Here is a 65,547-nt window from a genome sequence, read left to right as displayed (position 1 = left end):
CGTTTCGACTCCAATGGGAGACCTAAGAAAAAAAAAAAACAAGAATAATGTGAAGGAGATTCAAACCAAGTAAGATGCTCCGTGTGACATTTTACCCACAACAAACAATATCCCTTTGATTGAGAGTATCCATGGAAGATTTTGTTTATATCGATATATAAATATTCAATCAGGAAGATTTTGTTTATATCGAATAGATAAAAATTTAATCAGGCTTGAATGGAAAGATATTATCAAAAAAAGGAAGGAAGAAAAAAAAATCAACATGAGAAAGTTAAATGAATTTACCTTCACCTATTTTAGGCAACTCTTTTAGATGTAAATAAGGTACAAGTTCCAAAATGGGGCCCTTTTTGTTTTAGCGACGGGTCCAGATCCCCTCCACAGAGCCCATGGATCATAGAGTGATCCCACAGCTGGGAGGAATTGGGCACACGTCTCGAGGTCACCCCAGCTGTCAGATCACTCTATGGTCCCTGGGCTCTATGGAGAGAAATCCTATCCGGCACCCTAGCAAGTAGCATACATTGCATCCAGACTAATGAATCAGATACCCAGATGCACTTAACACCCCTATTCAATAATCTTCTATGTTTAGACAGTATTTACCTTATAAGGAATTACTACCTTAAAAGGAGCTTGGTACCATATATATATGTATCCTCTGTTCTACTTAGTACATACTCAGTTCAAGACTCACAACACCACCTGCTATTGCAAGCTTGCATTCTTTTCTCCTCTTAAAAAGCTACTGTTGGGTTATCTTTGGCTTTATAATGGCTTCATCCAAACCCAATCTTGCATTATTTTCTCTTATTGTCCTACTTCTCTGCACCATTCTCATGGGTATGTATCTCTTTCTTGTTCTTAGATTGGGTTTTTTACTTATGTCATTCTTTTTACTAAGGTCATCCATGGCTTCTTCTGTGATTTGGTTCTTCTTCTTCTTATATATAAAATCTGATTTGATTTTCTTTTGTTGCATTGTGTGGTTGTGTAATATAGGCATTCAAGGTGAAAATGATTCATGTGTGGGAGACTGTAAGAGCCTTCATGAGTGTGTGAAGAAATGTGATGCATGGGGTTATGATCCTAGTCTTGCTGAATGCTTTCCTAGGTGGGAAGCACCCATTGGTGACTGCTGCTGTAGAAAGACCTATTTTTGAATTTTGTTTGTAACAAATCCCCTGGAGAGGGAAACTTTTAAGATTGAAAACTGTTATCTTATGTGATAAAAAAAAGAATTTATTAAAAAATAATAATATTTTTTTTTCTTTCTTTCTTTTTAATGAAAAATTAGGAGTTTCTCTATGATTGGCTACCATTTTCTGTCTATTGGGTTTAAAACCCTGGAACTATAGGACTAAGATGTAGAAGGAAAATAGATTACTCTTGTATCTCATACTGTATTTTAAAAGTTCATTTCCAACAAGAGAAATTTTGTAGGGATTGATAAAGTGTTTATGATCCAGAAGTAACTAATGCTTAGTTTACTCGGAAATTTATTTTTGGGGAATTTATCTGAAAATTCATCACAAATTTATCTTAGTTTGAAGTAATCTATTACAAAGGTAATGTAAGAAGGAATCTACACTTTGCACCAATAATGGGTTGGAAAATGATATCATTCGTAAGGGCTCATATGGTCATAATAGGAGAAAGAAAATGTCAGTATAGGCCTCCACTGTTTATTACGTAATAAGGTTATGAAGGAATTTGTACAAGGGCAGCATACCAATCTAGCTTTTTCTCATAAGTAATTTTTGTATTCATCAAACACAAAGTATTTTCAATTAAATATCATAGCCTTTTGCCAGTCTAAACGATCTAGAAACACATCTAACAATCTGAGACCTCTTCTACATCAGTTTGGGTTTACAAGACTACCTAAACAATGTTCTCTTTTTTTCATTTTTCTGTTTTTTTCGGTTCACCCCCTACACCACCCTGACCATTGTTGCACAAATGTGTCACCTGAAAGGTTGTGGTGGAGAGACTGAGAGACGCCAACTTCATTGGAGAAGTCAGAGTCAGGTTCATCATAAATGATAAGAGATTTTCTATTTAAGGGTAATGTACGCATTATGACAAGGTCTCATGAAACTATAAATTTTCTTCCCGAGGCTTTGAGGTGAATGGAACAGGTTCATTCTTGTATGCCCCTGGTCCAAGGATTTAGAATCTATTAAATGAAGAAAGAGAAAATTGATTCTAAATCCACGAATCAAAAACATTCTCGCACATGAACCTGAACCGCACTCGGCTTTGAGCTGCCAAAAGAGGCTTTTGTTCAGCCACAAGTAAAAGAGTAACAACTACAAATTTTATTCTAAAGTCCAATTAGTGATTCTCTCTAAGGGATTGTTGCTGGAAGGAGGTTTTTCAATGAAAGTAGCTGCCATGTCTTGCACCATCCTATCAGCTAAAAATAAAGTTTCATTTGGGTTAGTTGAAGCATCTTTAAGAGCTTATTATTTATTGTATGCCATATGTCCCAAGAGTGAATAGCATTAAATTGGGCTAGCTTTCTGCAATCTCTCTTACTGAAATCAAGAATCTCAAACCACGATTTAAACCACTCTGTAAAGGTATGGTAGGACACAGAAGATTGAATACAGAAAGGAGATCCAAACCAGGCTAACTTAGCATGATTGCATGATAAAAGGGCATGGATCATGGTTTGTAGTTTGAGACTTTTAGATAACCATATGAATCGAGTCCAGAACCAGTGGCATTGTCTTTCTCGCATTGACTTCATCCAATCTACCCAGAATTTTCAGATATATGGAAAGGATTTAAAAAAAAAAAATCAAATACTCATATGAACCAAAATTTTTAGAAAATTATGAGGAATTCAAGCCTAAAGTATTGGATATTGTTGCTGAAAATCGATTTGAGCTTCATGAAAACTTGAAGACTAGGGAAAGAAAAGATTGGGGCTTGGGGCGTGGGGGTGGGGGTGGGGGTGGGGGGAAGAAATTGATATTGGAAGGTCTGCAAGCTCGCTGCTTCTTTGTGATGTCACAACCTCCCATTTTCAATTTTTTCATTTATTCAATTGTTGGCAGAGGGAAGGGAGGGTTGTGATGTTGTAGAGGGAGGTTCGCTGGCAGGGGTGGTTGTGGGTTACATGGGGAGAGTTTGAGCGATGGTGGAGTTGAGACAATGAGAGAGTTGAGGGTGCAACAGGGCGGGGATAGGGCCTTGGGTTTGGTGCTTGGAGAGGTGGGTTCCTCCCGGGGCAAGGATTGTGACAATGGACTTGGATCGTCTCCAGTGCGCTAGCCCTTTTAGCACACATTAAATGGCTGGCAATATCGAGATATGCACCCTAAGAGCCTCCGAACCGTCTAATGTGCACTAGAGGGGCTGACACACTTTAAAGGATCTCGTTCCTATACCAACCACTTGGGGACTTAATTGCATAATTTTGGGGGAATTGCAGTGGCAAATGAGTGATCCGTCGTGATTTTGTGAGGACCCTTGAACCAAGTGAGTAGTAAGAGGAAGGAGGACGAAGTAAGGGCAATGGGTGGGAAAGCAAGGGTTCAAGTCTCGTGATCTTTCTCTGGTTAGGGATGGGGTGATGGGTGAGGGTGAGGGTGAGGGTGAGGGTGAGGGTGAGGGGTGAGGGCAAATAGAGGTGGGGGTGAAGGACTGCAAGGGGTGGGCCAGCGAGAGGACTGCAAGGTATGGGCTAGTTGGAGAAAGAAAGGTCAAGGGTAAAATTGTCAATAAGGTTACATGGTTGAGGGAGGAACACTATATTGGATAATTTTGTAAGCCCCTGGTTGGGTAATCTTATTAACTAAAACAATAACTAGGTAATTTGGTAAACAAAACCCTTAATAGTGTGCAATCTTGTAACTTCTCCAAAATTTTAAGATGAAAATCATGACTGCAAAAGGAAATCTGCAAAATAATGTATAAGTGTGTAAGTGTGTAGCCTAGCGCATGGGCTGCTTTCACATGAGTATGAGTTTGTATTTACTATGGTTGCGTTTGGTAATGTTTATGTTCCAGAAACGACGTTTTCGTGTCAAAAATGAAAATTTTAGTTTATGTGTCAAAATGGCATGAATTTGGAACGACGTAACTACCTTTTGTCGTTTAGTCAATTCTCAAATTTTTTTTTTCAGTTTAAAAAAAAAAAAAGAACCCGAAACACACCATAAAATGTACCAAACACTTTATTCTATTTCTCCATAAACGCATTTTTAGAACGCTACCAAACGTAGCCTATGTTCCTCCCCTCCCTGTCCCTATCATCCCCCCCTTCCCCTTTAGCGTGTGATGATACAATAAGTGAAAGATTCAAATCCTCTCCAGTAACCTAGCGCATCCATTGGATGACTGGCAGTAAGGATGTGAATTTGAAACCAAAACCGTTTACTAAAATCGAACCGAGCCATTTACACCGAAATTGTAAAACCATTTGATAAATGGTTCGATTTTGGTTTCAAGTTTAAGACCGATTAGTTAAATGGGTCAGGTCAGTTTTAATCGTTTAACCTGTTGGCTTCAAACAAAATTGACACTGTGAAAACCAAACTGTCAAAACCGGTCTGACTAACCCATATAACGAATAAATATTTGGTTGTTTTAACAAAACATAATGGTTTAATATAAGGAAGAATTAAGGATCATAGAGGTTGTCCAAGAGTTTATTCAATAATTTACTCATATTATGTAGTTAAGTAGTTAAATCCTTATTTGTTAAATGCTTTATTTAATTTGATACAAGATTGAAGCGTTTATCAACAAAAACAAATTTTAGTAAGAATATGAATAAACTAGCATACAAATTACTAACCGTTTGGAAATCGCATAAAATAAACCGCGATCAAAATCATTTAAAACCATAAAACTGACACCGTTCAAAAACTATGGAACTGAAACCATTTACTAAACGGTTGCGATTTTCAAAAAGGCAACTGTTTAGTAAATGGTGCAGTTTTGATTTCAACCAAATAAATGTGGACCGAATCAAATTTTGCCATATACATCGAAATCGAATCGATTAACACCTTTAGCTTAGCAGTGGTGCAGCACCTTGGCTGTTCCCTACTTTCTCGGCATCCGAGATCCGACCCGTCGGGTGCCAAAAGGGGAAGTCCTAGAATCCGGTCTATAAATCCAGAGCATACTTCTTTCCCAAGTCTCCAGCCAGTACGCTTCCAATAAACTCTCGGACCATTTCCAGCAGCGCAGAACCGACGGGGTAAAGCTACAAAGTTGATATTTGATAACCAGTAAGACATCTCTCTACTGCTTCCATATTTACCTTACCTCGCCTTCGATCCTTTGTAAGTTCTCTGCATCTTCGATCCTTTGTAAGTTCTCTGCGTCTTCGATCCTCTATAAGTTTTGTTTTAAATCTTTATGGAGTATGAAGAAAATTATCTTAGCAATTAAGTTCAGGTACCGGATTGAATCCATAAAGCTTGGAACTAGGTTTTATCACCATCAAGCTATAGGTCACTGATTGAAGATTTTGACTCACCATTTCTTTACAAATTTGGAATTCTTGTTGTGCTATTATATTACTGCGTCATATTTTCCTGGTGAACTATCTGATGTTGTCGCTTCCCCGGCGATGTCTCTGTGATTTGAAATTAGCTTTTGTTCAACTCGCTGTAGATTTTTTGTTTGTTTTCATGCTATTGAAACGAAGCTAGGTTTATTTCGTGCTCATTATTTATTTTTGTATCTTATTGTTTCTATAATGAGTTTTCCTTTGACTATTTCCGGGTACATGTCCTGATTCCTCTTTATGTTTTACTGCAAACCTGAGGACTACAATGTTTAAACAAGTAGATGTTTGTAATTAAACGTTTTATGCCCTTATATTTGTAGGTTCAATTGAATTTCAAAATGTCGAAGGTAGATATAGATGTTCCTCCGAAGGGTGGTTTTAGTTTCGATCTCTGCAGAAGAAATGAAATGCTACTGCAAAAGGGTATCAATGTTCCTTGTTCCTTCCGGAAGACAGGAACGACCATTGTTGGTCTAATTTTCCAGGTATGGAACAAGCATAAACGCCTGTCTAAGTAGTTGTATTTATTACTATTGAATTTCCTTGTCATTCAGATGATTTTTCTACATATGGCCTACAAGAACTTGAATTTACCCTCAATGATATTTTTTTACTTAGTTTACTGTTAGAGCAAAGCAACTTGTTAGCCTGGTTGATTATTTCCGAGTGGACTGAAAGAATGATTCAGAGATTAACATAGACTTTTTTTGTCATTGAACATGTGTACACTCTACCAAGTGAGAGTACCCATTGCATCAATAGATTTAGTTGTAGATATTATGGACACTTGTGTTGGAGCTAAGTGGTCTTTCGCTGATACATGGGTTGGGTTCAGCATTTGGTTAATTCATACGTGGACAGTTTTCGCAATGAACAACTTTATGTATCATATGTGAGTGATTTTATTTTGACCAGTTCAGATGTTAATTACTCTTCTTTGCCTTTGAAGATTCCTCACAAGGCAATCTTTTTAGAGCTGTGGTTGGTTCTACGATGTCATGGGGAAAACTGAAATGAATGCTGAAAGTGAGCTAATACCATCTTTTGAGATTGTCTGACCATTCACTAATGCATTGTTGTCTTGCTTATTTTTTTCTATCAATGCTTTTGCTAATAAAGTGTGATGAACTCCTTGTTAGCTGGGTTTGTGATGCAGATAAATCAGAAAAAAAATGTGCTTATTCTAGTAGAAATAAGCATTGGGTTGGGTTGTAAATATGTTGGGCTTTTGGTCCAATGGCTTTTCTTTGTAATGGGCCACTTCTTAATAGGTCTAAAAATATAAATAGGATGTAGGAATACAGGATTTATTTTATTAGTTGGTCTAGTTATAGTCTATTTCCTTATCTTTAATTGTTATTGAAGTGTTTTAGTTAAGACAAAAGTTTTAAATAGGTCTCTCTGGGTCCAGCATTGTTGTAAGCTACTTTCCTTTATTTTATGCAGTGTTTTATTGAGTTAAGAACCTCCATAACAAGCTATTGGCTGGAAGAGTTTTAAGCTTAGTTTGAGCCTGCTTTTGAGTCTTCTATATAAAGTGTAAGGGGCTTTAGCCCTGTGCACGAATTTGATGAATGGAAATTGGCTTTCACCTTTTGTTTCTGTGAGATACATTGCTCTTTCTGCTGTGGTGATTCAATAGAAACCTAGTGGTGAGTTTCTGGTTTTGAGTTCTTATTTCCCATCGAATTGAAGAGTCCTAGTTCTTGTCTACTTCCCTATTTTCTGAGTTTCTGATTTGGTATTTTGGAATATTATTTCTGATAATTGGTTGTGGTGCAAATTCCTGTTTATTTAATACAGATCTGTTCTGGTTGCTTAAGTTTCTGATCTCAGTTTACTATTCGGAGATTCTGTTTCTTGAATCATTTCCCCTGTAGGATTGTCCCATAACTTCCAATTTGGCCGTCAAATTCAAGTCAAACTTTGAAGGACTATTGTTTTCTTAAAATCTGACCTGGACCAGACTAATAGCTTATCTGATCTGTTTTGTTTGATTAATGATTTTTCTCCGGAATGCTGGTTGGGTCCTATTGCAACCCTAATAGGGTTTCCCAACCTCAATGTCGCCACCAATTTGGGGATTACATCTACTTTTTAACCATGGTAGATTCTCTAGCAATTCAACTCCTATAAAGGTGAATCCAATGAATACCCTCACTACTGCTGTCGTTCTATTCCGTTCAAACAATGATGAAATCTATGCAAAGCTTATATTAACTGACTGGTGGCTTGAAATAAAGGAAAGAGTCTCATGCAATCTAGGGGTTATTCCAACTCCATCCCATAGGACCCGTCTCATGGTACCCCATCACAACCACCACATCATATACCTCCACTGCCATCGCCACCACCACTACAAACATATGGAGTTAATCGATATGATGATTGTAGAGTTGAAAGAGGAACAAAACTGGATGTCCTCAATTTCTGTGGGAACAACCCAGAGTAGTACCTTGACTGAGCTCATAGGTTGTTGATCTTTTTCAGATGTTACAAGTTGACTGAGACCAGAAAGATCTTATTTGCAGAATTTAAGTTGAAAGGCATGGCTGGAGTCTGGTGGATCAAACACCAGCAATAGAATCAGAATCAGAATCAGAATCAGAATCAAGACATTGGGTTACTTGCTATTTGGGCTATGAGATGAATGAAGCCATGGATCAGATATTTTTACCTACCGACTACAAACAATGTATACACCTTTGGTTTGCATAGTTGATATAGGAAAGCATGACAATTGAGGAGTACGTCGCCAGGTTTTATTGTTTAGTCACTCGATATGATTTTGAGTGGGATGAAGAGGTATCAGTGACACAGTTCCACAGTGCACCCTCAGATCAATGCTGCACTAGCATTCAGTCGACTGCCTATAATGGATGTTGTATAGGCAGGGCATATCAGTTAGAAGAAAACTTGAAGTGACCATACACTCGAAGGACCTTTACAAACACTTTTCCTAGGGATAATAGTTCCAATCAACAATAGTATTTCCCCAAGAAAGTCATTCAACAGACCACATGCTAGTGATTCATTTATAGCATCTTCACAACCTAACTAGCCATATCCTCCACCTCGGTGTGGTTCCACAGGCCTCCTGTGATGCCAAAAGATGCCATTCAATGTTTTACGTGCAAAGGAGACAAACATATTAGTGCTCAATGCACCAACTGTTTGGTGGCTTATATTGATAAGGATTCTTTTATACCTTATGTTCCAGAAAAACACCTTGGTTTTGAGACAATTGATTTAGAGGCAAAGCGTGAGCCGGGTGAAGTGAACGGCAATGACAATATCTTCCAAACCTGCATGAATGAAGTGCAATGACCAATTATGTAGCGTGGTCATCGATGGAGGTAGTTGAACTAATATTGTTTTTGAAGACGTTCATAAGCTAGAAGTGCAGACAGAGTCACATCCAAATACCTACAAAGCTTACATGGGTGAACAATGCTAACTTCAAGATTATTGATAAGTGTTTACTCATCTACTCTATTGGTGGATCCATGATATAGTATAATGTGATGTACTTCCTCTAAAGGTGTGTCGTATTCTTCTTAGTTGACAATGGTTTTTTGATAAGAAAGTGCAACATTGTGGGTATGCGAATACTTATCTTTCAAGCACGACAATAAAACTATGAAGTTTCTTCCCGCTAAAGATCTCTTCGACATTAAGCTCAAGAAAGTAGCGGGACCGTTCCTCTTCTAGCGTGTTGACTCAAATGGCCTCCTTGGTCCTTCTCCAAGCTCAACAAAGTAGAGTTTTTTTTAGAGTAGGAGAATTGATGCAATAGAACTTGACTAGTTGGACCAGCATGATCGACCTTGGAAACCTAAACTCATATGGAACGGGTCCAACCTAGGATTTTGGTCTGACAAGGGTTGGAAGTAATTTAGTTACTTTTTGTATCTTTTATTTGTTTTGGGTAGGATACGTAAGAATAGGCTAGTTTTGTTTAGAGTTGGATTAGGAGATAGTTTTACATTCCCACAAGGATTTTTTTTTTTTGGGCATATTTATACATTGTAGCCCAACATTGGAACACAGTGATTTGAATAGATAAGTATTGGGTTTTGCTATTCATGAGTGTGATTGCATGATTTCTTCCCCTCCCCTACAATTCTGAGATTCCATCTCAGATTGTATCTCTTCTCTAGCCGGCCCTCTACCACTTACCAATATCACCCTCCCCCAATAAATGAGTTTTACTTGTTTTATGGTGTAATAAAATTCATGGGTAGTTTTTTTTTTTGGATTCATTTATTTAAATTTTTATATTCAGGATGGTGTCATTCTTGGAGCAGACACTAGAGCCACTGAAGGGCCCATAGTTGCTGATAAGAACTGTGAGAAAATTCATTATATGGCCCCCAACATATACTGCTGTGGAGCGGGTACTGCTGCTGATACAGAGGCTGTGACAGGTGCTATTCAACATTTTCCCCCTTTATTTTTTTCTTTCTAGTGTAAAAGATTGGTTTATGATTGAAATTTTATGTCATTTTAGTTGTATGGCATGCTGCATCAATTTTCCAACTTGTGCTACCTTCTATGTCAGTTATCGGGATGCAAAACACTAATGTGTTTACCCTTGTTTCTGAAATGCTGTCATATTTCTCTTTTCTTAGACATGGTGAGCTCCCAGTTGCATCTACACCGCTATCACACAGGTCGGGAGTCGAGGGTCGTTACAGCTCTTAGCCTTCTAAAGACTCACCTTTTCAAGTAAACTTATTATATATTTTTTTTTAATAAATTCCACATGCTGTCTTGGCAATATTAGAACTTCCTATAATAAAGCCTTATGATGGTTTGGATTTGCCTGACTTCTTGTTCTCCTTGCTCAGTTACCAAGGGCATGTGAGTGCTGCTTTGGTACTTGGTGGAGTTGATGTCACAGGGCCACATTTGCACACAGTGAGTTTTGAATTTTTTATTAGGGTTCTGACAAGGACAGTCATTTTGGTTTGTGTGATTTGAAGTTTGTGAATTGAATGTTGTATTCTGCAGATCTATCCACATGGATCAACTGACACTCTGGCATTTGCAACAATGGGTTCTGGATCCTTGGCAGCCATGGCTGTCTTCGAATCGAAGTACAAGGAAGGCCTGACTGTAAGTTGGCTGGCTATAGTTAAACCCTTGATACATTTGTCTCTTGAATAATAGTCCTTGCACATTGTAACTCACAATTATTGGTTTAAAATCATTATTACATTCACGCCACTTGGTTGGTGGTGCTATGTCTGTCATGAAAGTCACATATTCAGAAATAGAGTACATGGCTTGTGTTTTCTTCTGTAACTGTAGAATGCACACTAGGTAATTTTATGGAATTTGAAGTCTTGAATATGTGATTGCAGAGGGATGAAGGAATACAGCTTGTGTCTGAGGCTGTATGTTCTGGAATTTTCAATGATTTGGGAAGTGGGAGCAATGTTGATGTTTGTGTGATAACTAAGGTTTGTTGATCACAACTTTTCTTTTGGGACTCGGGAGCTGGTGTACAATATAATATTTTATATATATATATATATATATATTCTCTGGTTGATCCTTTTTTTTTTTGGTGGCAATGCTGTTGGTATAGGGACACACGGAGTATCTGAGAAACCACCAGAAGCCAAATCCTCGGACATATATCAGTTCAAAAGGCTTTTCTTTTCTCAAGGGTCAGACTGGTTAGTAATTTCTTCCAGTACTCAGTTTATTTTGGCTGTGCTTCTTGTCGAACCCAACCCGGCATCTTTGTAGTTCAAAGACTTGATGCCTATATTTAGTTCCATCACTTTTTGTTCGTGGGTCCTTATCCTGTATAAGTGCATTTTTGCATGTCAAACATAAAATATTATCTGGCTTGCCTCGAGTTAATTTAGCTAAAATTGCTAGTTTACCTCTTTTAGTTCATTGTCTTAGGATTAGGTCCAAGAGAGACATGCACCATTTAGAAAGAGGATTCTTGGCTTGTAATTTGCCATCTAGTACATGATTCCAACCTCTAGTTGGCTAACCTTTAGAGCCATAATAACTGGGTCACCTTGACCATCTAATTACATGATCTTGGTAATACTCTAAAATCATCAACAGTGCTTCACAGAAAGTTAATTAATGGACAGGACTATCTGCTTTGTATAATGGAGCTCCTCTGGTTTAAGTGCTTACCTCTAATGAAATCTAGATCATAAGATGCTGGAACAATTTTTTCTGAAATTTAACACTATTCCAAATTCACGTACTAGACAGATTTGAATGGTGAAAAAAAAAAAAAATTTATAAGAATGAAAACTGAATTTTAGGAAAGCCATTAATTTAGCATCTCATTTAGTTTTAGTAAACAATATCGGTAACAGTTGAGACCATACTGAGTGTCTTGAATTTTCTTTTTAATTTGATTTTATAAAAATTATGCAGAAGTGTGACTGAACAACCATTGTGATAGGCTATCACAATGGGCACCTCATTTTGGGCCATGTGCTAAGGGGGTGCATATGGTTGATATGAACCATTAGTTAGATAGATCACATTGTTGATTTGTAATATAGTCAATTTGGGTGGTTCAACTCTACCATTTGGCTGACCTTGTGTTGGATTTCTCCATGAGTATTGTCAAGTGTTTTAGGCATTCCCTGAGTTTTTAACCAATGTTGAGCATCTTTTTAGCCATGTGTAAGAATCGACTTGGGCTGAAAACGCTTACAGTTATTCAAGGATTGTGGGGCCACCTCTACCCAAAATTTGTCCACCAAATGGGTTGCCATGTGGCAACTACAAGCTGCCCTTTTTGAATGGCCTGGTGCATTGCGCATTGTGCTACACCCCCCCCCCCCTCCCAACTCTAAAAATTAAGCTTAAATATCTTATCAGATCTGTTTTTCTCTTCTTTTTGGATATTCTGACATTTTAATTGGTTCTTCTAAGAAGTCCCTTTCCGAATAATAATTTGCAGTTACATCTTATAAGTAACTGGTATGCACTTTAGACCTATCCTTATGGTAATATTTCATTGTTAAATATAGTATTTTGGGTCCTCAGTCTGTAAAACCATTTATAATAAACATATTCGAAGTTTCCACAAAATGTCCCATTTTGGAAGGTTGTAGTTTCTCTAAAATAAAAATGCCAACCTGTGTTTACCTTCGTATATGGATTCTAAAACCAATTCATTTAATTCACCCCTTGATTCTCCATCTTCACCCATATGTCCTGTACTAGCTCTGGGATGAATAATCTCCGATGTGTCATTTTTGGGTTATCAGGACCTATGGCTGAACAGGTCCCTCTTTAAGATGGAGACCCGAAAATGAATGTGATGATTTGAACCTCGCAGTCGATGAATTATTGTTTCAAGCTTTTTGGCACCTTTATAATTCAAATTTTCTTCATTCGCTAAATTTATGTTTCATATCACCTGTTTTTCACTGATTTTCATCCTGTTGAGGACACCCCACAAAAAGAAAACAACCGTCCAAGTCAGGTAGTGGCCATTAGGAGCCCGACCATACCTAATAAATTGCCTTCTCATTTTAGTGCCAAGTCAAGATGGATTAGGTAATGAACAAAGTGACCAATTGATAAGTTGTAAATGATGCCATCCCTATAAATGCAGGAGGGCGCAAATAGATATCTAACCTTTTTAATGTCATCTTGTTCGTACAGAGGTTTTAACAACAAAAATCACTCCATTGAAAGAGAAAGTGGAAGTAATTGAAGGAGGTGATGCAATGGAGGAGTGAGACATACTGCCTGGGCAGAGGCAGACAATTGCTGACAATTTCGTGGAAGCAGTAAAAGATTGATTTGTATTAAATTAGTGTGCTTCTGATGACGATAAGATGCAATACCAATGTACTTGTTACCACCAGGTCATACTGGACGTGAGGACCAAAAGTTTTTTAATTGTATCTTTCCATTGCTTTCCATGAGGCCTGCAAGTACCAGTGGCTTGTCGCAGTAGTTGGATTTTAGGTCCCAGGGGAAAAACTCATAAAATTCAGTTTAATTTTAGCAAGGTTTCTCGTGATTTGGTGATGGAGTTTTCACAATCAAAAGCTAGGAAACAACTCCTTTCAACTCCTACTTATATTATCTGATGTGTTTGTTTAGATTAGCAATTATATTTCATCCTTGAATATCTCTCAGAACAAACAAGTAGAAGCAGTTTAAGGTTGCTGCAGGATGACCAGTGAATGATGCAATTTTCATCCTTACAGGTAAAAGAACAGAAGCAAACATAGCATTTGTGTTCCTGTGGTTTAAAACTCAAAATTAAACTTCCTATCCGATCTCTGAAAGTAGTCTTAAGGCAATATACTGAATATCCTAAAGTAAGTTCATGGAGATCAACCCCAGCTGATGCGAAACAGACTCCTAGAGGCTTTGAGGTGATAATTTGTCATTTAAGTATGCTGGGATATGTTTTTGCAACCAATCACCTCAGCTTCATTTACATCTAACAAAATCACAGAAGGCAACAGATTTTTGAACCATTTTCCTTGGGGCTTTGTTGACCTACTATGTGAGGAATGTCTAGAGTCGTAGTAATAGGGCTGACCATGAATCGGATTTTGCTCCGAAGTCCCAAGTCTAATCTGAGGTGATCATGATGGATCTGTTGAGTAATGACGCAAGTAAAGTAAAATGGATCAAGATATACCCCGCTCCATTCTGTGAATGATCTGATCTGATCAAGATTTCATGTATATAAATTGGCATTCTTATCTTTGTCACTCCCTTGAGCTTTTTCTTCTTAAGATGGAATTATATTAGCATGCTCAAGCGCGAGATGTGTTCAAAAGAAAATTAATTGTTCTTGAAGGCAATTTAGAAGAGAATACATGCCCATTCGATCCAGGAACCACGCTTGAGTCAGCCTGTTTCTATACTTCACTAGCCTTCATACCCTAAGCCAGACCATGTGTGCCCGGTGTGCCAAAATGTTAAAGACTGTAAGGTTTGAGCAATAAGCGTTTTAAGGAGGCCAGGGATCTTTCCATACAGTGGTCAGGGTGGAGGAAATGGAAAAAGTGATCCAGTTCTGTGCTAGACATCATAGGCTTCTGAATCAGTGCTAACTTGCTGAGACAACACGCACTATAGTAATAGGGCTGTGAAGGTCGCTTTTAACACTACAAGGATTTATCATCTTTGATCAAAGCAAGTTGCAGTGTTCACACTGGCACAGATCTCAAAACGTCGTGACTTATAAGAAATTTCAGGTCAAGTTCTGAGCACCACTTTTGAGGACTGAAAATCAATGCAACTGCACGGCCATAACACATCCTGTATGTTTTTTAGTGTGTACCTTCAAGGATACAGGCTAATACAAAGCTCACATGTGATACAAAATGTTCAGCAATCAGGAACACTTGACGGGGAAAATGTCCCACGTCCTTATTACCATGAACTGCTTCTCTAAGACGGGGGGAATAAACGGACTAACGATGAAACAAAATTCTCTGAGCTCGCCTAATAACAAAGGTGCTACTCACGCATCACTTTGATTCTGTTATATTGCTGAAAAATATTCTTTGCTACGCTTGGGATCTGGCTTCATGGACTTCTCTCCAGGCTTCCACCCAGCTGGGCAAACCTCATCTGGATTCTCTTGGACATACTGCAATGCCTGGAAGATAAATGCATGCAAGTAATCATCATTAGACGATACAAAATAAAATTGTTAACAGTAAAGGTAGCAGCATTTCCAGTAGTTTAATCATAACAGATTTGCAAAAGCTAAATGCAAGCTACTTATTTACTATATTCACCTGGAGTGTTCTCATTGTCTCATCAACACTCCGGCCAATGGCCAGATTGTTAATGGTGGAGTGTTGAATAATTCCTTCCTTGTCAATAATGAAAAGTCCCCTCAACGCAATTCCCTGTTGCATTGTCCAACTACTAGTGAGAATGCAATACATAGAGAACACCTGTTTGGAATTGAGACCCAGTCTGCATTAAGTCATGCTACTGCAAAGATGTTTAATCATAACCTGGTGAAATTATCATTTGTGTTGTGAGGCACGCACAGACAATCATAGAGAACATCAGGCTTCTCATAAAAAAAATAGAAAACATCAGGCTAATTAGCCAGTTTATTCAACAAAGCACCAGCATAGTCAGGTTTTGGTGCATTGGATCTCAGCTCCATAAAAATTCCCCCACCTTGAAGCCACTGTATAACAGTAATCATATTATGCCAACAAATTGCAGATGAAATGATACAAGGGCATGGTCCAAAATTCATGTAAATGACTGGAATACATGGTTTTAGGACTTGGAATCGGATCAGGTAAATTGCCTGATTTGACTTCGAATCGCAGTCACTCGGGTCCAAGTTTCATGTGATTATCAAGACTCCCTGAAAATCCACCCGATTCCTACAATGCATAACACCCTAATCATATCTCAAACACTGAATACCCTCGCACTCCACCAACCTCTGCAACTTCTTCAGATCACTGTAAGCTGCCACAGCGTCAATACCGGTCTTCCCTGTGGAAAGTCCACCATTCGCACCTGTCTGGCATTCTCCTTCATCAACGATCTCAATCTCAGATGCAATCTCTAATCATAGAATTACACCAATTCATCAGAGGGGTCCAACATTTAGAAGAGGCAGCAGTTGCGGTGTCGGATTTGGCTGACGATTTGGATTTCCAACTGGATTTGCCTCAGCTTCTTTGCAAGGATAAGAGTTTGCTGTCTTCTTCCATGAGATTGATGGCGAGGTCAGTGCAGGAGATGATGAGGGAGGATAGCAGGTGGATGTAGAACATGCAGTGGAGAGGAAGAGAAATAGATAGGAAAAAGGAAGATGCAGGAGAGAGAGTTTTGATCCTAGCCAGTTCTCCAGGATCAGTAGGGGGATTCCATGCAATCCGACTTGAGATCAGATCTGAATCGGTGGGAATCAATCCCATCCCTGAATCCATTCTCTAAAATATTGCTGGGCAATTCAATAAACTTGAAAGGTGGTAAAATCATCTATTCTGTCTAATCTACAAAGTACAGTCAGGCTCTGCATACACTTGCGAAAATGAACCAGTTGTTGCTAATATGCTGGCCATAAGTAAACAGCATTAGAAAGTAACTGTTTTCTCTTTATTTCATCTCTCGGGAATTTCCCAGCAGATATTTAGCTGGTCATGATAAACACCTCATTCTAAATGGAAAAAAAAAATCAATCATTTACAAACAGAGAAGTTTCTTGATGAACCAAAACAAGTTAACCCTAGATTAGAAAAATCCAGGAAGAAAGAGTGAACATCATACCTGATCAGGGATCAATACATCATAGGATTTTGAAATTGATTTGGTCACATCAGAAATTAACGGATACTTCAGATCACCAAGTCCACCTGATTTCCTATCTGTTTGAACCCATGTAAGGTGCGAGAACTACAAGAAGAAAAATAAAATAAGGGTATAAACAAGATTTCATATTTTCATTAGGGCAATAAATTGATGTTCTGAATAGAAGTTACATGGAAATATATACTCAAATGTTTAACGACGAACATTCAAACAAAAGTATCCCTGGAACATTATAAACTAAAAACAGGATAAGCAATCATTAACACCTTCAAGAACTTAATACAATATTTTTTCTCTATAACAGATAAAGACAATATAACTTCTTGAAGTGAACTTTAAAAGCCCAAGGACCAGCAGATCTAATCACACTTTGATATTATAGGTTTCATTCCACAATAATCTTCTTCTTTATTTGCACCTCTCAGCCATGTCTAACCATGGTAAAAAGCAATTATTTATGCCTTCTCACTCCTAAAAGCAACTGATGTCGTCCCATCCTTCTTCCACGTTTTCTCTACCCAGGAGAGAAACCATGTCCAAAGATTTTTCCAGATACATTAATCAGAAGAGAAAATACCAAAGAAACATTTTCTACGCAAGGTTTCCATTTCAACATTGCCAAACACTCCAATGCTTACAGCATGATGTCCTATGAAATTATAGCTTATCAAATAGGATCCTGGTTCATTCCTTTGCAATAAATCAGAATCCTCAATAGGCAGGATCGTTGGAAGGTGAGAACACCTAAACTAATAATTTTAAATAACAAAGAAAGATAAGAAGATATGACTGGAAGAGTCTCACCCCAGGCAAGACAAGTATCTCACTAACCACCCAGCCTCTCATCAGGAACAACTTCTCACTGCAGCTGTCTCTCAGAGAAGAATGGTATAAACCAAATTTCATTCAGATTCTGAGTTCAAATGCTTACAGGGAAGTAGGGAACTCTTATTATAGGGAGGCTAGGAGGGTTTCTAGACCCCCATTGGGACTTCTTCCTAGACTTAATGGCATGTACATTTCAAATGACTTAAATTGGGACTTCTCAAGATATTTGATGAACTTACATTTGCAAGGCCTTTTCACAACTAACAATGAAACTAACTTATTGACATTCCCAGGGCTTCAGAACTGTAGAGGACTAGATACAACTAGCTAGATAAATTTGTATGGGCCACTTATCCCTCACATATGGGGCTTCAAAATAGGCCAATTACAATAGAAAACATAAAAATTCCTAGCCTATGACCCAGCTAACCCATTAGGCTACTTATTTAACCATTTAAACTAGGATTTGGGCTTGTTCCGACATGAATACTTGTGCTAGAATCTCTCTTGCTACAAGTCAAATTCTTTGTCTTAGTTGGATCCAGTAACTCATCAATTCATTCAAGGCTAGAGCATCTTGGGATATCTAATGGAGGGTACAGATCTGTTCCTATGTATGTGGGGAATAATTTCGTAGGCAAGGGTATTTCCGATTTATGTATTATATTAACAATTCTATTATAATTTTAATGACTCATAAGTCATCAAGGATTCAAGGTAACTCCATTCTTTGTGCCATTAACTCAAGTCCCAGTTTTGAGTTTTAAAAAATTGCAGGGAGGTTTTACTTCTTACCTTTCAAACCACCTTTTTTTTTCTTCACTCACTTGATGCTAGCACATAACCACTTATGTTTTTGGTAATGAATGGCGTTAAAGAAGCCCTAACCATAAAATTCACACCCTGTACTTCACCTAACTCATTTTGTCCATTTGATTTCTCCACAACCTTAAATCCCATAGGCATTCCAATCAACCCTGCTGCCCAAAACAAGTCAACGTCCAATCCTATAGTTGTTAACATTATAAGCCCAAGATTTGGTTCCCATATTCAACAACAACAACAACAACATGGCCTTATCCCAACTAAATGGGTCGGCCATAGCATGTCACTGATACAGTTTCTAGGACTCATCCCAACAAGATTATAATGTATCGCACAACACAAGATGGCCAAGTCTGAGTGTTACATTCATGTCAACCAGTTGAGTTCTTCTCTTAGTCTCTTTGAAGTTAAAAAACTTAATGGGCTACCTGAGCTATATGATCAGTATCCAAGAATTGCTTCCAGATCGTTACCGATGCTCTTCACAACTTCAAATAGTACGTTATTCTCCACTGGAAGAAAGTTAGAAAGAAAAGGATGCACCCCAGTTCATTCATTTGTACAAAATATTACCAAGTTTGAAAAAGACAAGCTTGGATATTGGATAGTCAAATTTGGTGATATGGAAAAAAATTTAATTACTAATGAAGAAATGTCAAGGGATATAAGTTTGACTAATGAATAGGTTTATTATACATGACAATTGACAAATGTCAATAATACACAGCACCAAAAGAATTTACGAGGTTGCAGGATGATAGCAATAAAACCTTGAGTTAAACAATGAAAACCCAACTCACCACACTGTCGACGGAAACACCCAATATCTCCGTGTTTAACTTCTCAAAATCTGAGTATCGGTCACTGAAAGCAGTGATCTCTACAGGCATGAAAGTCACAGAATGGGAAAGACAAAGAATTCAGTTCCAAAATACAGAAATCTGGCATTCAATTAACATTCTTCAAGAGTCAAACTCACCAGTGGGGCAAACAAATGTGAAATCCAGCGGATAGAAAAAGAGAATCACATATTTCTTTCCAATATACTCGGACAGCTTGACCTATTAAAACAAAATCTCAATTAGGGACACAATAGAACATATGGTATTTAGTCCATCATTAATCACAGTGAAGCAGTGACAAATGTTACAATACCAAAAACCACTTATTGAGTTTCAAAGGAACAGATGTGAAGCACTTAATACGTATATGCACCATACCATCAAATTGGTTGTTAATAAATGTACAGAATACACTAGACATGACAATAAACTGAGGTCAAAATCTAATTTCAAAACATTATTCAAAAACCCAGAAAGAAAATCTAATTTGAAAACAAGGAACAGTCTGGAGCACAATTAACTAATTCAGCAATTTCTCAGGTCTGGTTCAGGTTCATGGTTCGATCTCACAACCTCTCAGTAAACATGGTTCATTAATTATAGATTTCCCCCACCCCCACCCCAACCCACCAAAGTGTTAAAATGTGAGGAATATGCATCTACAATTAGGTGAGAGTGGTCCTCATTGGAGCTTAGGGAACATTATTTTATTTTCTTTTTGAAAATCCAAACAAAATGGCCTTTGATAAGTCGGATTTGAAGGATGGGTAGTGAAAAAAAACCAACATAGCCTATACTTTAGATTGAGAACGGAAATCAACCATTAGGTAGTTGACCATAAAGACCAACCGACTAGCTTACCATTATAATTTCAAAGCCCTCCAGTAATAGGCCCTTCTATTATTGCACTTACGGAAAAAATACAAAGATGACTAGTTCAATTGCAAAAGGCAAATTTAACTCATTGTTACAAACCATTTGTAGGTACATGGTGATGGTAAGATATGATATGGATATTATTTCTGATTGATCCAACAATTTTGTTCTTCTGGCTCCATTTGTTTCCAGGTAAAAACCACAAAGGAAAATGTTCAGTTGAAACAAATGCAGCTTCAAAGACATACCTTAATGAACTCCTGATCAAAAACTGCTTCAGCTTCAAAATCTGGGGCCGGATTACCAACCAAAGGAAGTTCACTCTGGGAAACAGGAGGCGAAGCAAACATCAAAGATCAGAGGGGGTGGGGGAAGAGCATAGTTTAAACTGGCAAGAAATAATCATCAATCAAAATTTATATGTAAAAACAAAAATATTGACAAATGATCATGTGGATAAACATGGTCACATAGCTGTTACAGGTTTTTAAAAATACAATCTTTTTACAATTCAATTAAAGAATTTGGGACCTTCATTTCTTACTGGCCTTGCTTAGAAAGCTACTCAAGCCGTATTTCGGTACAAGGGGATGGACAGGATATAATCAGAACAAGAGCTACATACTACTGACATGAATTTACAATCATGGACGGGAAGTTAGGGCCAGCAGTTGATATTTTACTTTGGGTATTCAACCCCAAAAGGACAAAGTTTGTATATGAGGATACTTCTGATTATTTTACAAGACTGAACCTTGACAACAACCCTGTGGAAACAAAGCAAAACTGTAATACCTCAGTAGTCTATCATGTTGTGCACTAGGAGAGACTACGATATGAATATTGACTCCATCCACGGAAAGGGATGGTGTATCATAAAAAATCCAAGTTCCCTTAAATGCTGTAACAGTTCTATGCAATTTTGTCATTCGGGCTCTCTTATTACAATAAGTCTACCAGTTGCACCTTGGACAACTTTCTTCCTCTTCATTTTTTTATTTTTATTTTTATTTTTTGGGTGGGGGTGATTAAAAAACATATTAAGAAAGAAAGAAGAAAAAATAATACAATGCCAAAAGACAGATAAGAGCCCAAAAAAAGCAAAACACCATAATGCACCTCAAGGGCCTTAGACAAAGCTAACAATATAGGTCAAGAACGATCCTATGGGAAACAAAACAACAAGTTTTCCAGTTTTCTGGTTGAAAATAGTATAGGGAGAACCCAATATGATGACTCCATCTCGCTGTAAAAACATTATAGCCATCTGAAACATCAGCTCAACCTTGGTGAGAAAAGCCGAAGAGGAAGGCCGCCACTGAGTAATACGGATGAAAGGAAATTTCCTCGCCTGGATCCACACTAGTTTCATGAGGCAAAAGTTACGGGAGCTCTTCTGAAGATGCTGACAAAGGAATTGTCGACCTCGGGGAATGCATCGCATGGAGGCTCAGAGGGGAAGGTTAAAGGTGAAGTCCCTCTCCAAATTTTACCTTGTAATTGAAGTACTTCTTGTTTCTGGTTTGACATAAATATGGGCAGGATACATCTCATGCACAAAATGTAAAACAATTCAACATGCTACCCAAGCATAACGTACTCTAGGACAGGTCCATGTATCTTTTGACCGTGTCCTTTATTCTTCACCCACCCCACCCCCAACCGAGGAGAATCGAGACCCCTTCACTGATTTCATTAATGAGACAGAAAGAATAGGAAAGACCCGTTCAAGAGTGAAAGCATTCAAAACCAGTAGTCACACAAGCTCTTAAAATGTGACTGAAACTAGAAAGCAAGTTCAAGTACACGGAAATAACATCAGATTCCTAGCATAAGTCACCCAAGAATAAATTGTCCACCAATAATCATCAAATAAGAAAGCGAAATAATTATAACCGGAAAACTGATAAAATTCATTGTAGCTTCACAAATTTGGAAAATTCCGCGAGTAATTGCAGACTACCAAAACACACAAGATAAGGCAAATTCAGCAGATAACAGTACCATTCGATCCATCTTCACAATAGTTCAAAAATATTCATTACACAACAGAAACGGAAACACAGGAAAATCCAATAAGACGATGTAAAGCACATTTTCCCCAAAACTTCGACGATTAAGCTAACGACAGAACAGCTCTACACTGAGATATAAAAGGAAGCAAAAGCAATATAAATCTAAGAATCTCTTACGGCATTGACAACAAAGCTCCTCCTGGAAGAAGATCTGGGGTTGGAAATTGGCCTAGAGACGCGAGACTGGAAGGGTCTTCGGAGACCATTGAAGCTTTTGGGAACGGTTAGGGTTTGAGAGAATGGCTTGGAAGGGACCATAGAAGCCATGGGCTTCGCAGATTTGCATGAGAAAGAGCCAGGGCTCGACGAGATAATGGCAGAAGAAGCTGAGCACGCCATCTCGGTTTCGCTCTCTCACTCTTCTCCACTGAGCAGAAGAGAGTCTCGTTGTCCGAGTAAAAAGGTCACTATGCCTGGATAAGCAAAAAGCTTATGCCCTTTTAAATAGCACATAACAGGCTCCACAGATTCGGGACAGCTTCTCTATTAAAAAACAACAAAAAAAAAAAAAAAAAAAAAACAAAAAAAAAAAACAAAAAAGAAGAAAAATAGTAAACGAGGTATCCACTATCCAGCATTGGGTGAAATTTCACCTTTATCTATCGTGATCCCAATTTTACCCCAATCTCATCCAGTGATAGAATAATTAGAATATAGAGAGTACGAGGAGGGAGAGAGGGAAAAACCCAAAAAGGAATGTGGATCATGTTTTCGTATGAGAACCATTCTTTTACACGTTTGGATCAGTTCAGTAAGAGAATGTTCTGACCTTAGGTGAATTCCATCAATATGGATCAAGTTGTAATTACTTAGCTATAATCTTGTTCTTGCAGGCAAAGAAATTGAATAATTCCCTTTCCCTGCTTCCTAAATATCCTTCAAATTTTTGATATGTTTAAAAATACCCTTTGAGATTTTGTTTATCTGACTGCTTATTGGATAAAGGACCACTAGAGGGAAAAAGAGAGAAAGGATCAGCTGCTCTAATGATTTAAGTATCTAACAACTATCTTTTTTGTTTTTAAATATATCCCTATTTACTCTTATAATGATAGAAAGTAGGACAAGTGTTGGACACTGACTTGTATGATCAGGTAATTGTACGAGGATCCAATCTCGAGGAGAGGCAGCGGTGGTTTTGTCCGAGGTAAACCACCTCTTCATTCTATCGCTTCCTCTATCTTCTCATTTGCTCCAAACATTTCAGACAACACTCGAATACACTCAAATTGTTCGTTGTTTTGATACTAGAACTCAATGAGACTTGCCTCGGACTCCAACCTGCGAGTGAGTACGAGAGCATCGAGGTTCTCGACCCTACACACACTCCATTCTCTGAACCGGCATTGTTGCTGCCATTGCCGCTGCTGCTGTTGGGCTTGCCATGATTGCTGCTCATTCTGAAGTATAGAGCTATAAAACAAGAAAAGTAAGCAAAGACCAAGAAAAATTAAAAAAGAGTTAGCCATGTTGTGGCAATAGAAGTTTTAGAAGAAGAACTGTAATTCTCTGTGATGAAGTGGGAACTGAGGTGTGGGATTGTATTTAACGAAGAAGAGGGAGAAACGGGTCAGTCGTGGACACATTTAAGGGGGTTGCTGAAGTATCATTAGGCCATTTTTCAGCTTGCATGGATACTCAACTCTGCTATGCCGACACATGGAGGTGGCCTTAGCGTTTCAGAGAATACTAAACAATGGCGCTATGTGTCCAAATTTGTAAACTTTTTGTCATGACCGTCGCTCCAAATTTAGTACACTCTCCAGTAAATTATGTGATGGATAATCACATCAAAATAAAGAGGCAAAACCCACTTTTTTTTTTTTTGGTAATAAAATACCCACTTTGTGCTTCTTCTATTTTAGTGCCATTAATAGTTTAAGATCATTTTTTCGTGGATATAAAGAAGATAGAGGTAGTCAGGTATCTTGGTATTAGGAAGGTCCATAGCTTGATAATGGGCTGCGTTTGGTATGTATTCTTGGAATACATATTGCGTTTAAGGTTCATTTTGAAATGAAAAAATAGAAAAGAGTCGGGCGAATGTGTTATTGATCCATAATATATTCCAAAAATATGTTTGTCGTAATAGGAATTATTACTTTTTGGGGATTCTGATCATTGTATTGCATTGTTATTTATTGAAGTGTTTCAAGTAAACGATAGAGCAATGTGAGCGCCACAACAATTAGGGCGACTGCAAAAGTCAAGTTATCCAATTGGGTGCTGGTGGGAGTACATCCACACTATTCACCTGTTTGAGGAGGAGCTAGTCCAATGGTGACTTTCTCCCGAGATGATCTCTAACTAGAAGTGGTACACCAACCCTAACAAGATGGTGGTCTGAAAAGCACAAGTACTCTTGGTACTTCAATTCTTTCTTCGATTATCATAAGCTATCTTTGTTTATGTTAAAATACACATATGAAATGACGGTATTTACCATTATCAACCAAAATGTGTTTTATACTAAATAGGCAAAAAAGTAAAATTACGAATTTTTTTACACATTAAAACATATCAATAAGAAAATCTCATTAGATAAAATAAAGATTAGGCAGTTAATTGAAGTGATTTATTTTTGAGTAATCTTGCAATTTTCCCCAATCTTTATCTTTCTCATGAATTTCAACATTTTGATTTTCACTTATTTTACCACTTATTTTCTTGGAATTCAAACAGCATGTGAGCCTCCACTTTCCTTCACTCTCTCACCAAGGAAAGACAGCTTGACCCAAAATACACATCTTCTTTCGCCAGATCGTCTTTGTAAGTTTGTATATATCTCCTCAAAAACCAAAACCTTATCTGTTGGGGCCAATAAAAAGAACTCCCAACCAGAACATGGTCTCTGCGTTCTCGCAAACCAACCATGTAGGAAGAAGGAAGCCATGGAAGAAACCTTCCATTTCTCTCACAGCAATGGCCTCCGACGCATTCCCAGACCCTATTTTCCCTTCTCCAACCTTCAATTCTCCTCTGTTTCCCGAACAATGCCTCTTCACTGTCGCATTCTCTGCTCCAAAACTTCAATATCCCTCCCCAACAAGCCCTCCAAAACCCCCAAACTTCCTTCCTTATCCCCTGAACCCCAATCTGACACCGACCCCAACTCTCAGTTCCGAGAGAAAGTTTTCTACTTGGAGTCCATCGGCATTGACCTCTTCTCCCTCGTCGACCACTACCCTCCGATCGTCTCCACATCTCTCGAAAACATCAAATCCACTGTCGATTTCATGCGCTCTATGGGTTTCACTCCGCCTGAGTTCCGTCGAATCTGTGGTATGTGCCCGGAGATTCTGAATTCCAGGGTTTCAGACATAATTCCTGTCTTCACATTCCTACTCAGAGAAGCCAATGTGAAGGGCACTTCTCTCTGCAGAGTCATAAATAGACGGCCCAGATTGCTCGTCTGCGACGTCGAGAAGCGGCTCCGTCCGACCCTTTACTTCCTTCAAGGGATTGGTATAGCAGAGGTCAATAAGCACACTTCGTTGTTATCTTGTAGTGTTGAGGACAAGTTCATTCCGAGGATCGAATACTTGGAGAACATTGGGTTTTCTTATAAAGACGCCATTTCTATGGTGAAGAGGTTTCCGCAGCTGTTGTGTTACAGTATCAGAGGCAATTTCGAGCCAAAATTTGATTATTTTATGGTAGAAATGGGGAGAGATTTGAAGGAATTGAAGGAGTTTCCGCACTATTTCTCGTTTAGTTTGCAGAATAGGATAAAACCAAGGCACAGGTCTTGTGTGGAGAAAGGGGTTTTCTTTCCTCTTCCTATGATGTTAAAGACCAACGAGAAACAGTTTCGTGATAGATTAGAGGTATGTTGTAACTCATCGCAACCGTTGAGAACTTCTCCTTTGTGGTGTACAAATTTGGATGGTAATTCAATGTCAATTTAATGTGATTTCATACCTGAAATGTTCTTTACAAGTGATTCAGGATTTTTCTCTGTTTATTTGATTGCTATCATATGTATGCAAGTGGATGTAAAGTTCTCAAGATTTGTAGGTTTTAGGATGTGAATGCATACCAAACCAGCCCAGAATGTAGTTTACATACCAAGGTTTTGTGATGAGTATTATTGATGAACTTGGGTTAAAATTGTGAGTGGGAAGTCTGGAATTTCCAAATGCAGTTTCTAACTCTGTGAAGTTTGGGCATGTTTTGCTTTGTGGTCTTCTAGGTGTGTTTATCTGAAGTAGTTTAGGTTTGAGCTCATTTGAGTTTTGGAATACCCCATGTGTACATCCTGAACTCCCAGTCGAACATGATTTTGAAGATATCTTCTTATAGAGCTTTGTTACACTCTCTCCAGAAATATGTTTGTCTGTTAGAACAAACACCAACAAATACGAAGAAAAATAAGCACAGATTCACACAATATGACACAGATTTAATGAGGTTCACACACCGATGTGGTGTGCTACGTCCTCGGACGAAGAAAAAGATGATTCACTATGTAGAAAAGAGGTTACATTGGAGATCCCTCAAGAACACCCAAATCGCGGCACAAAAACTCCTAGTAACCCTAACACGAAAACCCCACCAAATCTTACAACACTTACTCAATAAGATGAAAGTACAAATCTCAGAAAAAATCCCATTCGGGTCACAGCCAAAATATGTCAGAGCAGGTAATTCTTCAAAACGGATCAAGAATCCGAGGAAAACATAACAACTGGCCATGGTTAATGTAGGACTAGATTTGAAAGCTCAAACTAGACCCCAAACAACAGGAACTTTTAAACCAAAGAACAACCATAATTACCCAAATAAATCAAGCACAGTATGGTAGGAAAAAACTGAAATAATAGAATATGACACTTGCAATCGATTTCAACAACTCATAAATTCTGAAACAGAATAACAGTCAAGGGTTTAGGGGCTGAACTCATCAACTAACAAGCATAAACAGTGAAGTATATGATCAGCAACCAGTAACAACACACAGTACCAAGAGAATCAGAATTCTGGACAGGAAATAGAATCGGCCAGAATAGGAGACTTTCCAGATTTCACAATCGGCTGGTCTGATTATGCTCAGATTAGTATCGAGCCTCCTTGTAGATGAGACTATCACTCGATCCAAAATTCAAGGCCATCAGATGGCTGCAACTCTCGGAACAGAGAAGGGCGACAGGATGGAAATCTGAAATTCTAAACCCAGAATTTGGAAAGAAAAAAAACCAACAGATCTCTTACCTGAATCGAAGGGCCTTGTAGATAAACTTGAGAATAAGAAGAAGAAAAATAACACTTGAAAGGAACCTCTTGGACTTCATGCCGCAAAGAGTCACTGGATCAAACACCAGTCCATCACTTTGATCACACACAAAGTACACTCATAAGAGCAAACATCAACATAGCTTTTTTTCATTCATAAAATCATTCGAGGCTTAATGGGAGCCCTCTTCTTTATTTATAATAATGATGGGGGTGGGGTGATTACAATTTAGTGACTTCATAGTTACTAAAAAACTGAAATAAAGATACTAACATTTAGTTACTAAATCTGGAAAAATAAACTAAGAAATCAAACAATTGGAATTAGAAACTAACTAGGTACTAAAATTAGAAACTAAATAACCCCATCAAAGCCAACTAAAAAGGAAACTAACTAGTAATCCCGTACTCAATCTTAGAGCCCCTCTGCTAGACCCATTAAAGTGGTCCAATACACTCCAAACCTTATGGATTGAAAGCCCAACACATATACAACTGACCCTAGGCTTATTCCTAATAAAACAAGCATATTTTGGTTATTAATCTGCATCAATGGTACAACATGGGATGTTGCTGAGAACATTGTGGCAAGTATTTTTTTTTTTTTTTTTTCTCTTTCTATTGTCAAAGGTTAGGAATTGTAAGAAAGAAAGAGGGGCAAACAGCCAAACATTAGGATGGATTGTAATCTGGAGCTCAAGTTGATATTCACCTTGAAACTCAAGTATGAGAATAAAACACATATTAATTTTTGAGTTAAGCTGAGAATGCATTTCGGATGTTGATTATGCTCCATTTGCTATATGACAAGAAGCTTATTTTGATGGCACCAAAAACTTCTTTTATAGTTTTGGTTTGTGGAGGCTATTTACTAGTACTGATGAGAACTTTTGGAGCTTCCTAGCTGTGGATTGATGACAGTTGAGATCAATATGTAAGAGAACGTAACTAGTTGAGATCATTTGGATGTGGCAAGGCTAGTCATTAACTCGGCATAATCACCGAAGCAAAAGTAATTAATGAAATTTAGTGAACAAATGAGGAATTATATGTTTATAACACTTTCAAAATATTATTTTTAATCCCTTTGGGGCTTTTTTTATTTTCTCTACTGCAAACATGTACATTACTGAAAAGATATATGACAAACGAATGGTTTATAACAATGAACAACATAATATATAAACTAAGACAATAGTATTATGTTAAAAAACATGGAAAATACTTGAATCTTTATGTATCCTGGTGCTTTGAAGGAAGGAAAAAGACCAAATGAAATGAAGTAAATCATTTGAAGGATCAAAATGAAACTCAGATTATGATCTATTTGCAGTGCAAGCAAATGTTCTGATGGCTTTATTTTCTGTCAACTAAAGGAGTCACAGAACTTGGTATGCTGACTTTCAGAGCAAAAAACTCGGAAGTGGGTGATGGTATCTCAATTTACTTAAACTGAATGGGGTTTATCTGTTCTAGCTTGGAAAATGCATAGCATTTGGATACTTGGTTGAAAAAAGTGACATTAACATGATTTGATTGTTTAAGATTGAATGACTACCTTGCATGGTTTCAAGTATTGGTATCGCATGGACTGAAGTTGTTTGTATCATTTCAGGGGTAAAACAGTACAAAAAAATGTATATTCTTTTTTGAAAAAGTAAGGGCAAATTGATCGATATGCACCGATCCTTTTCTGAGACTGATTCGTATTGTATCGTATTGGTATTGGCCGAACTGATACCAATAACTAAATCCTTGCTCCTTGTGTTGCTGTTATTCATCCAACAGGATTTTATTCTTCACAGCTCAATCTTGTTCCCAATTGAGTCCGGTTCATTTATTAAAATCAAAACCATTTATAAATGGTTTTGAAGAATGGGTGTTATACCATGTGACTACACCATGATAAATAAAATGAGATAACTCAAGGATGTCATGGTGTTGGATTGGTTATCAGTCAGTATTGATATCAATTGTATCTGACACTTTTGTCCTCAAAGATACCTATATCGTATCATATCTTGAAATTATATGTCTAATAAACAACCAAAATAAAAAAAATACAGAAATTTTTTTATTGTCCGGTTGTGGTCCAAATGCAGTCCATCACATTTGCTGAGATTGTGGTGGGTGGACAATAAAAATATAAAATGAATACCTAGGAGCCACCGCAATCTTGTTAAATGTGGTGGGCTGAGATTAGACCGCAATTGAGCAGCATGAAAATTTCTCACACACCTTATACGCATGCATGCTTCTTGTTTTGTTGGGATTTAAATTATGTGTGAGGATTGACATTTCCCTTCTGAGCTGATAAGGAGTCTGGTCGGTCATCTATATTTGACGGTGAACATATCTTTTAGTTATATTTAAATGTGAGTTAGATTTAAAGCTTATTTTAAGGAATGAAAAAGACTTAAGAGTTTGGACGTATGTTCACTTAGATGTACTTGTGAGGATTCTACACTCGTAGTTTTTGCTTTCATATATACCCCCTCTTTACTCTTGTAATATAGAAACAAAAAGGAAAGTTTTAGATCCTCACACATACGTCCAGGTGAACATGCGTGCAGTAGATCTAAATTAACTTAAAAAAAAAAAAAGAGTGAGTGACAAATGAGGGAGACATAAGTGAATTGAGGAAGACAGAGAACTTTTCTGCCTCTTGCTAAGTCTACCTTTAAGAACTCTTCATTCTTGTATTTCCATTACACACGGTTGTTTTCTCGGACAATTGCATTCAAGATTGCAATCAATCCTCTCCACAACTGCTCTTCAAGGTGGCAATATTCACATTTCTCATGTCGTGGAGAACTTCATCAGTTCATTTCCAACAACCAAACTCTCACCTAGAGGTTTGAGTTTTGCAACTCTACTACAATGCCTCTATGGGTTGATATACAAAATAAAAGAACCCACAACTCTCAAAATACCCATTAGTGGACCAAAAACATTTCTTTCCTCGTGCTAGCAGGTCAACCAACAGGGTGTTGGGATGGGAGGGACAAGGGGGACTTCCCAAATTGGAGAAGGACTAAAGAGAGAGGTAGATAGTGTTGGCACACCGCTACCCTGTTGTAAACCGACAGTCACTGAGAGGGGGGTGAATCAATGAGTCCAATTTCGATTCCCAAAAATCTATCTGATGTCTGGCTAAGAAAAACCTGATATACATGTCCCTGTTTGCACACAGTCCTACGCACACTCAGGATCATCTCTCACTGCCTTCTTCGAAGAAATCTTGGCAAGGTTCTTGAAACCAATATGCCCAAGTCTTCTGTGCCACAACCATGTCTCATCATCTATGCTGACCATGTAAGAATCTTTCTCTAACTCTATCAAGGTGTACAAGTTCCCTGAAGTTCTCTGTCTAGTAGCTACAACCTTTCCACTGGTTGATCTTCTTATCTCACACCCTTTACTAGTGAAAGTTATTTCATGCCCTTTGTCACAAATTTTATTGATGTTGAGAATATTGTGTTTGAGCCCTTCAACATACAACAAGACATCAAGGGATTTCACATTCTCATGGTTCAAACTTATGGACCCCTTCCCTGTAATTCTGGCACCATTGTTGTTGCCAAACTTCACGGATCCACCTTCAAAGTCATGTAATTGTTCAAACATTTCCTTATCTCCTGTCATGTGGCTTGAGCAACCACTATCAATAATCCATGGAGTAGAGTCTCCTTGAGCCTTAAAAGCTCTATGAATAACAAATGTTGTTGCATCTTCTTCATCTTTTACTCTCTCTCTCTGAACCCAAACTTTCTTGACAGATTTAGATTTCTTTGCTTTCTTCTGTCTTGAGAACTGTCTCTCCATCTCATCATCTTCTATGTTTCCGAAAACTCTCTACTTATCTCTGTTCTCCTGTCTTTGTGGGGGAAACACAATTCTACAATTCTTTGCAATATGTCTAAGGTTGTTGCATCTGTAACATTCAACTGTTTCCTCCATAAGAGGTGCAAAAGGATTTCTGTCCACATAACTCCTTGGACCAATGTTGAATTTGCAATCTGAGATCTTGTGTCCAAAAGTGTTGCATTTGTAACAATAACCTTAAAAGGTGTGCCTCTGCATCACAGGTTCCATCTGCCATCTGTAAGGAGCTCTGAAGTTGTCAAATGCTCTAGGTCTCTGTTGAGGATCTTGACTATATCCATAGCTCTCTACTCTCCTGCTTGGCCTTGCCAACTAGGTTGTCTAGCATAGTTAGTCTTATGGAATATAGATGGATTTCCTCTTCTAGTTGGACCAGTCTGCACTTTATCTTTTTGTACTACTCTCTTGACATTGCCAGTAGTAGTAACATGTGCTTTTCCTCTTTGAGCATTCCTATCATTGACTTTGATCGGATTATGTACTATTCCCTTACCATTTGTCTTGATATTTTTGGAAGACTCCCCAACAAATCTAAGCCCAAATTTGATGTGAGTCGGTCTTTGAACATTGATAATGTCATTAAGCTTCTTACTGCTAGGATGCTTTTTTGGAGTAGAGTCATCTTCAACATCTTCATTTTCTAAGTCTTCTCTTTCAATCTCAGTTCTCCCATATTCTTCAACCTTAGCCTTTAATAAGGCTAGCTCATCTGCATAACCATCAAATTGTGCAAGAATCTCATATTGCTCATCTAGTTGTGCTTTCAAAGCCACTTTCTCTAACTCAAGAGTGTTGCAGTCAATGGTTTTCTGAGAGAGTTGATACTCAAGATCATCTAAGGTCTTCCTTGACTTATTGGCTTTATCTCTCAACTCAATAACTATTTGTTCTTGCCCCTTAAGGTCTTGAGTGACCTTTTTCACTTTCTTCCTTTCTCTTTTAAGCTCTCTAAGGGCAACTGTAAGTTCAGCCTCTAGATGTGATTTTTCATCTTCCTTTTCTTCTTCTGTAGAATATTCCTTGCTAGAAGAATCTTCTTTGTTTTCTTCCATATTTATTGAGACCATGAACATAGCCTCATCATCTTCATCATTAGATGATTCTTCAGACTCTTCATCAATGTATCACTATATTTCTTAGAAACCAAACTTTTCTTCTTGTCTTTGTCTTTCTTGTATCTGTTTGAGAATAATTTCTTCTTTCCCTTGAAATGACTTTTCTTTTACTTTCTATTTTTCCTTGGTTAGGACATTTGGCTGCAAAATGTCCAACCCTTCCACAGTTGAAACATTTGAAAGGCAACTTGTCCTTATATTTTCCTGTTCTCCTTTTCAACTTTCTGGTGGAATGAGTTGTAACCTCATCTTCACTCTCATCAATATCCTCCACAGACTGCTTATTCTTCTCATTAATTTTTAAGTTTTTCATTGCCTTGAAAGTAGCTTGTTTGTCAGTGGACTTGCCCTTTTTCCATCTCATTTCAAGAGTTGTGAAAGTGCCATGCACTTGATCAAGAGTAATAGTGTCTAGGTCCTTTGCCTCTTCAATAGCTGACGCCTTAGAGTCATACTTGGGCAACAAAGATCTCAGGATTTTCTGACAAACAACTGAATCCTTTAGATTGGCTCCCAGACCCCTAATAGAGTTTACCACTTCATTTACCCTGGTCATATAGGTATCAATATTCTCTCCCTCTTGCATTAATAGACTTTCAAACTGGCCTATGAAGGTCTGAAGCTTTGCTTTCCTTATCTTTTCATCTCTTTCGTAAATGCTCTTCAGTCTTCCCCAGATATCCTTAGCTGAGTCACAATCCATTACTTTAGCCACCACACTCTTATCCAATGCTGAGAATATTGCATTCACAGCCTTTTGATTATAACAATAAGTCTTTTTAGCTTCATTGTCAACCGGACCTCCTTCAGGTTCCTTGTACCTAATCGGAACTGATGCCCAAACATCATAACCTAGTGAACCTAGGTACGACTGCATTCTCCTATTCCAGAAGATAAAATCAAATCCATCAAACTTTGGTGCATATCCGGAATGGCCTTCACCTGTCATACTGTTACTGCCACTGCCTTTGGATCACTCAGCTATTGATCGAACTGTCGCTGAGTATCAGCTCTGATACCAATTATTGTAACCCGACAGTCATTGAGAGGGGGGGTGAATCAGTGAGTCCAATTATGATCCCCAAAAACTTGTTTGATGTTTGGCCAAGAAAAATCTGATAAACCTATCCCTGTTTGCACACAGTCGTATGCACACTCAGCCTCTCATAGGCACTTGCAAGTGTGCACACCCATTCCACATTCTACGCACTTCAATATAAAATACAAACAACAAGCATCCACAACACAGGATTTTTACAAGGTTCGGTAATTTGCCTATATCCCCGGAGTAGTACTTGTAAAGGCTTCGTACCTACTCAATACACTACTTTTGACTGCACCCACAGTCGGGAGCACCCACACCCAATTTTTTTAAGTCGAAGCTGAGATGGCACTTGTAGTGCCGGTATAATGTGTAGCACCCACTACACGAGAGCACCCACTCCTGGTGCTTAGCACCCACTAAGTACTCAATAAATAATATAGTAAATTTGGACTTATATCAATGCCCTACAGTTAAGCCTTGCCTAGCAAATACATCCACAACTAGTTAGCATGCTTACAATTCATCCACAACTAACCTAGCATATAAACATTCATCCTCAACTAACCCTAACATACATACATATTATCATATATGCATATAATGTAAATTCTAGGGTTAGAAAATCTAATAACCCTTGTTTGTTGTTAGCAGAGTTGTCTTAGAGCATAGTCTCTACACACTGGAATCCTCAACTCCCCTTTAGAGTAGGAGACTTGAATCTTCAAGTAAGCTCAACATGGCCATGGCATCTCACAAGTTTTCTCCCTTGTCTTCTTGCACTTCTTGCACAAATAGAAAAACCCTCTCTTCTTTTCTCTTTTCTCTTGGCTTTTGATCAATGAAACATCAAGAAGACTCAATCACCTTTTCAAACCCACTTTAATGGAGTAAAGACACCTTCCATCAAGCAATAAACCTCATTCAATGATCACCCATCAAGAGGGAAAATTCTTATACCAAAACCGTAGCCTTCCTTCACTCAAAACTCATTTTTCTTTATTCTATGGTGTAAGGCTTAAAAAAACGAAGAAGCAGCAACTTGGTGCACCCAAATCAGGGTTAAAATGAGGGAGATATGACCATTTGAAGTTGGAGCAATGAGATAGTCTGAAATGAAATCTTCGTAGGGGTGGCGTAGGCTACACCAGCGATGCGTGCAACAGGGGTGAAATCTAACCGTAGATATCATATAAAATATCTTATAATCTAAGCCGTCCGATTAAACCATCGGACAATAGATCCAAACCATTAGATTTGAATCTCGATGATGTCATCATGACATAGGTGCTGACATCGACAGAAGTGTTGTCGACCACGGATTGGCTACATCAACGTATATTCCGGATCTATGTCGGCTTAACCCATAAAGGATAATCATTTATAGACCATTAGATATGGATCTATAAGATCTACTTGATCCAGATCTAAGGGATTGGAATCTAAGCTTCGGTGACGATGCACATGCGACACACACTAGTCAATACAATATGGTGTAGCGCCAGACCATCATATCTAATACACTCCACCAATGAGAAGCCTCGGATAAGCATCTTCAACGTAAGCTCTTGTACGAACCGTCAGATCGAAATCTGACCGTCGTGGCTCAATCTGATATGTGTATTAAGGATCCCTCTGATTCTCTTATATACACATAAGCCCCTGATTCTATAAACGTTAATGCCAAAAACCCTTATCAACTCAGACCTTTAAAACCTTGAAATTACATAAAAGCCCCTGAAATTTCAAAATTAAAATCCAGAAAATCCACCCAACACCGAGAGCATCTGTTGATTTTCTAGTTTGGATTTTCGAACTGGCTTCATGGAAACTTTTTCATACGATATCTGATCGAGATAAAACGAAGTGCGTTGGAACCGTAACTAGACGCTCTACGACTTTCCAGAAGACTTAATCATTTGACTCAACCATGTAAAAATACTAAAATGCCCCTAGACCTTTCCAATGACGCAACTTTCTCATATGGAATCGGAACGCGATGAAATCAGAACGGTTAGAAATATTGGATTTTTATCGTATTGTTACATGGATAACACTTCATTTAAAAAAGTCATATTCAATGCCGTAACTGCCCTCGCCTGCCACAAATGCCGTAACTTCTTCATACGGTATCAGAATATGACGAAATCAAATGCACTGGAATAGGTAAATTACAATCTATCTTTTTCATAAAGAACCAATCTTAAAAAAATGTCATTTTCAATACCGAAAATGCCCGCGAGCATAAATAGGCCAATTTTTCCAGTTTTGACCCAGAAACCCGCACCACCTATTGATGATGTATTAAACCACTCCATGCATACCAAGTGGCTCTGTTATCTCATCGGTGACACTGGACAATGCCATGTCATCATTTTGATCCACGTCGCCCAAACTGGCCACATCATCACCGTCACGTGGCCGGGTTGCCAACAAGGACAACCATAAAACAACATACCCTACTAGCCTTTTCCCTAAAATATATATGGGACGAAGAATGATGTCAGACTGTATAGTGTACATTGACTCCTCTCTCTCTCTCTCTTCCCTCCTATGAAATAAGATACTTGTCTCCCTATTGTGGAAGGATAGAGATACACAATTGAGGCAATATCGGACGCTACATTGCCGAACAAGAAACTCAACTACCCATAGGAACACCAATCGAGCGGTGCGTAAGAGGTTAGATCCATCATCGACCGCCAACATTTGATTGTTTATTGGAACCAGAAAAAAGAGTGGATCTCGTTGTGTAATGCTCCACATGGACCAAAGCACAAAAATCCTCTGCGGGGAGGCAGTGAATGGCAGTGAGCATGAGATGGCTGGAGTGCATGCCAGGACTCTTCCAGCCGTTTGATCCTCATTGCCATTCACTGTCAGGCACAAAGAATTTGAGTCCTAGACCACAAGTCCACATAACAACACATACAACAAATTCTATACTCCATTCTTCCCTTGCTTTCATATCATCCCACAAGAAATAGAATCAGCTGCTTATACGAACAACCACCTAGTCGTAGGAGTCAGCATCCAACACTTATCCTTTTACTTCAAAAAATACCCATCCTTACCCTTATAATGGTAAAAAATGGAACAATTGTTGGATGCAAACTTGTACAATCAGGTGATCGTGCAAGCAGCATATCTAATCTCATCCCACAAGCCCAGCTGGCCCTACCAGCATTTTCGGTCATAACTACTCAAAACTTGCCACCTCACCTGAAAAAGTATCCCCTCCTCTGGGTTTTGGTGGGAGTAAGGAGAGGTTGGAGATCTCCAGGTGGCAAAAGGCGCCAGATCATCGCGACATATATCAGTACAAAAGGCGGGCATCGCCGGGTCGAACCAACTTGTTTATATTATTGTTTTCTACGAAATAACCGATAAAAAAAAAATCCTTCAAAAATTAAAAATTAAAAAGCCATACGAGTGAAGCTCCCTATCGCTTTGTCACATGTGTAAATGCGGTCGGACCTATTTATTTATTTTTTTTTGTTTTTTTTTTTTCATATTCATAAAAAATTTCTATCTGCTTCCCTCCATATATCTATCCGAACTAAATTCCCTCCTTCCCTCGTTTTCTGCTCTCGGCTCTCCCCGCTTTTTTAACCTTCGTTTTCTTCTATCTTTCCCCCAAATACTCTCAGATCCCATTCTCTCTCTAGAATTCGCTCAATTTCTCCCCTAATTTGCTTCGAATCTATCATCTCCTTCGATCGTCGGGAACTTTAGCAGCTTTGTTTTCCAGAGGTCTCGATCCAGATCGCGTTGAAACCGAAGACAAGGACGGTTTTTTTTTTTTTTTTTGGAATCGTTCCATCAGACTAAAAATCGCGGGAAATCTGCTCAAAGTTTGATGTCTGGCGCCGGAGCTCCAAATCGCTCGGCGCAGCCGTCGGGGCGGATCTTCGAACGGCAACCGTTGAAGCGTCACCTTCCCTTCTCGTCCACGAAACCGCCATTCGTACCTACCGATGATTACCATCGGTTCTCCTCAGAGAACCACAGGGTTCCTGACGAGGAAGCTGAAGCTATAGTTGTTAAATCTACTGTGAGTTTTATTTGGATACGTCTTTCTACTTGGGTTCAGTTGGGGTTTTGTTCATTGCTGTTTGAGGAGAATTTTACGGAGATCGGGTTCTTTCAATTCCTCTAGTTGTTCTCTGCTGTTTGGATTTTCTGGAACTTCGGAGCTTTGTTTTTCTGTACCTTCTTCTGCTTGGACTGGTTCAATGTTCCATTTTTTTTGGAATTTCATAAATAATTTGTTCACTGCGTTGTGCTTGAATGGAATGGGGTAGTTTGGTAGAGAAATCCTTTGGTACTGAGTTGCTTTATAGTTTAGTTTACACGGGGCTCATGATTTTTCCAGCACATTTTGGTGAGAGGCTTCAATTTCTTGTGGTATTACTTCCGTCTTTTCCCGATCCATGCTTTGCTTGTTAATTTGGTGTGAGAAGATGCTAGTGGTTGGGATCGATAGAGCAGTAATGGATGTCTGTGGTGCCATATAAAAAAGGAAAAAGGCCTTGTGAATTGAGGTTGCATATGGATGCATTACACATGATTCCGAGTTTCAATTGGGTCGGATTGCTGGATCTCGGCTTGGGTTGTGAAGTAAAATAAGGAAAAACTGTTTATTAAGTATTTATGGGAGTGTTTCTATGATTCTGGACAAGGTTTTGATAGTTTGGGGGTGTGGGGATGATTCAATGCTATCCTCGAAATGTTCCTTAATTACTTCATTGAGAAACTTTGTCCAAGCTGCTTTCAACTGCCGATACTACCATTTTTTTTTAATGAACATGTGATTTGTTTCAACTGCTGCTTAGTGAATGGATTGGTTTGCATGATGATTTTCTATGTAACAAAGGACCTACGGATTAAGTTGAGAAAGTTTTAGCTGGTTCTTTGTTATTTGTTAAAACAGTGTTCTGGAGTGAAGGTTGGGCTCTTGGTGGTGAATCTTGAAGGGTGATTCTGCAGGTCTGAGTGCAGGTGTTGGTTCCTGTGGTGGGCCCATTTTCCCATTGGATTGGGTTGGGTAGGTGGTAGGGTAATTTCATGGTTGGTATATACTTCTATGGCAGAAAAGAATCATTTTGAAGAAGGAAAAGTGATTTTGGCCCCTTCAGCGTTTGTTTCAACTTTTCTTGTTACACTTGAAAATTTTATAATTTGTCATGTCTTTTATAAAATGAATGCCTAATTTTTGTGATTAACTTTTGTATCACGAGTATAGATGTTATGTAAGTTACTAACTATAGAAAATTGTACTTCTTAAGTATTACACATTCACCTTGTCACTTTTAGAAATCAATGCAAATCCTAAGCCTTTGATTGTAGTATTGTGGGGGAATAAGGTTAGATGGTTAGACCTAAGACAAGGGATGGTGAACAACTGGTGTTGTATGTTATATTCTCTTGTTCTTTATCATTCCTCTTTTGAGTATGGCTTATGAGTCCTTTGATGAAAGGAAGTGGTGATGTGTAATTGTGAATACCTTAGTCCTTAGGTAGTGATACTATGTGGGACTCTGGGAACTGGGACGTATCTTTTTGATAGAGCTCTTTTGGATTTCTTGCAAATGCATAGAAACCTAAAAGATATGTATCTTTGACCTATGGGCCAAGGGTACTAATTTCAATTATTAGCTCTAATAGTTGCACTGTTGCGGAACTGTTTGTTTGCTTAGTAACATTTCTTGATTTCCTAGTAGGTAGGCAAATTAATAATTCAGATGGACTCATAATGTCTGAAAATGAATCCAGGAACAAAGTATGGATAGCTGGACTCTCAAACTCCAAGTTGCAATTATTTAGAACCTATAAAGTTATTGGGTTTTTGTAGTTGTAATGATACAACGTCACATTTCTTTTTGTACATATGGAAGTAATTGGTATATGATCAATCAAAGGGTTTGGGTTTGGAGGATCCAAAATGTATACCCACAATATTTATGTTGTGTCCTACTTGATAAAGGTACTTCGGGTGAAATGAGGAGTCCTGGTTTTCCAGAATGAAACAGCTCCTTGCTAGTCCATGTTAATTCCTAAAAATACTAGCAAACAAAGGGAAAGAGAAAAACAGTGGCCCACTAAAACTCTGTTCAGCCATACCGCTTGCTCAAAAAACCACTCCAATCACTGTGAAAGTATTTAAGAAAATGCCAATCCAGTCACTTCAACTCATCTTAATGTGAGATTTCCATACATTGTTATCTTGCCTTGTCATATTTTCATTCACCCTTGGATGGAAATGGAACACACTTTACTGCCTCCCTAGAATTGATTAGAATTGATGCATACAATTCTTAACTACGATAATTGGAACTTGGAATGATATTTAAGATATTCCCCACATATTTATCTCTATAGTGTTTCACAAGTTGAACTCATAAGGGACAGATGTGGATCTTTCATTCCCAGAAAAAAGGATAGTGTTTGGTATGCAAATAAATGAAAAAATGATTTTGGTGAAAATTTTCTGGCTTGCTTAGGGAAGAAGTGTTTCCTCTCCCAAATCATATGGTTCAGCTGGCCTGTAGCCTGTAGGTGGGAATTACGAAATTTCTTGGTCTAAGAAACTTGTTTATTAGGTTTCAACATTTGAGATGGTAATCGATTGAGGTGGGCTGTAATGCATGGATGATATGGGATGAAGATTTGAGGGGGTCTGATGATGGGGACTTCTGTGATGGTCTTATGGTGGGTAACTGATGGTGCTGTGAGAAAATAAAGAAAATAAATAAAATAGAGGAAGAAGGTGAACAAAGATCTGAGCTCTGAGGAACAAGAGATCTGCCTAGAGGTTGAATTTTGAAGGATTTCATCTTTACCATGAATCTACATGGCGAGCCTGTGGCACAACGGTTAAGTTGCACTATTGTAACATGTTGGTCACAGGTTCAAAACCTGGAAACAACCTCTTCTGCGAAGCAGGGGGTAAGGCTCCGTACAACTTGCCCCTCCCAGACCTCGCAGTAGTGGGAGCCTCGTGCACTGGGTTGCTCTCTGCTCTACATGGATGAGAGATAGAGTGCTCTGCCTGCCACTTTACTTTTTATCAGTTCTGAGAAAAATGCTGATGTAGACAAGCTGCACTACAAACAGTACAGCCGCTGTAATAAGAAGAACTAGGCTCACAGTTCTTCAACTAGACTTTGGTTCGAGCTAGACCAAGCCCATGGGTCTGGGTGTTTGCTGTTTCACTCAAAACCAGATCATGGGAGCTATGTTGGAGTTTCTCTTTTGTTAGTTAGTGCTACAAATAACTAGTTTCTATTTTTGTTATTAGGCTGGTTTCTCCTTAAGTTGTTTCTACTTTAGTTGCTTGATGCACAAGGCTTCACTACTACATGTGTGGGTCTAATTTAGTAGTTTCTATTTTATGGCTTTCTAGAGGTAGTACACTCTTTATATTGTAAGCGGCCTTAGAACCTTCCCCACGATTTTGATGATTAATGAATATTGGCTTTGTGCCTTTGTTTGCTGTGAGAAACAGTTGTGTGGGTGAGATGCCTATCAGTTAGCGAGATTCTGTCCAAGGCCATAGGTGAGAGGCCTTGGTCATATTCCCTTCTTCCCCTCTTCTTGTACCATATTTTATTGCAACCCTAGTTTCTATTGAAGCTGTCTGAGACCTATTCTTAAGGCTGTAATATCTGCCCTGATATGTTGTAGTGGTGGAGTTACTATTGGTGATATCAAGCTCTGATGGAGCCATTCCTGCCATCCAAATACACTGCAGCATCTTGTTCTTGAAGTTCTACTGCAGAAACTCTCTTTCTTATATTCTGTCCAAAAGATCCTTGTTCTGCTTTGAAGAGTTCATCTACTGTTGGAGGCCTTCCACCAATCAGAAATTAAGCTCCATCTAATGGTTAGTTTTGTAGCAAATTATAAAGGTACTAAATCTGGCCCTACTTACTAATTTCATACCTACATTGTTATCTCTCAATCTAACCATCATTTGGATGAGAAATTTGGACATTGGTATTCACTCATCAGATCTCACCCTCAGTTCAAGTTAGCTGTTGACCTATCAGTAGTTTGCTAGATTTCAATTGTTGCTAAATCTGTAACCTTAGTTTCTATTTTTGGTCTCTTATTATAACCATCTATCCAACCATGTTGGTGTACGATGCTTGTATTCCGTCGCAGTTTAATCCAGGGAGTCTTGGTGCAGGAGCCTTGATAGAAAAGAACGACGGTCCCGCTTGCCGGTAAGTGGGCCGTGGGGGTTGCAAGGGGCAGGAAGCCCCCCTGTATAGCGGGGGTGTAGGGGGGGCTCGAATTTTTTATTTGAGGGCAGTTTTATACTTTCCAGATTAGGGTTTTTTCGCTATATATTTGTAGCGAGGTTTTCTTCTCTGTAATGCAAGCAATACTGAGACGTGTGAGGACGAGCGTTGTAATCCTATTCTCCATTGATAGTGAAGCAGAATCTCATCTCACCAAGGACGTAGGCAGTCTTGCCGAACCTCGTAAACCTGTGTGCATTGTTTGTTCTTATTTTTCCATTACCTTCTGCATCGCTTTTAGGGTTGTGTTTCTACAAACCATTAGATCCCCATCAAACTTGGGAGTATTGCTCCTCTACCCTAACTCCCCATTCAACCAGAACTTGGGTTTGATCCAAGCCTTGGTTCTTTAACTATCGATCATTCGATCTCCTTTGTTGCTGGAATTCCTACCTTATGGTTCTACCTTTGGGGTCAGGTTAACTTTGTTGCTGTTGAGTGAAGTTTATCCCTATCAGATGCTGGGCTACAATATCTAATTGATCCATTTGCTACTTAACTAAAACTACTTTTTATTTAGATCGACTTGTACAAATAAATAGCTAATCCGAGAAAACTGAAGCCCTTTGAAAATGAAAACCAAATTGACTCTCATGGCCCATGCCCAGAAATATTTTTATTTTTCCCAACACTGACTGATCTATTAGAAAAAGTGAAGGTATTCTTTTGAGCTACTTTCTACCTACTTGCTAAATCAAAGCTGGTTCAACCCTATATCCTACTATTCAAAACCTATGAACTGAAGCTAAAACCCGTCCAATATAGTGTTACTTGTGGATGCTCAAGCCAAAAAAGAAAACGGACTGACACCGTTTTATTTTTGTTTTCGTTTTCGGGGAGGGGGTATTCGGATACAGGGGCAAGATCAATTTTTGGTGTTCACTACTGCTTATATTGCTTGTTGCTGACTCGGCACGAAGATTATTATTTATTGATACTCCTGATGATTGGTGTGCTTGAGCTGATATCGCTACTTGAATGAAGTTCTCTCCATGCTCATTGGCGTCCACAATTGCTATTCAAGATTGGTGTTGTGTTTGATTTTCTATTCTGTTTGGTCCAAGCTAGGGCTTTCTTTTGATATACTCCAACTTGAGTCTTGAGTGGGAGTGTTAAACTGTGGGATGTGTTAGATAGCTTGCTTAGGTGTTATCTTATCTCTTTATTTCTTTCCTTAGTCTAGGATACTTTATATCTAGTTAGAATACTTGTTATTTATTTTCTTGGTCTGATTAAGAAAGTCTTAGTCTTCTATTCTATGACAAGGACTTAGGAGTGTTAAACTGTGGGATGTGTTAGATAGCTTGCTTAGGTGTTATCTTATCTCTTTATTTCTTTCCTTCTTAGTCTAGGATACTTTATATCTAGTTAGAATACTTGTTATTTACTTTCTTGGTCTGATTAAGAAAGTCTTAGTCTTCTAGTCTATCACAAGGACATAGGAGTCTCTTGTTATAATGATGAAGGGGAGGCTAGAGTCATCAGCTATAAGTCTCTTTGGGAATCACTTCTCCTTCTCTCTCTTGCAGTTGCTTTATATAGATCCTTGGGTTTGTTACAGCTATTGTTATGTTTGTCTTGAATTCTTGACCCGTTTTGAAAGACTGACCTGCTCCGATAAATTTTGTTGGTGACCATATGGGATTTTTTCCCCTGCTGAGGTCTATGATGGTAGTAGAGGACGTGACCCGATGGATTGAACCCACTTGGAGGATTATTTATATATGATGATGTCTCGTTGGGTAAGTAAGTGAGATTTGGGGTTTTTTGTGTTAGGGTTTCTGGGCGAGTTTTCTTGCCTTGAGTTTGGTGTTCTTGAGAGATCTCCATTGTAATCTTTCTTCCAACATAGTGAATCTGTCTTCTTCTTCGCCCGAGGACGTAGCACATCACATCGATGTGTGAATCTCGTTAAATCTCAGTGTCATCTTGTGCGAATCTTTTCGTTTTATACGTTTTCTTTGGTGTTTGTTCTAACAAGTACTATTATGAATGCTATCTTCAAATTTGATACTTAAGCTCACTGATTCCAATTTGGAATTATATATGACACTTTTTCCAGCCCTTGAAGCGGAAGAATGAAATAGAAGACTTTGAAGCTGAGTCTAGTGAGTGGACTACGAGTCCTGGATACATTGAAGTGGTCAACAGCCCCATCCGCACACCTGTATCAGGAAAAGGGGGCAAGACACATAACAAATCAAAAGTCTCGAAACAAAGTAGAGCTGGGCCTCAAACTCCTGTGTCAAATGCTGGTGAGATTTTTTTTTTTGGGATAGTATGTTTTGGACCTTTATTTTCATCACTAGATCTTCTCATGGATCTTCCTGAAGCCCAATTTCACTGCGACAAACATTTTTATTGTAGCAACCTTGGGCAAAGAAACCATAGAAAGAAATAAAAGGAGGTATAAAGAGGTGATATTTGATTTGATAATGTACAATTTTCAGGTTCTCCTGGCAATACTCTCACTCCAGTTGGTACTTGCCGCTATGACAGTTCTCTAGGTAATGCAACTGGTAGCTGTCCTTGAGTCTTTGCCCTTTATCTCCCACCAATGAGGATGAATGCTGCGGTTTTTGCACTATTGTGTATTTCATAGAGCATTTATGGTTCAAAGCAAGTTATTGACGTGCTTTTGAGTCTTTTCAGGTCTCTTAACAAAGAAGTTTAGAGATTTGTTAACAAGTGCAGAAGATGGAATTCTTGATCTAAATAAAGCTGCTGACACTCTGGAAGTGAGCATTTCAATAATCAATCCATGATGGAATGTGGTAGATATGTTGGTATATACCATTGATAAAAAGACTTCTAATTGTACAGGTACAGAAGAGGAGGATATATGACATAACAAATGTCTTGGAAGGAATCGGGCTTATAGAGAAGAAGCTAAAGAACAGAATACGTTGGATGTAATTTGAAATTCTTTTTTACATTCTTTAAGGCCTTTATGTTATTTTATCTTGATGTTATGGACTTGAAGCACATGCGATTTTAACTGAGAAATTTATATTTGTTCAAATAGGGGACTTGATGTCTCAAGACCAGGGGAGGTTGATGATGATGTTAATATTTTACAGGTATGTAGAAGCTATTTTTGGTTCACTGCCATGCAAACACTTAGATGGGATATGGCTTAGTTGAGTTGAGTTGTGCCATGCATACACTTAGACAGCTTGGGCTACCATATCTTTTAGCCATTTTTTTTTTTTGAAAGTATCAGCATTCATAGGACATTAAGGAATGCAATTTCATCCACAGATATGAAACCCAGCTCAAACAGTTAGAAAGTTTTTTCCCTCTCCTATTACTTAGAGATCGTCGATAGGAGTAGCTATAAGGTTAGTTATACCTGCCCACGACATGGTTTAAGGAATTGAACTGGGGTGATCCTGAACCTAGGGCGATCCCATATTGGTTGATCAGTACGGACGAAGGGTGAAAAGATAGAAAACTGTTTATAAATGAAAATCAGGAGTATTTTTGTCCGATCCAGACCGGTACAAGTCGATCTCGATCGGGATTGGATCGGTATCGGCTGAGGCCAATACCACGACTGATTCCGGGATCTTAAACCATAGCCCAGGTCCTATCTGTATGGATATGCCGTTTGCCCGGAAAAAAAATCCAAAACTCTTTTAACGCATCAAAGCATGCTTCATCTCCTAACCACAAACCGCTGACTGACCATGCATGCATGCACATAGTTTGATGTATTTCGATTGGTAGTCAGTCAGCGGTTTGTGGTTTGGAGATGAAGCTGGGTTTCAAACCAGGTCTAGGGTAAGAACCTCTCGATGCTACCAACTTAAGTAGCTAGCATCTGCGGATTCTGTCGAATTTGTTTGTGGTATTCAGGAAAAAGAATTAATTATGTGCTTTTTCCCCCCTGCAGGCAGAAGTTGAAAACCTTTCCGCAGAAGAACATAGATTAGATGATCGAATAAGGTTCCATGTTTAATTCAACTGTTATTGCAGTTGTATGATGTTGCATCTTTGCCACCACTGTTTGATGCTAATACTGAATTTGTTGCAGAGAAATGCAAGAAAAATTGAGAGACCTCAGTGAGGATGAAAACAATCAAAAGTAGATTATTGTGCCCTCTTGCCTGCTCTAAGATTCTGTTCTCAGTAGTATTATATCAATTAACTCACAAGTCACTGACTTCTTCCTCCGACTGTTTAGGTGGCTTTTTGTAACTGAAGAAGACATCAAAGGCCTACCCTGCTTCCAGGTTGGTTTGTTTTTGTTGCTTTTTTATGTGCCATACTTTCAGTCAAGCAAACATTCCAGTTTCCAAGTTCCCTGTTTCTGAGACAAAATTCAAGTTTATTGTTTGTAAATAATAGATGTTTTCCACATTCTGTCCTTTGCTTCTGGCAGAATGAGACCTTGATAGCAATTAAAGCTCCACATGGAACTACTATGGAAGTCCCTGATCCTGATGAGGTAGTCAGATTACACAAATGACTAACAATGGGAAGTTCTACATTTCCTATTTCTGATACATTATTGAATTTTCATTTCTAACAGGCAGTTGATTATCCTCAAAGGAGATATAGAATTGTACTCAGAAGCACCATGGGTCATATTGATGTTTACCTTGTCAGGTACTGTTGGTAATACAATAATGCAATTTCTATGAGCACTGATGTTCTATCTGCAGTGCACAAAAGAGGCTTGAACAATGTGCCATTTTGGTTTAAGACAGGATGGATGATTTTTTAGAGATTTCCTCAATGCTTATTTGTTATTCCTTTCTATGTAGTCAATTTGAAGAGAAGTTTGAGGAGATGAATGGTGTTGAGGAACCTCCAAGTCTCCCAATTGCATTAACTTCAGGTTCCAATGAGAATACTGTAGCAACAATGGTCACTGAAGAGAGCAGAGGGAAAGAGAGAGAGCTGCAGGGACAAGATGTGCATATGATGTGCTCAGATCTGAATTCTTCGCAAGACTTTGTAGGTGGTATCATGAAGATTGTACCCTCAGATGTTGATGTAAGTAATTGATCTAAACTCTGTTTATTAATTTATTCTGATCTGTCGAACTTCCCATTGTTAGTCATTCTAATATAGGGTTTTCTGAGAGCAACTTGAACATAAAGATGTATTACGTTTCCATGCACAACATTGACCTATAAACAGAAGTTATTTGTATGACTTGCACAAACTTGAACATATAGATGCATTACATTTCCGTGTACAACATTAACCTACTTAAAGAAATTGCTGTTTGTATGACAGTCACAAACTCATTACTATTTTATAACATTTATTATTGGATTTTTTTTTTTCCTGGTGTGTGCCTTCTGCTCATGTTGAAAAGTCTACAACTTTTAACCCCCTTCTATGGTCATTTTAAAATCAATTATTCTTTCCTTTTGCAGAGTGATGCAGATTACTGGCTTCTATCAGATGTTGGAGTTAGCATCACAGACATGTGGAAGACGGACCGTATCCTTTCTTCAGCAATGTTGTCTTGTTCTTATTACTATATCTTTTCCTTGGTATTTGTTTTTGATTGGTCACCTTGACTCCTATGTAGCTGGTGTAGAATGGGATGGTGTGGATACACTTAATGCGGATGATTTTGTGATGGTTGATGTCAGCACACCACGGTTGCAAACTCCTCCATCTGGTGTTCTAGAAGTGCCATCTAATGTTAACTCCAATTAGAGATGGTTGGGTTTGGCTGATGGACTTGATCAACCTCTTTTGTATGGCATCAGTGCCTCTAAAACCGATCCACCTCCCGTATTTTATCGATTCAACCAGAGGTGGAATTGAATGCTGTAGACGAGATGATGACAACTGCATGATCCCATGAGAAATTGCTGGAAGAGGCCATGGGGAGAGGTAGGTGTAAGGTAGCTACTCCAATGTACAGTTGAGTAATATAGATTGATACCGGTAATTCAGTGATCAATAAAATTTTTGTTGCTGCAAGCCACCTCCGTTTGTGCATTTTCATGCCTATGCTCTATTGTAGTTCATCGACCTTGGTTTAGGATGGTCATTGCAAATGACAAGCACACATCCATTCCGTCAGTGATGGCAGATTTGTGGTTAGTGGTGCATACTGCATTCATTGGTTTTACTAAAGAGATGATCTATTATAGTATGTGACTGGTCTACAAATGTCATGTCTGCAATTGCTGCAGGTTCACACTTCACAGCATCAGACTCATGTCATTGCGCTTACATCAGGTATGCTATGATAAAAGCTTGCCTTAAACCTCAGAGCATCATAATGTTAGATCATATTGTTGTAGTACTCCAACCGGGTATCTTGGCTTCTCATCTTGAAGATCTCTTAACGTAGGACCTGGTGGATGCCTGGATGGTGGGACTGTCTCAGCATGGCATGTGTGCATGGTTTATTTGGAAAAATTTTTGCCGCTACCTCGGTTGCAGGAAGTGGAATAATTCACTTCACCTTTGGGTTCATTAATACCCTCCTAGGTTTTAGCATGTTGGGAGCATGCATCTTGGTCTGCAGAGTCAAGCTTTAAGCTGAGCATGATCTTCTGAGTTGGCCTGGTAAAGAGGATCCATATTCAATTCATTACATTGAGGCTGATATGATTAATCCATAAGCACAAATGCACAACTACTCCAAATTCATCCGTTTTTGCTTTCAAGTTTTATATCTGATTTGAAGTTTTCCTATTCAACTTGGAATGGATCTTATTAAACTTGATTCTATGCATATTGAATAGGACCGAGTTTTCCTTAAGCTAAGAGGAATGGCTTGATCGTGGCTTTTGGATGGGTGGGAAAGGGTATCGCGCAATAGGGGAGGGCATTATTGATTTTGTCCAATGGAGGATGTTTTAGTGACCTTAGGATGGTGTTTGAACCCTACGCTAAGTATAAATTTCCGTTTCTAGAAACAAAAATGAAATTGAAGGTGTTTGATAAGTCATGTTTCTGGAAGTCAATAGTAACCAGTGAAAGAATGGCCACGAGTCGTTTCTGAAAACAAGTTTTACTTGTTTCGCTTGGGTCGTTTCTTAAATCATAAATAGGTAGAAATTTCAATTTCAATTTCTGAAAACAAGTGAAAAGAAACAATTTTACCAAACGCTTTTTGTTCCGTTTCTACAGTTTCTGTGAAACGGTAGAAATGCGTTTCTTGAAAAGTTATCAAACGGGCCCTTAGTGTAGGAAAACTTTCATCTATTGGATATGATAGAGATGGGGGCAATGCTGGTAATTCATATGAATGGAAATGGATATGCCAAAAGCCTAAAGCAAAAGTTCAACTTTTGTCACTTTTTCTACCTAAACAAAAGTGAAAAGAACGCTTATTTGCTTCTTGGCCATGCAGCCCTTATGCTAGTGCTAGGTAATGAGAAACCGCACATGGGCATAATAAGGGGTATGGTTTTGGTATTCACAAGGATGGGAGAGTGTCTAGGTCCTCTAGGAGCAGGGACCATTAGAGATAAAGTTGAATTAATACCTAAGAGCTCGCGTGTTATATGTCTCCGATGCATCCAGCATAACAATGTAGCATTGTTCTTGTTTATAGCATTCTTCAATATTGGCAACGAGTGGAATCCATAATCTCATTCATCATTTTTTATCTATATAAGCCAAAACCCATAGCACTGGCGTCTGGCGATGTCTCTAGCATAAATGCAAGGAGGATGTACAAATGACATAGGATTTGGTACAAACAAAGAAATTTCAAACAGAAGGATCTGAAATTGCTGATAAGAAAGGAGAAAAACAAAGTAATGCCAAGAGCTTCGTCAATCCATTGTTATTACTAGACGAAGCTCTCTCCTTTTCATCTCGTGCCAGATGCAACAAAAGAGGAGTCATGAAGGATAAACAAATTCAACACAATCATATGCCATCATAAGCAAATAATTGAACTCCATCTTACTCCATTAAACTCATAAAAAGCTAAATTTGCCCAAATCGATAGATCCCATCTGGTGTGCTTACTTCATGAATACCTGTAAACAAACAAACAAAGAGAAAATAAGTTCTTGCAAAGACTACGCACAGAAGAGAGAAAAACAACAAAGAAAAAAAGCTTCAATCTAGCGAAATCCCTCCATAGTTCAAAGAAAATATATTTAACAATGGCACTTGCAGAAGCCCAAAAACTTGTTCTTTTTCGTGAACCACAGCTCCTAGGCACCCAATATTTGTGTCAAGGGATTGGTTCGATCTAAAATTGGTATAAGCCGAAAAATGATTCGTAAGTGCCTAGAAAGACTCTTTTACATGGATCACACATATCGTATTATTTTCAAGCCTGTTTTTATCGATACCTGACCGATCTGGCTCGATTACCAATATTGTTTTAGGGGCAAAATTATAAAGAAAATAATTTTTTTACTTCTGAAAAATAAGGACATAGTGACCGATATATCCAGATCGCATAGGTATTGGCAGATGACGCTTGCTTGGTTCATGCCATCTTGTCTATGCCTGCTTCCAACTTTATGATGGCTCTAATCTCATTGGTGAATTGCTGGTGTAAGCTCTCTCCTGCAAGACCTACTCACTTGATCAGGGCTAGAACAGAAGCTGCTCCGCAGTGCAATACCGTAATGAGTGCTATAGGCGCAGATAGGCTTTCAGATTATAAACACATTTAGTCAAACTCCTAGTTGGGAGTTGGGGCATCAGGTAAACCATAATAAGCGATAGATTGTCCAACATTTTCTAATATCCCCATAACGCCAAGGAATGGCTTTCCTATTAAAACTTTACAGGACACTTTATCCTAACTAAATGGGATTGGTTACTTGGGTTCGAGGCTATATTTGGGATAAGTCCTAATTGTTTGTCTTTTTCTTGCCACTTTTACCATGGTCATTTTAGGTCTACCCCTAGCTCTTGTAGATAATCATTCCTCCTTACTAATGCATCCCAAGATTTCCATCGAACATCTTTACCCAAAAGAAAAAAAAATAATTTCATTGAATATGACCATATGACTTTCTTAAAGCTTATCATAAATCCGGACAACTCCCAAATCAACTATAGTACGGTCATTCTTTACTCATTGAAATGCACAATACCAAAAGGCACTGGCCTGATAATTTCCAACAGGGTATCAGCTAAAGAGCCATGGCCATTTATTGTAGTATACTCTTGCTTCTGGTAGAATGAAACTTTGATGGTGATTAAAGCTTCACATGGAGCTGCTGTGGAAGTTTCCAGCCCTAATGAGGCAATTAAGATAGCAGAAAGGACTGAGAACTTTATGCATTGAAACTTTTCATTTCTAACAGGCAGTTGACTGTCCCTAAAGAAGACATGGAATTTTACTTAGAATCACCATGGACCCGATTGATGTTTAGCTTGTCAGGTACTGTTGCTAATACAATGATGCAATTTCTATGAGCACTTATGTTCTATATGCAGTGCACAAAAGAGTTGCGAACAATGTGCCAATTTGGTTTTAGATACGATAGATGGTTTTTGTGCAGAGATTTCCTCGGTGCCCCTGTAATTTCTTTCATTGTAGCCAATTTGAAGAGAAGTTTGAGGTGATGAATGATGTCAAGTCACCCCCAAGCTCCCAACTTACAGAGAGTTAGGATCCAGCAAGAGTCACCATAGAGAGCAGAGGATAAGAGATAGAGCTGCAAGGGTTGTGCTCAGATCTGTATGACAAGACTTCATAAGTGGTATTATGAAGATTGCACACTCAATTGGAGATGTAAGAGATTGATCTAAGCATTGATGGTTAGTAGTGGGGTTACTAATTATATTAGGTTCTGATCTGTTGATGCTTTCCTTTTTCTTTCATTTTTGGAAAGTCGAATGAAAATATATTTTTGCATTTTCTGATTCATAATGGAATGTAGGGTTTTCATGAGTAATTAGAACATATTAATTAATATATGTCTCACATTTCAGTTTACACGATAAACCCACGTACAGCAATTTGGCTACTCTTCATGAGGATACAGAGGAGTTTTATCAAGCTGGAAAGGTAACGAATTAAACAAGAAAGGAAGATATTTGCTGAAAATGTTGTCCCATCTGATGGACCTTAAGGAGAGAGAATCATCAAAACTTTTGCAGGCACTTTAAATAACGGATCTTCTTGTATTTTGGTGCCATATGAAAGCGAGTTCACAGGAATTTGAGCACGTTTCTGGCTGATGACTGTTGATCAGAACATAAAGTGTTTTGTATTACTGCTTTTCTTCCTTGATGTAAAGTTTAGCTCACTGTTTTAGGCTTTTGCCGATTAACAATTGTATCTTCTGGAATTTCTTGATCCCATTCTTTCCCTAAACCTTTAACAAAGTTCCCACTCAAAATTATTTTTTTGTATGACCAGCACCACCCTATTAGTGTTTTTAAAGCGCCTCTTATTTCCTCATCCATCGGGTTTCCTAGTGTGTGTGTCTCCTGATGTGGAAAGTCTATGCATCTGTTTTCCCCCTTGCCCTGGTCACATTAACATCGATTATTTTTCTCTTTTTGCAGAGAAATGCATATTACTGGCTTTTAACATATGCCAGAGTTAGAATCACAGACATGTAGAAGACAACTAGACGAGCATGTTCTTTCTTCTGCAGAATGTTGTCCTTGGCTTTATTTTGATTGGTAACCTAATAATCCTATTCAGCTGGCATAGAATGGGGTGGTGTGGAGACACTTCATGCGGTTGAGTTTCAGATGGATGATGTCAGTATGCCATGGCTGTAAATATGGTATTGTAGAAGTGTCATCTAATGTTATCTCCTATCAGAGGTGATTAGGCTTGGCTAATGGAATAAGTCAACTTCTTTCAAGTCATCAGAGCCTCTCATGTGCATCTACCTTTTCTGTATTCTATTAATAATTCAACTGTAGAGATAGAATTGAACAATGCACACGGGAAGACAACTGCAAGATCCCATGAGTATTTCTTCAAGATGCCAAGAGGAAGGTATGTGGAAAGTATCTAGTCCAATGTACAGTTGTAATAAATTTTGATACCTGTGATTCAGTGACGAATAAAATCTTTGTTGTTGCAAGCCCCCCCCTCCACCAGCATATACATAAATCCAGCCTCAGCTCTATTGCGTTAATTCATTAACCTTGGTTTAGGTTATAGCATCAGAATTATGTCACTGCTCGTAGTCTCTTGCCTTGGAAGCATCCTTATGACAAAACTGACCTTAAAACTTCAGAATAGCAAGAGTGTTGAATCATATTGTCATGGAACTCCAATCAGGTTTGTTGGCTTCTCATGTGGAATATTTCTAAGGTAAGACCTAATGTATGGTGGGCCTCTGTCCTGAGCTTCCATGACTCCTATGTTTGGTGCCTTTAAATGGAAGATAGAATGGTGTATGCATCTTTTTCTTCTGAGTTGAGCTTTCTGGACAACATGGTTGTCACTAATTTTAAAAGAGATATAAAGTCCATATTCAAACTCTACTTTCAGCTGTAACATTTTTCCTAGCTTCTTCATTATCAACATTGGTAATTCCCTTATGAGTAAAATTTCACTCAAGATTGTTCAGTTCCAAGTCCAAATAACTTCACCAATCCTTCCTATAACTATAGTTTTTAATATTAATATATTTGTTTGTTTGTTTATTTGTTTAAGGCATTCTGATGTAATGTTTTATGCAATTGTGATGACAAGTAACATTTATAACCCCTTTGATGATGAAACAGAAAGAGCAGAAGTAACCACTAGTATTTCAACCCAAAAGGGGAAAGAAGGAGGGGGGGGGGGACAATGGGATATCAAAATATCATTTTCATTCAAAAGAGGTTAAAACAAGTATACAAATGAAGCATGTATGACTGAAGGGGTACCAATACAACAAATCACTTGTCTTTCTGGACTATCCTCCCAATCCAGCCGGCAACAATGGGAGTGAGAGCTACTGTGGGAGGAAACCTGATTGGAGATGCAGCCTTATGTGCAGCATATGCCAGAGCAAATGTTCCGACCTTTTCTCCGGTCTCAGAAGCAGGGATTCCCACCTGAAAAGCAAAGCAGAAAATTCAGTCTTGGGAGAAGCATCATTTGGTAGGCATGATACACCCATTGAGAAAACAAAAAACAGGGGAACTGGTAAGGTGTGCACTGTACAGTGCAGTTGGGTTGCAATTGATTCGATTCGAGGGAGATCCCAGATCGTATTTTACCTTCTGCAACAGAGATTGGACATCAATCCCTGCACTGATGAGGATGTAACAGAGGGAGAAGGAAATCAAGGAGAGAGTAATGGATGTCGCCAGGTATGCTCCTCCGTATTTTGCTAACAATTCTTTTGCTTGGTCCCCCTTGGACTTCTCTCCTTTCCCTTCATCACCTTTCTCTTTCGAGCTAAATATCTGCAATAAAAAATTCATCAAATTACGAAAAAAAAAAAAAAATCTTCTTTCTGAAGATCTAGTAAAGGAATCACAAACATTTTTTTTGTCAAAATATATTAATTTGAACTCTTCATTCCACACAAAACATACACATATAAAGAGAGTTGTTGTAGTACCTTCCAGAGGCCAACTTCGAGGCCGAACTTCTCCGTAACTTCTTCAGCAGATGTAGGGGTCGTTTTGGCTTCCTCTGCTCTTTCTTTGAGAGCTTCGACTCTGAAGTGCTTCAAATCTGACTTGAAGCGAAGCGGTGAGACATAGTTATACAGAAAGGCTTTATCATTCTTAAAAAGGGAAGAAGAAGAAGAAGATGATGAAAGAGAATTGGGTGAGAGAAGAGGAAAGAGCAGAGCCGCTGCCATTACTAGCAAAATATCTGTGTCTCTTGTATGGATCATCACCCACAGTTTACGGAGCAAAAGTGAGAGGAATAAGTGAAAAAGAGAATGTCGGTTATTTTGATAATTACTCTTTTACTCTTTTAACCCTCTTCTCCATACAAATTCATGGTTGGCGGTTGGTGTCTTGGACTCTTGGGGACCTTTGCCTCATACTGGGCTTGGAAATAATGGGCCCAACCCCATATAAATGGACTCGTTACTATTTATTCTATAGCTAACACTATCCAATCCAGGAAGTCAATGGATCTAAGGCTGTGTTTGGTAAAGTTCTATAAAAATATTTCTAGAGTTTTTTCATTCCCATAGAACAAAAAATATGGAATAAATCATTTGGTGCATTTATGGTGCGTTTTGTTTTTTTTGTTTTTTGTTTTTTTCTTTTTTTTTTAACAAAAAGTGAAAAAAAAAAATGCTAGAAACGAGAATTGACGGAACGACAAAAGGCAGTTCTGTCGTTCCAATTTCGTTAAAAAAAAAAAGGGTATTTTGACACAGAAACTGGAATTTCCGTTTTTGACACGAAACATCATTTTTGGAATAGAAACATTACCAAATGCAGCCTAAATCTAATCCAAAGTGACAACATATTGCTTCAGATCTCTTTTCATCCTAGGATTAAGCCATGGGCTCAAGTTCTAGTCTTTCCCTGCATTTGGAGTGCTAGTTGTTACTGTAAATTTTACTGTCCCACTCTCTCACCCTTGATGTACCTTTTGGGAGCGTCAAAATCATCTATAGTGAGACGGTTAGGTGCAGTGAACATCCAACGGCTGAGGTGGCATGGCAGGCCTCCCAGACATTGAATGCTCATAGTAGACAATTTGGACTCCTTTTGGGATGCCATCCTAGTGACTTGTGGATCCTCGTAAGGAATGCCCAAAAAAACAGCAGACTCATGTTTGCCAAATGGTAAGTGGTTTTTTTTTTTTTTTTTAATTTTTTTTGGTAGAATTTTTTTTTATTCACCTCATGACACAAAAAAAGAACTTCTATAAACAAGGAGAGAGGGGTTTGTTGACATGTTATCTCACAAGGTTGACATGGCCACAGGCCCACAAGCACATCAATATGGGGTGAATATAGTTTGATTAAAAGTGGGTTCAAATTTTATGGAACCTCAAATTTTTTATATACTTCTCATGCTTGTTTATGTTGACATTTTTGACATTGAGATAGGTTTAACGTTTTAAGCTCTACCATATGCAGTCAACAATGTCCATCTATGTGGTGCACATGGTAACAGTTAAAATCTAGATGCTAATAAGACATCTATGTGGTGCACATGATAAATAGTTAAAATCTAGATGCAACGACTAAATTCTCCCACACCTCTATTTGACACATCAGTTTTAATTGCACTTGTCTTATTCCCTAAAAATTCTTTAAATTAGAGGTATAGTGAGCTTCAAAACTAACTTGAACGTGACTTTTCATTATGTGATACACTATCATCAAAAGCGCTTATCTAAAAGAAAAAATCATTATCAAAATTTATCATTGTTTTTTCTATTTTTCGAGTACATATTGATAATATTAACACTTGTTGAAAAACAAAAATATATTAAATTCAAACAAAAAAAAATTAAAATTACAACTTATTGTATCCCTTATATGAATGATGAATATCTAGTCATATTGTTCTGAGGAAGAATTTCAGAAAGGGTCATTCTTAATTGGGCTTATCTTTTATGTGAAGCCCAAAGTACAGTCTTAGGCTGATATAAATAGGTGTTGGGGGGGGGGGGGGGAATAAATGGGCCTAAAAACAGAGCAATTTGAGCCAAGGCCTAACCTCCAGACATCCACATATAAATATGACAAATTAAGGTGGATTTGGTAATTGAAGGATTCTCTCTCAGTTGGAAACCAAAGGTCAGGAGAATGGACAAGTAGTAACCTTTGAACCTGTAACTAGAGACTGGACATGCTGTCTTTTTGTTGTTGTTTTTAATATTATATTGAGAAATATAATTTAGTGGGAGAGTTTCCTACAAAGGCAGTGTGGTGTGAGAAAGAATTTACATACACATGAAGTTCTAGAAAATGAAACCATTCATATGAGATTCACATGCTCAGAATAGTAGAGAGAGTGTCAGTATGAGTTCCATTGTTTTTTATGCGAAAAGGATATTAAGGAATTTATACAAGGTGATGCATGCTTTCTTTTTCGTATAATTTATATCCTTACGATTAGTAAATATATAAAAAAATATTTTTTGAACATGAGGTGTTGCCTATGCCTTCACTTTCATTATGTAGAGTTTTGTCAGTATTAAAGAACTGGCATGGCTTCTTCTTCTCCTAACTTGGCTAATTCATCAATTAGCTACAAAGTTGGTAGAAGAATCCATCTCTATATAAATCATGTCTGATTAGGGAATTTAAGCAGGTCTCCTTACAAATCATTTGAAAATATACTTCTAATATCACAATATTCAGTTTAAGATTAACCGTTAAAAACTCTCTCTCTCTCTCTCTGGATTCCAGGAAAACCCTTTATTTTATTTTATTTTTCTTTAAGGAACCAAAATATCAGGCTTAATGTTTCCATTGAAATATCTTGTTCTGTTAACCTTTTTGTTTTAAAAAATCATTAAAATGCAAATATTTTGGGGGTGGGGGTAAATTCTCTCTGAGCATGAGACATTCCTTATGCCCGCATAGGGGAATTTTTTTTTTCCTCTCTCCTCAATGATATGAGTGTCCCACTCTTGAATCATAGAAAACATCTAACCTTAATAACTAATGAGAGAGTGGAAGATGGATTCATTCAGTAAGGGTCCCTTTTTTTTTTAGCCCCATGACTCTTATGTGAATAGTGTGAAGAGGCTCTTCACTCTAGCATATTGGGATCTTTTCTCAAATTTTAATCATAAATTATGGAAAATATTTTTTCATCTTTATTTTATTGAAAGTGAGGAAGGAGATATCAAGTTTTGTAGTGGGTCTATTATGTTGGGGGGGAAATTGAAAATTCCATAATAAAATAGAAAGTAAAATATATATTTAAATTGTTTCCCAATATTTAATTTTGAAAACAATAAAGTCTAGTCTTAGGTTAAATATTTTTTAAAGGTATAAGTCAGATATTTTATTTAGCATCCCACACGTTAACCTCTAATACTCCTCCCTAAGTGGAGAGTTGATCTCATGACTTCTTGGACCCTGCTACCTAGTGGCAAGGGTACCACCAACTACACTAGTAGTTGTCTCCCAAGGAAAATATTTCCTCCATGATATATTAAGAAACCTTGCCTCAATTATCGAAATATCATGAAAATGATGATTTTGTTGGCCTCAAATTTGTGGATGTATTGTCTATTTTATCATTTCACTAATAAAATTCTTTATAAATGAAGATTGCCCATTAACTTGAAATTGGCCAATTCATCAAGCAGGATTTCTCGTTCAATGGTTGGTTTGGTCAATAGAGGCTTTTCCATGTAGCCTAAAGATAAAAAAAAGGGCAGACATTGTTGCGTAAATAACATTTGGGAATGGTATCTTTGATCCCCGAAGTTTAAAATGTGTCTAAGGGACCACGCACAAGTATTCCTATTAGAATTTTGTGGGATAGGTAAAACTTAAAAGTTTTTTTTTTCTTGATACAAAAGTCCCCAAACCCCTAGAGAAGGGAAAAAGGGAAGTTTATTTATACATCACTTGGCAAAAGTATTTGTCCAATACATTACAGATCATCAGGGGAAAAGTTTCCCCCAATCCTAATCTAGGGTAGGTGATAACTCACTTGGAGATGGATCGAACTAGAATATTTAAAGATCTATTTACATGCCTAAAACAACAATGAACAAAAGCAACCTTCAATCAGGGTAGACCTTAAAGTTTATAGCATACATGAATTGACTGAGTAGCAACATAAAGGCTGCATGAACTATTAATATGATGCATCTCAATTCTCAACCCATAGTATGCATATGGATTTGAGTTTGAAATTTGTCATATGTCTAATCATTTCACTTTATTTCCTAAATATTCACAAATCGACATTGCCACATCATCTTCCATGTGACTCAAGTAATTGCTTAATCCATAAATACCTCTTAGTATATATTTAAAAAAAAAAAAAAAAGGAGCCTTACCTTTTGATTTCAACACATGACTATTACATTGTAATAAAATAACCTTACTATTGCATGGAGGTGCATTCTCTTTTAGGATTAGAAAAAGTTGATCCATCTAACCATGGTAAATAAACCATTGAGATTGCATAACCAATCCACCTTGGTGATAAGTGGTGTTCAAACTTCAAATTGGTATCCAATCTCAGCATTAAAGAATATTCCATGGAGCCTTAGCATATGATGAAAGGTTTTATACAATCTCTATATAACAAATGTTCAATGCTTCAACCTTGGATAGGAATATTCCACTTTTATACACCTATTAGGTCGGTATTAACCGTGTTTCATACGTGTGGTTATAAGTTGCGAAACAAACAGGGCCTTATAGCCTCTCAAAACAAGTGGCTCAGCTCGTGGGTTTTTGGCCTTTTATGGCTTCCTCGAGAAGATTTTGAGCAAAAAAAAAAGGGTTTTGTGGGACCATCAATAGGCAACTGCTACGTGCTACCATGTCATTCGTTCACCAGATACCGTTCCGGGACCGGCGACCCAGGTGGGTCCAACAGTCTCGAAAGGCTACAAATATCATGATTATTATATCAATAAACAAAACTAAGGAAGAGAACGCATTTTTCATGCGGCACCGCCACGTGGCCAATAAGGAATCCAATCCTTATTCCTCCATTCAATCTTGACCGTCTAATGATCATCCCAACTATTGGCATGGGCCCATTTCTATTAGATTCCAATCATACGGTTCAAATCTTGTTCCAATAAGAAACCGTAGCAAGCAATAACCTATTGAAAAACCGCGTGAAAGAGAACCGTGACAACGACCACCCTCAGTCCATGCTTCCAATGTCCAATAATTGCAAAGACCTAACCCAGCGAAACAAAAAGAAAAGCCAATAGAAAGAGAGAGAGAGCGAGAGAGAAGAAATTGATCGTACCTTGCAGAATCAAAATAAACGGTTCAGATATCCTCCGGCGGTGTGGTGGAGAAGAAATAGCTTTGCAGTTTCAAAATAAACGGCTCTGATCTCCTCCGGCGGTGAGTTCTCCTACCTTAAAAAACGACTTCATCTTCTCTTTCCCTTATTGTCAACGACTATGTCTCCTGCGAAGATGCCGGAGCCTGTTCTTCGACGGATGAACTCCATCGCAGAGCTTAATCTTTCGTCCAAGGATCAGAACTTGACTTTGACCTTTCCCATCCTTAATGGTGGAAACAAAGTCTCTCATGTTGCAGATGATCTTGAGCTCATCTCCTTTCGATCACAGACAAAATATACTTCTTTGAAGGATTTGCTGCCCTCACCGCTCGCTGCTAGAATCCAATCTCCTGATACCACCGCATCTGCTCAATCCGGTTATGAGATCTCCATTAAGAACCATCTGGTTAAGCAGGCTGCTCGAGCTTATTTACAGCCAAAGTCTGTGTCGCCGAATTCTTCTGGTCGACATTTCTTTCTGCAGCTATGGGTTAGATTTTCCCGTGAATACTTGTGGAGACCTGTCAATGTTTGTTCTGATTTCATAAATCAACACATCGTATCAAGGATCACAGGGGCCTTCCATCAGTTTTTTGGATTGATTTGGGTCGGGAAGAACCAGGGAAGATAAGGATTTGGAATGGAAAATCAAAAGGCCTTGAAGATCGCTATGCCTATCAGGGAATTGTGCAGCTTCACGGAATAGCTTGCACTCTAATGTGTAAACGTGTGATTGAGAAAGAAAGAGAGTATAAGATTGCTAAAATAATTAACAAGAATTCAATGAAGAAAAAAGAGAAAGAAAGAATTTTCAGTCAAATGTCATAAACAATTAGTGATTTGTGTTTCAAATACATCTTTTTTTTTTTCCCTTTCATTCTTTTGGTCGGGAATGGGAACGCCGGAGTCTGGTCCGAGCTGCACGTAGTGTTTCATCCATATCGGCTTCTTCAGAGGCAGGAGGACCGGTTGAGTCATCGGAGGATGCCGATATGGTTGTATTCACCACAGTAGCTTCAGGTGGTATGTTGGAGGGCTGTTGCTCTTGCACAACATCAGATTTTGGCCATTGGAACTCTGTCCGTTTCATAGAAATTGGAGACTGGGGGGGTGTCGAAGTCCTCTTCTTACTTGACTGTTGAGTCTGCTCATCAGCCGGCTGCCGTCCCATTGCCCTTGGAGGAGGAGGAGGAGGAGATGAATTGGGAGGTTGTGGGTCCACATTCTGCAGGGTTCAACACCAAAATTCAGAAGAAACTTGGTGGCATGACCAGACATAATTGAATGCACATAGGTTTAAATGTACAAATTTTGGATATTTTGTTTGATGAACTAATGCTCGTCAAACATGTACATAAGACAATTTAACAATAGATTGAATGCATAGGTAATGTGTGGATGAGTATACAAAGTTTCATCCCGTCTTTATGATTGGGATCAATCTCTTTTTGGATGTAAAGTTTCAGAGTTAAGAAAAAGCACAAGTGAGAGGGGCTGTAGGCTAATTAGTAGCCAGTGAGGAACTGAACTCGGGGGCTGTAGGATAATTAGTAGCCAGTATTGGACTAAACTCACACATTCCCCCGACTGTTGGTACTCTGGACACGGTGAAAACCCGTGCTGATACCATATAAAGTTGCCATCCTAAAAGTTCGAATTCTTGGTGATACCATGTAACCATCCTAAAATTGAACTATCAAGTTTCCATCCTGTAGGTGGAGGGACTCCCAAATGTAAAAGATTGAACTCTTGGTGATGCCATGTAAGGTTTCCATCTTAAAAACTTGAATTAATTATATTCCATCCTAAAATTTAGATCCTGTAGGTGGAGGGACTCTCAAACTCTCAAATGTTAAAGTTCGAACTTGTAAATGGAGGGTCTCCCAGGTGTATAAGCGGGGCTGTAGGCTAATTAGTAGCCAGTGTGGGACTGAACTCCCAACAGAGATGGTTTTACAATGCTGTTCCCTTACCTAACTGAGCATTGTTGTTTGGGGGGGGGGGTAAATATGAAGTACCTGTGATCTGGGGCCTTTTGCCTTTGAAGTTTGAGAAGCCAAATATTGGAGGAATTGGAAGAATGTGTTCTGTCCATAACTGGCACAGTTCTGCAGATGGTAACTAGCCAAATCCCAGGCTTTATACCTCAGTTCCAGCAACTTCCGATCGATATGTGTCTCATGCTTTGCAACATAAGGCAGCAAGAATGTCTCATATACATAGCTTGTTCCCTAAATTCACAATTAAGTTTCTAATATTAGGAAGAAACCAGGAAATATAAATATATTTGAATTTTTTTATGAAAAGGAGGAATTGAGAGCTATATATTTCATATAGGCATGTCACCTTGGTTTTTGGGTACCATAAGTAGATGTAGAATGCTAACTTTAGTTCACCATACATGGGTAACCTTCACAAAGATTAGTGGAAAGCCCATTATAAGAACTTGATATTTCTTAACATCCACAAATTCAGAAAATGCTCTGCATACCATGAGACAAAAACATCCACAATCCTCTCAAGTACTGTCAGCACTGCAACGATGATCCTGCAAAATCCACTTTCATGGTTCGTTCAACAATCATTGGAATGATGGCCTATGTTCATGCTATTCATTCAGAAAATAAAACCTAAACTAGAGACTGCATAAATTTTTTGTTACTCCTTTTTAAGAGTTTAGCATTGGTATCCTGATTATATTAATCAGGTTAACTTTGAATCCAAAGCAGTATGCATGATAGGAGTGATTTTAACAAATCAAAATCTAGATTCTGTACATCTACATTTTAATATATCAATGTCTCCTGCAGGTACTAAGATTGAAAAAGGAAAAGGAGACCCTTACATCCAGGGATTGCTCTGTCTTGGCGTTTAGAATTTGAAAGGAAAATGGCATTATTACGTCTTTAAATCTCCCTAATGGGTTTCCATGCTATGTGTCCCTCGAGGCTGACAGCTCCTCTGTCACCTCTTCAGAAGAGCTCCTGGATCCTTTACTTCATGAAACTAGTGTGGATCCAGGAGATGAATTTTCCTGTCCATACAACTGGGTTGTGGTTTTCCTCTTCTTCCAGCCTTAGGAAGGTGGGCACGATTGTTTGTCAAGAAGCTAATGTTTCAAAGGGCTATAGTGTTCTATTGTGAGACACAGTCGTTGCATTAGGTTCTCCCCATACTATTGTTGATCAAAAGACTAGAAAACTTGGTGTTCTGTTTCCCAAATATGATTGTTTTTGGGCTATATTGTTAGCTTTGTCTGGGCCTTTAGGTGCCTCCTGGGATAAAGTTGGGATAAGGCTGAGTTTTTGACTGTCTTGAGGCATCCCTCTCTTAAGATATATTTCAATCACCCCCCCTCCCGGAAAAAAGAAGAAGAAGAAGAAGGAGAAGATTGAAGTAGTGTTCTATATAAACTGAACCCGAAATACAGAATACAAATGCTGAACTTGTTACGTAAAGAGGTGTATTTTTCATAGCATGCAACTGGTTTGTCACTCAGTTTATGGAAGCAATAACACTTTTCATTTGGATAATAAAAAACATTTAACCTCTCACATTCCAATAAGGGTGTCAATTTCAAACCCAAACCCAAATCGAATACCGAATCCGAAGCTGAATTAACCGGACTGAATCGAATTAATTCGGTTTGAGTATGTGAGTATGGACCTTGGTTCAGTTCGGTTTTGGTTTTGGGTGTAAGAACCATCGGTTCAAACAGAAATTGAACAAAATTGCTATTAAAACCAAAAAATGAAAAACCCTATTACTGTTAAGAGAGATTTTTTGGAGGGTAAATGTTTTTACAATTTGTCATCACATATTTACATACTAAAACAATTTTGTAGTTAGCAACGGCCATAAGGCCCATACCTTGGGCCCATCGTGGCCTTGGTCCATCATAGTCATGGTCTAAAAGTGGAACCGTTTTCATAATCGAAATAAAAAACGAGGTACAAAATTGAATTAAAACCAAAATTGAACTTAGATGAATAGAATTGACTTGAGTATCTAAATACAGAATCGAGTCAGTTCTCAATTCGATTCTAGTCCACCTTGTCATCATTCAGAATCGAACCAAATAACCGAAACCAAATCGATTGACACCCTTACATTCCATTACACCTAAAAGTTAATCTAAAATAGCTTAAACGTGAGCTAGCTCATAAGTGAAGCGAACTCCTGAAATACAAATGAACTCATGAGTTTGCTCACCGAGCGAAACCATTTGCAATGAGTCATTCTGTTGAGTTAACCCAGCTCAGCATGTTTTGAACAAGTCCACACTCCGTTGCTAATCACAGGGTCAAACTTAAAAAAATATAAATAAAAAAAAGCAGAGGCGGGTATCATTCAAATTACGAAATTTTCCAAAATAGTGGAGAAGTGACCTGCATTACTTTAAGAGAAATTACTAAAAAATGGGAACCGAAACAAATCTATAAAATAGCTGAAATAGTTGACATTTCTTTTTCCAACTATTTCCGGAGAAAAAAAGGTATTTTTGTTACCAATATTGACACCAAAATCGGAGTTGTTCAATCTCGATTCTGTTCTTTTCCACCGTTTTGTAGCACTCAAACGCAGGGTATGCATATCCGAATAGCATCCTGAGATCCAAAAAAAGAAAGGTAAATTTCCCATTTAGTTCTAAAAAAAAATCAAAAAAGGAAAATTTTCTCATTTTTTGACAGGAATTTAAGGAAAATAAAATTAAATGAAAAGAAGATTAGAACTTCATAGAAGAATTAATACATACACAAGACCTCTAGTTATGAAAACCCCCAACATTTCCGCCTCTTCGCTTCAGCCTCCACAAACCGCCCTGTGAAACAAAGACAAATTATCAAATTCATAACTTTCAATCTTCTCGCCATCAAATACATTTCTCAGAATTTCATTCTGAACAAGAAACAAATACAACGTAGAATGCGAATGAAGAGAAAGATCTCGATCTACTGTCGAAGAATTCTACACTAACAGATAGAAACAGATTTCTCTGTTCGTTCCACGAATTCTATCTCCTGCAATCGCAATGAATCGGATTAAATCATTTAAAACAGTTAAAAAAGATCCAAGAGGAATTCAAATTTTCAGTTTTTAAAGGATAGTTTTCATTAACCTCCAATGATAAATCTCTAATCCTGAAATTTGGGAGAAAGAGAGAGAGATCAAAGGAGGAGTGTGGAATTTGCAGAACTGAGATCGAAGGAGGAAGAAGTTTGTGATGAATGTATATATAGGGGAGGGAGATTTAACGTTGGAAGAGAGAGAGGAGGGTTTCTTGCCACGAATGATTACCCGTCCGTATTTTTTAACCAGAAAAAAATTTCTCTTGGGATTTTTCGTTGGCCATTTGGAGCCCTTTGGTAGTTAGGTTCGGTAAGGGTATTTTTGTCATTCCAAAATGTTATCCAATTATTTATGTAGAATCTCTGACTGGATAATTTGAGTTTTTCACTTCAGGTTCCGTAACGCCCAACAATGGAGCCAGGAATTCGAAGTCGCCAAATCCACGCCGTCCGATGGTGTAATCCCCCACCGTTCAGGAGTTCCATGTTGTTAGTACGTCGTCGCCACGTCAGGTTCCGTGATGGAATCTAGAAAACACTTTATTGGAATAATTTTCCGTTGATGGGATAGAATGGTAATATGCTATCCTAATGAAGACATTACCAGAAAAAAATATTGAAGACGGCGCGCTTAATGCGCTTGAGCGTGATTAGATAGTGTCTAATACCGATCTAATTCTAATCCGGATCGAACAGAAATACTCCTACATTCAATTAAAAAAATTGTTATATTGTTTTACCTTTTGTCTGTATTCATTGATA

At 38.2% G+C, this 65,547-nt stretch overlaps 6 protein-coding genes and 1 long non-coding RNA gene across 14 annotated transcripts; 4 read left to right on the top strand and 3 right to left on the bottom strand.

Moving 5' to 3' along the window:
* The first annotated feature begins 589 nt into the window (after nucleotides 1-589).
* LOC122088006 lies at nucleotides 590-1,311 on the top strand. The gene is made up of 2 exons (XR_006142947.1): nucleotides 590-846; nucleotides 1,006-1,311. It is a non-coding gene; the product is annotated as an uncharacterized LOC122088006 (long non-coding RNA).
* A 3,787-nt stretch (nucleotides 1,312-5,098) lies between these two features.
* Nucleotides 5,099-13,567, top strand: LOC122088098 (proteasome subunit beta type-7-B). Of its 3 annotated transcripts, none has more exons than XM_042657246.1 (9): nucleotides 5,099-5,252; nucleotides 5,857-6,021; nucleotides 9,822-9,963; nucleotides 10,168-10,264; nucleotides 10,387-10,456; nucleotides 10,550-10,654; nucleotides 10,903-11,001; nucleotides 11,130-11,220; nucleotides 13,196-13,567. In XM_042657246.1, exons 2-9 carry the CDS (start codon nucleotides 5,875-5,877, stop codon nucleotides 13,270-13,272), a joined length of 828 nt encoding a protein of 275 aa, XP_042513180.1. In that variant the 5' UTR covers nucleotides 5,099-5,252; nucleotides 5,857-5,874; the 3' UTR covers nucleotides 13,273-13,567. The 3 variants fall into 3 exon arrangements, with proteins under 3 accessions (XP_042513180.1, XP_042513182.1, XP_042513181.1); XM_042657248.1 differs by having other exon boundaries at nucleotides 5,157-5,306; XM_042657247.1 differs by having other exon boundaries at nucleotides 5,182-5,333.
* A 1,238-nt stretch (nucleotides 13,568-14,805) lies between these two features.
* Nucleotides 14,806-22,735, bottom strand: LOC122089220 (2-Cys peroxiredoxin BAS1, chloroplastic-like). The gene is made up of 7 exons (XM_042658776.1): nucleotides 22,416-22,735; nucleotides 20,472-20,546; nucleotides 19,485-19,566; nucleotides 19,306-19,385; nucleotides 16,811-16,936; nucleotides 15,304-15,417; nucleotides 14,806-15,161 (listed from the first exon to the last, which is right to left on the bottom strand). Exons 1-7 carry the CDS (start codon nucleotides 22,635-22,637, stop codon nucleotides 15,045-15,047), a joined length of 816 nt encoding a protein of 271 aa, XP_042514710.1. The 5' UTR covers nucleotides 22,638-22,735; the 3' UTR covers nucleotides 14,806-15,044.
* A 2,339-nt stretch (nucleotides 22,736-25,074) lies between these two features.
* LOC122089219 (transcription factor E2FA-like) lies at nucleotides 25,075-48,578 on the top strand. Of its 4 annotated transcripts, XR_006143260.1 has the most exons (17): nucleotides 25,075-26,125; nucleotides 43,941-44,133; nucleotides 44,329-44,385; nucleotides 44,531-44,616; nucleotides 44,702-44,790; nucleotides 44,904-44,958; nucleotides 45,774-45,826; nucleotides 45,915-45,965; nucleotides 46,065-46,113; nucleotides 46,263-46,328; nucleotides 46,413-46,489; nucleotides 46,648-46,879; nucleotides 47,269-47,335; nucleotides 47,427-47,737; nucleotides 47,871-47,946; nucleotides 48,043-48,088; nucleotides 48,204-48,578. XR_006143260.1 is itself a non-coding variant. In XM_042658774.1 (14 exons), the coding sequence occupies exons 1-14, from the start codon at nucleotides 25,190-25,192 to the stop codon at nucleotides 47,555-47,557; spliced, it is 2,142 nt and encodes a 713-aa protein (XP_042514708.1). In that variant the 5' UTR covers nucleotides 25,075-25,189; the 3' UTR covers nucleotides 47,558-47,831. The 4 variants fall into 4 exon arrangements, 2 of the variants coding, with proteins under 2 accessions (XP_042514708.1, XP_042514709.1); XR_006143261.1 differs by lacking the exon at nucleotides 47,871-47,946; XM_042658774.1 differs by lacking the exons at nucleotides 47,871-47,946; nucleotides 48,043-48,088; nucleotides 48,204-48,578 and having other exon boundaries at nucleotides 47,427-47,831.
* Nucleotides 48,579-49,552: 974 nt separating this feature from the next.
* LOC122088441 lies at nucleotides 49,553-54,655 on the bottom strand. Its single transcript, XM_042657710.1, has 4 exons — nucleotides 54,358-54,655; nucleotides 54,011-54,199; nucleotides 53,675-53,845; nucleotides 49,553-49,848 (listed from the first exon to the last, which is right to left on the bottom strand). Exons 1-3 carry the CDS (start codon nucleotides 54,637-54,639, stop codon nucleotides 53,687-53,689), a joined length of 630 nt encoding a protein of 209 aa, XP_042513644.1. The 5' UTR covers nucleotides 54,640-54,655; the 3' UTR covers nucleotides 49,553-49,848; nucleotides 53,675-53,686.
* Nucleotides 54,656-59,834: 5,179 nt separating this feature from the next.
* Nucleotides 59,835-60,347, top strand: LOC122089546. The gene has a single exon (XM_042659283.1). The coding sequence runs from the start codon at nucleotides 59,835-59,837 to the stop codon at nucleotides 60,345-60,347; it is 513 nt and encodes a 170-aa protein (XP_042515217.1).
* A 225-nt stretch (nucleotides 60,348-60,572) lies between these two features.
* Nucleotides 60,573-64,942, bottom strand: LOC122088737 (putative HVA22-like protein g). Of its 3 annotated transcripts, none has more exons than XM_042658058.1 (8): nucleotides 64,836-64,942; nucleotides 64,635-64,737; nucleotides 64,473-64,538; nucleotides 64,225-64,323; nucleotides 62,208-62,264; nucleotides 62,063-62,126; nucleotides 61,735-61,947; nucleotides 60,573-60,941 (listed from the first exon to the last, which is right to left on the bottom strand). In XM_042658058.1, exons 3-8 carry the CDS (start codon nucleotides 64,502-64,504, stop codon nucleotides 60,591-60,593), a joined length of 816 nt encoding a protein of 271 aa, XP_042513992.1. In that variant the 5' UTR covers nucleotides 64,505-64,538; nucleotides 64,635-64,737; nucleotides 64,836-64,942; the 3' UTR covers nucleotides 60,573-60,590. The 3 variants fall into 3 exon arrangements, with proteins under 3 accessions (XP_042513992.1, XP_042513993.1, XP_042513994.1); XM_042658059.1 differs by having other exon boundaries at nucleotides 64,695-64,737; XM_042658060.1 differs by lacking the exon at nucleotides 64,635-64,737 and having other exon boundaries at nucleotides 64,836-64,936.
* Nucleotides 64,943-65,547: the final 605 nt, after the last annotated feature.

Source organism: Macadamia integrifolia, chromosome 9 (genome assembly GCF_013358625.1).
Source record: "Macadamia integrifolia cultivar HAES 741 chromosome 9, SCU_Mint_v3, whole genome shotgun sequence".
NCBI lineage: Eukaryota > Viridiplantae > Streptophyta > Magnoliopsida > Proteales > Proteaceae > Macadamia > Macadamia integrifolia.
This window is presented reverse-complemented; position numbering and strand designations above follow the sequence as displayed.

Excerpts from the sequence above, each read along its gene's own strand:
- LOC122088098 (XM_042657246.1), top strand. The coding sequence starts at position 5,875 with ATGTCGAAGGTAGATATAGATGTTCCTCCGAAGGGTGGTTTTAGTTTC. Across the intron at positions 10,655-10,902 it reads AGTACAAGGAAGGCCTGACT|AGGGATGAAGGAATACAGCT; the intron begins GTAAGTTGGCTG and ends ATGTGATTGCAG. Across the intron at positions 11,221-13,195 it reads TTTTCTCAAGGGTCAGACTG|AGGTTTTAACAACAAAAATC; the intron begins GTTAGTAATTTC and ends TTGTTCGTACAG.
- LOC122089220 (XM_042658776.1), bottom strand. The coding sequence starts at position 22,637 with ATGGCGTGCTCAGCTTCTTCTGCCATTATCTCGTCGAGCCCTGGCTCT. Across the intron at positions 15,418-16,810 it reads ATGTATTGATCCCTGATCAG|GGAATTGCGTTGAGGGGACT; the intron begins GTATGATGTTCA and ends ACAATGCAACAG. Across the intron at positions 15,162-15,303 it reads AGACAATGAGAACACTCCAG|GCATTGCAGTATGTCCAAGA; the intron begins GTGAATATAGTA and ends TTTATCTTCCAG.
- LOC122089219 (XM_042658774.1), top strand. The coding sequence starts at position 25,190 with ATGGAAGAAACCTTCCATTTCTCTCACAGCAATGGCCTCCGACGCATT. Across the intron at positions 46,114-46,262 it reads AAGGCCTACCCTGCTTCCAG|AATGAGACCTTGATAGCAAT; the intron begins GTTGGTTTGTTT and ends TGCTTCTGGCAG. Across the intron at positions 46,329-46,412 it reads AAGTCCCTGATCCTGATGAG|GCAGTTGATTATCCTCAAAG; the intron begins GTAGTCAGATTA and ends CATTTCTAACAG.
- LOC122088441 (XM_042657710.1), bottom strand. The coding sequence starts at position 54,639 with ATGATCCATACAAGAGACACAGATATTTTGCTAGTAATGGCAGCGGCT. Across the intron at positions 54,200-54,357 it reads TCGAAGTTGGCCTCTGGAAG|ATATTTAGCTCGAAAGAGAA; the intron begins GTACTACAACAA and ends TTTTTATTGCAG. Across the intron at positions 53,846-54,010 it reads TCCAATCTCTGTTGCAGAAG|GTGGGAATCCCTGCTTCTGA; the intron begins GTAAAATACGAT and ends TTTGCTTTTCAG.
- LOC122089546 (XM_042659283.1), top strand. The coding sequence starts at position 59,835 with ATGTCTCCTGCGAAGATGCCGGAGCCTGTTCTTCGACGGATGAACTCC.
- LOC122088737 (XM_042658058.1), bottom strand. The coding sequence starts at position 64,504 with ATGTTGGGGGTTTTCATAACTAGAGGTCTTGT. Across the intron at positions 64,324-64,472 it reads TTCATAACTAGAGGTCTTGT|GATGCTATTCGGATATGCAT; the intron begins GTATGTATTAAT and ends TTTGGATCTCAG. Across the intron at positions 61,948-62,062 it reads TATGGTACCCAAAAACCAAG|GGAACAAGCTATGTATATGA; the intron begins GTGACATGCCTA and ends TTGTGAATTTAG.